A 72089-nucleotide genomic window follows, 5' to 3' on the forward strand; every position below is an offset into this window, starting at 1 on the left:
TATACAAGCAGTTTGAAGATTCTTTGAGCTTTTATTGGCCGTTGTTCTTTTATGCAAAAGTTGGATAATTAATGAGCATGACAGCCAGTCCCAATAACCCCTGTTTATACGGCTTAGTTCTGTGGTAATGGAATGATCGGCTGTAATTTAAAAGAAAAAAATGTCTTTTAGGGCTCCGATACAAAGAAATTGCATGGATCAAAATTTAGTGACTACGATTTCCAATTCTTACCCTTGCTAGCTAATTATAAAATGGAAAGGGTATTATTTTTTCCCTCGGAAAGTAAAAAAGTTCCCTCTTTGAGGCATACATCCTCTTGCAAAAGCAAGTTGTAGCAGAAGAAGCATCCAAGACTTTACCAAAGTTCCCAAATAATGTTATTTGATTTTAATAATTGCATCTTGTACAATAATATTCTCAATTGTTACAGTCAATTTAAACTTCCAATGAATGGAAGTTTAAATATTCAGATGGCATATTTTCAGTGAGTCACAATTGTTATTTAAACAAGAAAGCAAAAATGCAAAATCTAGAATTCCTTCCAACGGCTGGATGTTTAAATATTTAGATCAAATGTTTTCAATCACTCATACTGGGCATTTACACACATTTTTGTAGATACACACATTGTATTTTGGAAGAAAAATTTAAATAATTACCATCTTCGCAAATTATTTTATTTTTTAAAAAATTTCAACTCCTTCGGAATATCCTATTGCTTTGAAGCCAAGAGTCCACCACCACGCATATTTTTCTTGAAAAACAGTTATGTCAATTCAATCTTTCGCTGTTTACATTTTGTTATAAATCATTAAAAAATGACAATTGCCCGTGTGAAGCAAATGATTTATATTGTCCATAATATTTACTAAGAAAAATAACAAAATTTCCATCTTCTTTTTACCTTCAAATTGTTTTATCAATAATATTTCATTCAAAAAAAAGTTTGGCAAAAATGATTGTAAAATTACATTGATATGGAGACTGAAATAAATGTACTTATATTCTTAAAAGCTAAAGTCCGAATTTCCTATCTGCCTTAAATATCATAATAACTGATATATATAATTTTTATAGGAATCATGTGTTCAACATGAATTATAAATAATCATGGCATCTTATCGGTATCAACACCATATTTATCCATCTTCATTTCTTCAAAAATTAACTAAATTTAAACTATCATTTCAAGAAACTAATACTAAGATTATCATTTAAATTTCAAAGTTGGGCAGTCTCAAGAAGTTAGATAAACATTTAAAACAATGCATTGAATTATCTCACAATTATCGTGAATTTGAAATTAACTTTTATTTTGCAAAATTCTCACAGCATTTAATATTTACTCGCGTAAAATTTATATTTAAAAAAATCTTGATTAAAAAATTATTAATTTTGTTTTTATGTGCATGTAACCAGCATTATAAAAGGGGAAAAATCACCACATTATCTATACCTAATCTCAAAATGGAATATTAAGGCTCACATGGGTCCGAAGTAATTTAATTCTAAAACTAAAAAAAAAAATCGATGTGATGTCAAATCATAGTTCAAGGCAGAGAACAATTCAAGAAGATAACATGCATTACATCAGCTGCCACGTGATTACGACGTCATTTGAATTGATTCTATTAGATTAATGCCCTTTTTGGAAGTTAAATGAGGCAATTTAATTCCAAACTGCGTCAATTGACTAGACAAGGTTTGAATAGAGGCCAATTCTTTTCTCCCACGTCTTACTAAAGGATATTGGAATCGATTTCTTTGTAATCAAAAGATTAAGTTATACTCTTCGGATTGCAAATCTTTTATTCTATCACTAAGACAGAGGTACTCTTAGAATCATAATAACAAAGTAAAAATATAAAATTCACTACGATATTTTACGAGGGAAGGTCAAAAAGTAAAGGGACTTTTGCAATTTTTCTTACCAGGGTTTGGTAACACTGCTAGTATCTAGTGCTGAATTAGTGTAGTCGGCAACACTTCTATGCAATGTGTCACTCTTATTGCCGCTTAGTCGTTGGTGTGTGGTAAACCGTTAAATATTGCAATTCCATTGTCGATCTGCACCAAGGGGAAAATGAGGGAAGTGATTCGCTTTTTGTTTGCGGCAGGTATTAAATTGTTATTACTCATCGAATGCAAGCGCAGTACTGTGACAACAATTTATCGCGAAGCAAGATCTACGAATTAATTAAGCGCTTCAAACAGGGAAGAACTTCTTTATGCAGCGACGAAAGATCGGGTATGGCATCACCATCAACCACTGAGAACAATATAAAAGTTGTTGAGGGTATGGTAATGGAAAACAGACAAATCAAAGTAGATGAAATCGCCAATATTTTACATGTCAATCATGATGCAACGTATCCCATCTTACAAATGCGCATACACGCTCTATCGCATTCTGCCCAACCGACCTTTGAAACAATAAAGGAGTTGGTATTCGAAATACTGGAACACCCGCCATACAGTTCAGACCTGCCTCAAAGCGATTTTCATATGTTTGGACCTTTGAAGAAAGCGCTAAGGGGAGGAAGATTTGGAACCGATGAAGAAGACATTGATGCGGTACAAAATTGGTTACAAATGCAACCGAAAACTTTTTTTCCCAAGCAGAATCAAAAAAAAAAAAAAAAAAAACAACCTTGTAAAACATTGAGGAAAATGCATTGAAGTCCAGAGTAGCTATGTAGAAAAAGAATGCATGTTTCAGTTTTCTATCATTAGAATAAATGCACCTTTTCTTAAATGTTCCTTTACGTTTTGACTCGCCCTCTTATCTGTTAAAAGCCAATGTAGTAATGTGAGAAATACAAACAGAATTAAGATGAAGAAGTAATCAGAAAGTGCATTTCCACTTACAACCATGTGAAGAAAACGTTCTTTTCTTATCTAAAAGTAACATAAAAAAGCCCTTTTCTCATCAAGGGCATGAATAATGTTAGATTTTGAAACTTTTAACAACTCGTAATTTATTAGAACGAAAGTGTAATACTAAAAATAGAATTCTAAGTCAAAACAAAAGATCTTTTGACTTTGCCTATAAAACTTTTTACTGCATCCAATAATTTATACCTTTTAAAAAAATATTCATTGCAATATGATGAAAGTCGAAATGCTTTTACTGCCAGATGTTAACAAGCCATATATTATTTTTCTGAGATATAAGGGGGGTAACGTGGAGATTCAACTATTCAAGTATAGGGATGAGATCTAGGAGTTCTCCAATCTTCTTTTCAGAAATGTAATTACCCTTAGTTTCATTTTATACATGGCAAAGAATGAACATATAAGGTTCATATTATGGATAAACTTCTCGAAAATTAATTTTTCTGCATGGATCGGCAAGTTAGATGATCAGCCTTAATCCTATTAAGTGAGTCTGTGATGCCCCGAAGAGACTATTTCCATCTCATGTGACGTCCTAATCAAAGGCTTAAAACTGTGACTGCAACTGAATTATTGGGTAGAATAAAGAAGTGTATACATGTGTGCGCATCGAATACGATGTATAATTAATCGAATTATAAGTGTTAGTGTGAGTGATGTGTAATGTATACAAGTATCGTCATTTCCAATTAAACTGTATATTCGAAATATGTGGTTATTCATTTAGAATCTGACAGACACAGTAATTCCTCCCTTCTTCCCAGAACTATCCAGTATCTAAAAATAATGTTACGATTTCTTGCCTCAAGATGGCGCTGGTACCGTGTTGAAACTTCATATGATGTGATTTTTCTTTTCTCATACAAACAATAGACAGAGGAGAGATGGTAGTTGAATGTAGCTGGCGTGTTGCACCAACTATCAGCTTCTTTGTTGATAAATTAATTATGTTCGAACAACTGATATCGCATCTCATTTCAACCCCACACTGCCTAAACAATCAAAGTTGCTGCATGAAAGGAAACGATTACTATAAAGACTCATAAAATGCCAAGTTTCCAACAACAATTCACTTTGTATCTGAAGTAAGCTATATAGGAAACAAACCATACTTATTTTAAATCCTTTTACCATATTTTAGAGGGATTTTTTTTTATAACTAGAGGAAAGAAATTCGATATTTAATTTTAACACTAAATGCCATCGCCACACACACACACATCGCCATCAAATTTTGGAAGAAATAAGTCTAAAAGATGTCAGTTTTTTTCGCATGTATCTAAGCTTCATAACTCAAAAGTACAAAAAGCTGGATAAATGAAATTTTTTTGCATAATATTATCATCAAAAATGTAGATGTGTTTTAAATTTTGGACAAAATGCGAAAAAATCCTAATTATCTATCGATTTAAATAATCTCGTGCATATAAACATGATAACTCAAAAACACACCGTATTAGTTAAATCAAATTTTATATGTGAATGTTATAAAACTGTGACCATAACTGAAGATATGTATTGAAATTTAGAGCCAATCGATATAAAAGAAGGTGTTTAAAATGCATATTCGATTTATTTCACGATAAAACAGGATATTTTATTATTATATTTTTATTAATTAATTTTTATTAATTAAAATTAAATTAAAACTTTAAAAGAATTATTTAAATTTATCAATTATTAGAATTAATTTAAAAAAATAATTTTTTTAATTATTATTTTTACTTTCCAGCATACGTAGCATAGAGAAGTTATAGTAATCGTCAAAAAATGCGAACTCGATATTTTGACGAATCTCCACGTGTTAGATCAACCAGAATTCGAAAAACGCATTTTTTGGGAAATGTCCGACTGTCTATCTTTGGCTAAGATAACCCAAAAATGCTTTGATTTACACGTATAAAATTTGGTATACGATCTTGATACCAAATTCATAGATTTCTGTCAAATTTTGAGCAAAATATAATCAGAGGAAGTCTATCTGCCAGGCTGTTTGAATGTAATTTAACACAATAACTACAAAAAGAAGAGATCTAAATAAAGAAAATTCAATGCACAGAATTAATATCTATTTTCTAGACACCTTACAAATTTTGAGCCAAATTCAACTAGGAACTGAATGTATGTACTTTCAGAAACGTGATAACTGAAAGACGCTATGATTTAAATATATCAAATTTGGTAAGAAATTTTGTGACTACAAATATAGTTTTGTGTTAAATTTTTGTTTCAATTTCAATCGGCTGGAAAAACCCATTTAAAGCGCAAATTCGATTTTCGGATACTATTAACAGCATGCCAGAAATTAATCGCCAAAAAAGCGCGCCAAAGGTCACTCGATATATTCAGTAAAAATGCTATATTCACGTCAAAGGTAAATATTTCATAACTATCGTACACCAAAGCCATGTAAGGAGTTCTCTGAGATAACACCTTTATTAGAGTATACGAGAAAATTTTGTGGAGAGCACTAACGCTGGTGCTTTTTTTTATCCAATGATAAAAGCATTGTCCACATTTTCTTTTTCTATTTTCAGTGTAAAACCAATAATGATTCGCATATTTTTCTGTGTTTTTGGAATTTGTGTTAACATAGTTTTCCTTTTATATATATTTTCTAAAGAATATGATAAGAAAAACTATAAATTTTTTATCATAATTATGTAATAGCATTAAGAAGACTTATCTACAAACCATTCCAAGCAAAAAGAATTATGTAAAGGAGTTAGTTAGATAGAAGAGATAAAGGGTCGTTACATCATTTTATCTGTTAAAACAGCTTTGTTTCATGCAAGGAAAATACGCAATACGGACAGGACGTTTAAGAAGTCCTTCAAACATCAGCCGTCATCAACTGGGATTAATGTCCGATAGCAAATGGAGAACATTGGAGCAGAAAGAAGAAAGAAAAGCAAAAAGGATTCAGGGTGCTTAGACTGTTTCAAAATGTTGCCTCTGAAATAGGAAAATTCAAGTACTACGCCAGTGTACAATCAACAGACACTGTATAGTGTATACACATTATTTATTTATTTGATATAGAGATGGTATTTTAAAACAACAAAAATACATTGACATATTTTTTTTCTTTCGGTTTGATCATTTTCAACATTGACTGCCACATTGAATTTCTTATAATATAATTTATATGTACCCGCTGGGCATCGGTGACACACCATGATAATCAAGGTGTTAATAATACCCCGACTACGTAGGGTGCGTTATCTTTACCCGGCCTACATTTTCACAACCATCAGTTGCAGTTCCATTTACAAAAAACCTCTCAAATGATTTAAGGATTCATTTCAAAATATTTGTAAGACTAAATAAATCAGTTTTTAAAAATTACGAAATCTAACTTTTTATATTATTTCCAATATGTGTAGTTACATTTTGTAAAGGTATACACGTATTCGAACGATAATAACACAAAAAAAAAATGTGCCTTTTATTGACCAAAAATTCTCAGAGATTTCTTTTATCGCCAAATGTTAGCTGGCTCAGTTCAAGTGTGGCTGCCATAGCATTCGAATCTTTATAACCCTGATTAATTGTTTATATTCCGCTACCATTTACCAGGTTCTTCCAGAACATTTTGTGCTTTCATAGTGTCGGTTTTATTTCGTCTATTCATTCTACAAGAGTTAAGCTAACAATTCTAATTAATAGAAATTATCATAAATTGAGTAAAAAAAATTTTTAGGAAAATATCTGTCAATTTTTGTTTTACAGAAATCAAACCTTTTAGGTATTATTCGTTCGAATACGAGTAAACTTTCGCTAAATATTACTAATGAGAGTAGGGTGCCAGGAAAAGTTAGATTTTGCTCTTTTTGCAAAATTGATTTTTTTTTACCTTTATTTTTAAAAAATAATATGGCAGAAATACTTTTTTCATTGGGATTTTTTTTTTTTTTTTTTTTTTTTTTTTTTTGTAATTGGAAGTCTATGACTGATGTACACATCTTCGAATATAAAGGCCAAGTAAAAACAGCAAGTCGCACTTAAATGAATATCTATACATGGAATATTTTCTTTAAATTCTGTTAAAACATATTTTAAGCGTGTCTATTTTTCTGCGAAATAAATGGAAAGAAAATGGAAGGTTTATTTAAGAGAAGCCCTTCCTTTTTGTCAAATTTCGACAAGAATATTTTATGCAACTATAGTTTAAATATAAAAATCACATACCAATATTAATCTATCAAGCTATTTTTAATATGCAGAGATGTAATTCCAAACGTGAGTTTTTCAGTTCTCGAAAATATCTCTCTATCAGTTTTTTAAATGAAAATGCTTTTGATATGTGTGTTTTGTTTAGTAGAAAGTAAAAATATCTAATAATTTCTTAAATGTTTAGGCACAGATAGGAACTCGAAGTAATAATTGCTATATCTATAAATTACTCCGTCTTTACTTGAAAGCTTATTTCAAAACGTAATTGTGTAATACGAAATAGCATATTAAGATAGAAAACGCAATAATTACCAACTTTTCACATTTTTATCTCCTCTAAACGGAATAAATACCAAAGTTTTCACCTCGGAAAATGATATGAATATTCAACATTTTCTATGTAGTTGTAACAGGAGTTGGTAGAAATCTCCAATAACTTAACTTCCATGACAATGAGACCCAGAGACAAAATTGGCAATTTAACATTTACTGAATTTTTCATTTCCAGTTTCCTAACTCTAAATACGTATGGCGGAAGTGCTTATTAAAATGAACCAGCGGGAGTAATCCTTTCTCTCTCCCCCACGACCTTCGAAAATCGTGTCTCCCTTCTCCAAAAAACGTTCTCACATACTCTTCCATGGCGGCTTTAATCCTGTTCCTTCATGTAAAATTGTAGTTTAGTTTAGTTATATTAACGTCCACTTTCAAAGCAACGCTAGGACTATTTTGGGACGGACCTCGTAATTTTGAATCGCGGTCAAATGACGAGAACGACACCTAAACTGGCACCCCCCTTCTCCATACCACACCAGCGGAAGAACGTTTCGTCCGGACGGATTTAACGTGCACCAAACCCGCTTATACGACTGTTCTTTGGTGGAATCGGGTCTCAAACCTGAAGTTCTCCGGTTCCGAAGCCGAGACCTTACCACCAGGACACCGCGGTCACGTATAAAATTGTAAATCTTGGTAGGACCGCAAATGCCTTGCATCTTATGTGTAGATACCTATTAAATTTAACGTTTTATTTTTATAAGCACTTAAAAATGATAACTTAAAAAGATGAAGATTTAATTATAGGAAATTTGATAAGTAATTTTAAGATTACAGTTGTAGTTCCTTTATTTGCAATGGAGAACTGCAAATAAAGAACTTCAGCATTTTTATTGAATCCATCGTGTAAACATTCTGAATTATTCCCTGGTCTTGGCAAATAACACCTGAAAATCGAATTTGTGTTTTAAATGAGTTCATTCCAAACCGACCAAAAACAAGATTTGAAACAGAGCTACAATTGCAATCGCAAAATCACTTGCTAAATATCATATATTTAAGAGTTAGCATTTTTAACTTAAAATGTTTAAATGCTCATAAAGGTGGGAGATAAAATTTGATAGATATATACATTTAAGATATTAAATCTCTGTACTAAATTTAACCCTTTTTTTTTGTAGTTATTGTGGTAACTTACATTCGAACTTCAGACAGACTTCGTCTGATTGGATCTCATTCACAATTTGATAACAATCTACAATATTTTCTGTTAAAATTGTTTACCACATTTCATTCATCTAGCTCAAAGTATTTTTGAGTTCACAAGCAGACAGGCATAATGCCAAAATACTGTTTTTCTGGTACAAGGTGGTCTGAAGAGCAAAGGTTCATCGAAATCTCGAATTAGAATTTTTCTACGGTTATAATGCTTCCTCCATACTTCGTATACGAAAAAGCATTAATTGTTAACTTTTTCCCACATTTTTTAGCATTAAAAGGCAACAAGTTCTGCCAATGTTTTTAATAACAGTAATATAAATTAATGCACTATGACCATGAATGATTTAAAATTAAAAGCAGAAACAAATGGAAAGTGATCCGACAAAATGCATAGTTTGCAGAAACTTATCAACCTAAAATGGCTTATCAATTCATCCACTTCTTTCTGTCGAATGTAAAAGTTAAAATTACACAGATACTAAATTATCACTATTGTAATCTGTATTTTTTCCCGAAGGAAATTTCGAAATTATATGGATATTCATTTCTCTTTAAAACTAAATAATGAGTTTTGCTTATCTCTTTCCACTTCGGTGATCATTTTTAATTTTGTACCATTTTGCGGGAAAATTTGTGTCATACCTAATTTAATAATGAATTAATTTTTTCCCCGAAATTTTGGAGCAAAATTAACTTATATGTGGGAATTCATACCAATATTTTTTTCTGAACAGCAATACATTTCAATAATAAACTTATTCGAAGCAATATTATCCCATTTATTGACAACATAAGCTGAAATACAAGGGTTTTTCAAATGAAAAGGTACGAAACGACACTGTGGGTATAAATGAAGACTTTATTCAAAGTATACACCATAGGCCTGAGCACAAAGATCTCATTGATTAACGAGCCGAAAGATTCCTTCTTCCCAGAATTCCTGTGGCCGCGACTAGACCCAGTCCTTCCCTGCATCCTTGAGTTTGACGTCCAAGCTCCGCTACTTGTTGAATACCTCGAGCACAGAAGAACCATTAACTCCGAATGTGTACTGTGAGACACTTCGAAGACTACGCAGATCCATCAAGAACAAAAGAGCGAGGCTACTCACGGAATGTGTGGTTCTGTTCCATGAAAACGCGCATCCACACGTCTCCAGGATCATACAAGCGAAACCGGCCAAGTTCAAGTGGGAGCAACTCAAACACCACACCCTGCGATTTTAATATGTTTGGTACCCTGAAAAAACATCTGAAAGGGAAGCGCTCCAACTCGGACGGCGAACTCAAGGACGCTATGAAAGACTGGGTCTCGTTACGGCCACAGGAATTCTGGAAACAAGGAATTCTTCGGCTCGTTTATCAATGGGATCGTTGTGCTCAGGCGTATTAAAGTCTTCATTTATACCTAGAGTGTCGTTTCGTACCTTTTCATTTGAACACCCCTTGAATTTTCAAAATGTAACAAAGTGTGTGACACGTGTGTGTGTGTGTGTGTGTGTGTGTGTGTGTGTGTGTGTGTGTGTGTGTGTGTGTGTGTTTGTGTGTGTGTTTCAAACGAAACGCAATAAAATGGTGTTTTATAAATCCTTTTGTCAACTAACTCATTAACAACTGTTGTGTTGATAAATCTAATTCTAATTACATCACTGGTAATAAGATAATCGTTTGTTAGCATTTTAAGATACGTACTGTTAACAAAAATACTATAACGGACTTTCCCTTCTCCTTCGTTTTGAACAAGGAAACGGGTCTTCATGGGCCTTCTATGCTTCCTTACATAAAATTGCTTTCTTTTTTCAAAAAAATTTGCTCAGGAATATCAAAAACGGCCTCTGCTTCTCAATGAATACACTCATTTACGAAATAGAATTAAGGCAAGTTTCTAGAATATCTCTGGAGTGCAAGGACGAAGTTCCAGATAGGCAGCTACCTAATTTAGAGGGCCGTAGGTAGATCAATTTAAAAATATATATACAATAGCTAAATTGGCCAACTAATTTTATTAAAGAATACAAATTCTGTGAATTATAAAAGGATGCGTCGACTTTACGAACACTTAAACAGATGGTCAGGTTCTTATCTATTTCATTACAATCACTTAGTTACCACAATATTTAAAATACAAAACCTCCACCTAAACAATATTATGTACAAACGTCGATGTCATTCAGTCATGAATAATAATAAAATAAATAAAACAATTTATATTTTATTAAGTGACTGAAATAAAGAAAATGACCTAAAACAAATAATAAACATATTAATTAGGTCAAAAAAGTATGTAGAAATATGAAATTAAATTGACCACAAAAAAAGGGCGTAACTTAATATCCCTACTGTGTAGGACTGTAAAATGTTTAAATCCATTACTGCTAAGCAATAATACTTATGCTTACATTGAATATACTTTCATACCTCTAACATCCTTTTACACAAACTGGGATCACATCTTCAGCAAAAAGTAAATATTGTTATCATTTTTAATGTCAAAAGCGCAATGCATATAACCCTCATGAAATTATTTTACGCCTCAAATTTCCAAGGCCCACAAACCCTTCTTTTGCAGTACAAAGCTACCCCATATCAGAAAAAAATTCATCATATCTTACGAACAAATGTCATAGACTTTCAAAGCAGCGGAATGAAATTTATGTTTATTATCTTTCAAACTATACATTCTTACTTTCAGAATTGTTGAACATTCTACACTGGGGACAGATTTGTCAGGATTAAGAAAGTTACGCAAAATTTGCAGGTAATTAACGGTGAAAGAGCCAAACCTCGCCAAATGTAGCACCAAAACCAAACTGACATTGCAACCCTATGAATGCGCTTCTATCTTACGAAAAGAAAACAAGCATCTGTGTACTCTATTTATATTAAAAGATATCAAAATTATAGATGTTAATGCTGCAAAAAAAAATGTCAAAATTATCGCCAATCCGTCATTGTTAATTAATAAAAACTAAGTTGTATTTATATTTCAGTATAAATATTACTGAGATGCATAGTTCTATAACTTGATCAGTTCAAATGTTATTTTAAAAGCAAATATAGTTTCGTAATTAACATAGAACTAAAATGAAATGCAGTTATTTTATTTTTATAATTATTATTCTTTATTTGGGTGCTTGCCTCTGAATCTTATTTTTCAAAAATTAAAAGTTTACACTTCCCTTTCTAACAAAAAGAAAAAGTTTTTATATTTCAAATTATTAATGAAATTTAATTCCCTATAATATTTTTTATTTGAAAACGCGTTCAATACACAATGGCAGGAGCTTAAATTTTTAAGACAAAAAAATTACTTCAAGAATTTATCAATAAAAGCCAGAAAACAGACTTTGAAGAAAAAGAAAATTAGGAATTGGAGAAAATTTTATGGCTGAGCGAAAATTATTTTTAAATTCAGTTTCTATTGATTCTAGTTTTTGGATAAATCATATTTTTAATATGACAACCTCAATTTCAATTTAATCAAATTCCACTATATTGAGGTAATAAAATGTAAAAAATTGTTCACATTTCAAGCTGTCATTCTGTGCTATAAATGATTTGCATGTACAGAATATAAAGAACAGAATTTTATTGATGCATTAGTAACAGTGTATTAAAATTGGAGGTAGAATTTAATTTTTGTAATAATTAAATGTAAAAAATGTTTCTAATTCTGAAAATTTTCAAAACTAAAAATAGATTCTGAAATGCATGATAATGAATAGATTCTGAATTCTCTTTATTGAAATTTTCACAACAATTTCTCTAAATTTCTTTAATAGAAAGATCAGAAATATTTCAATTCACCAAGATTTTTCTTGACGAATCACTCAAAGTTTATCTATTTGACAAAGAAAAAAGAAATAGAAAGGGGGAAAAAGATTTTGATGAATAAAAGAAACTTCCTCATACCATAGTCATATTACGTCTTTCCGCACATCACAGCCGTCATATCTAATTAAACGATAATGCTACTGGAACAGTTCCATATCACAAGATTTTTGTGATTAGGAAATGTGATCGAGAGATCCTTTTTACTTGAGGCGGTTACTTGTTTCTGTTTAACTGTGGCCTTTTGGGCGCTGAAATCGAGCATCCAAGATTAGAAAAATGACGACAGTATGTGAGGAAGAATTAGAAAATGCCAAAAAGGAAGCGCTAAGAATATGCCGAGATTTTTTAGGTGATATTTGGGATGAATTGCCATTATCTGAATTCAAATTTTCTCCGATCTGGTAAGAAAATTAAATTCCTTCGAATAAACTGATATTTATATTTAGCATGATTTTGAAGATAGGATCTAGATAATTACAAATAATTTTATGGATCATTTCGTGACCCATGGGGAGACAAAACCTATTTACTCTTTCTCTCCTTGAATGAGTCATTACATCTAGGCGATGTGGTTGTTGACAATTGTCACGCTGCACGTTTTCTCCATGAAGTGAAATGACAGCCGGCACTTTCATACATTTTATTCAAACTATACTTGTTTCGTTATCTGTGATACTTATGACTTTTATACCGTGACAGATAATGAGATACAGAATAACATTTGATGCTTTAATTTATTGAAAGCAAGTTTAAATCTTTATTATCTTTAATACAAACTTAAAATAGAATTGAATCTGTTATGTTTACTACTTTTAAATGCATTGTCCAATATCTTAAATATAAATTCTCTATATATTCTTTAGTATTAAATTATTTTTTTCTTATTAATAATAAAAATAATAATACAAGTTCAACATAATGATGTGAGTAGAGAATTCTCTTCATGTTCTATATTAAACTAAAAATTATAAAAAACTAAATCACAGTTGATTTAGTATTAGTTTATCGGTTGCCCCTATGATATAATTTTGTGTAAGAGTAAACAATGAAATAATGATAAATAACCATATTCTCAAGTCTTTATACATATTCTTGATTTTATTTCAAATTTACTTTTAAGCTATCAAGTATTTATCTATGATTATCTTGCTGAAAATCTTTCTTATTCACAATTTTAGTGTAAAATTTCTTTTTAAATTTACCATTTTTCCAATTTTTGCATCAAGCTTTTCTTTTTATGGTTAGTTAAACAAAATGTCAAAAAGACTGATCTAATCTTTTAATATTATTTTTATCAACAACAGTAAGTTTTGTTTTTAAAGCAACAATGCAGGTCATTTAGAATATAACTTTCAGTTTAATTAAATTTGATCAAATTGGCTTACTTGTAAATAAACAAATTTTACCTTATTTTTAAAGATACCATATAAACTCTCAGTTCTTACCTTTTAAGAAAATTATGATGAAAAAATAGCCATTTTATGGAATTCCAGTGACAATGAAGTAACAGAAAATACTTGCATATTTATCACATATTAAGGATGAATTGTCAAATATGTTATATTTATTGCAACCAAGGATTAATCGATGACGTTGTCATGTATTGCCTACAATGTTCGCCAGTGGCAGTGGTTAAGCCAAGGTTCGCCAATGGTATTTGGTAAACAAATACACAAGTGTCTAAGAGAGAAATGGCTGCATCCAATTCGAAGGAAAAGGTTATTTATAAAAGAAAAGTTTTACCTTTACAAAAGAACCTCTAAAATTAGTTTGTATTACTAATTTAAGTACTATATTTATTAGACAATATTTAGAAACAGTTTTAATTACTTTTTAGGTATAAAATATTTCATAGTTAACAGTCATATAAGTTGATAAGAAGATTTTACTCTGATTAATTAGATTATTTAAATGTTTATATTTGTTATATATAATTAGTATTATTAAATATAATTAGATTATTAAATGGTTATATATAATTAGATTATTAAATGTTTTTATTTGTTTATATAAAATATATGTCATTAATTTACACCAATTAATAAAATGATGCAAATTGTTTGTTATTTTAAATAAAGAATTGGAATTGCTTCAGCTGTTTTGATAAATAATACATGGAAATACACATAATTCTTTAATAATATTTTTTTTAAATTTCCTTAGAACTTAAAAAAAATAATAATAAATTAGATCATATTTATGAATTATATAAACTAACAAAAATAGTTATTCTATAAAAATGGACAGTTTTTTCAGATATGTGAAAGACATTTTAAAGATAATGAACTACTTTTTAAAATCACTCTACTGGAAAATATTTTTTAAATCATATCTACTTCTCTGAAAAAATCAAAACTGAAAGAAAATGCTATGCTGAGTATTTTTCAAAGTTGTCCATCTTACTTTATTTCTTCAGCATTTCCTTGACAATCTAAAAAAAAGTAGTGATTGGAATGTGCTCAAATTGAATTTACTGCAATTGAAAGTTCAAATTATAAATATATTTGCAATAGCAAAACCACATTTATTAATTTTGATAATTTTTAGAAAGTATTAGTTCACAGCTTTTATTCTTTTTGAACTACTATTGAAAAGCATGAAAGTTGATATTCCTTTTAACATTTCTGCAAGTGTTAGCAGTGATCTCATGTTAAATGCATCATTTATGATAGAAAGGATTTTAAAACATGAAAATGTCCCATTACAAATTACATTGATATTCTTGATATTATATTGTGTTGTGTATCATTGTGTTGAATTCCCAAAACTTCTAAATGACAAAATTATTATTATTGCATCAGTATACAATACTTCTATATCCGAATATCATTCAAAAAATTGGTATTATTTAAAAATTTTCTCCAAAAACAGAAAACTTTAATAATTTTTTGATTTGCCAAACATGCCTTAACTTAAAAGAGGATTTCTAATGATTGATAAAATACATGTCGGAACTTTTCTTGATTACAAAGTTGGAAGCATTTTAAGGGTGGCACACAACAACTTAATTTAGCAATTTATGTTCATGTGTTTGTGTTACAAAGTCTGTTTTTTCCCTTACAAAGTTCCCAGTGTGTTTATTGATTTATTTGATGCTTTACAACATTTTAATTTAATGATGAAAGTTATCACGAGGTTCTAAAAAATATGTTTCAAGTTAATAATGGTAATGGTAATAATTTTATTGGTGTGCCCTAATTTTATGTGATAAACTTCATATTTCTAAATGTATTAGAAATAATTGGTTCAGTAATCATAAAAATGGTTATTATTTTTATTATCCTGATTTTGCCTCATTGAAATATGTATGTATTGCTTCTTTAACAAATGTGGAAATACTTAATAATTTTGGAATGCTCAGTTTATTGAAATTTGGCTATTGATTAGTATGTAAAATTTCATGGCCAATCACTTTGAATAAATAAAATATGAAGCCAGTCAGAAAAATCTTTTAAGTACTCATGTCATGTATGCTTTGAATAAGCTGTTTGCTCATAGTAAATAATATCTTGAATACTATCAGAAAACAGTTCAATTCATAAATGTAATATGTGCAACAAGCAGCCTGTTTGATAAGTGACTGATTTTTGATAAACAGCTAGCTTCTTAAATAAGTAAATGGGAAAACCTTGTTTCAGACACTGGAAGACTTCAACAACACAAGCTTTCATTGAAAGAGTTGATTTTTGTGTCAAGATATTGAAAAAGATGAATCTAAATGTGGACAATATAGAAGCTGGAGACTAGTATCGTAATTCCTTAAGATAAATTAATGAAACTGAAAGTGATTTAAAATTATATCACAAATTGAAACTTGCCTTTGACAAAGAAGTTCCGTAATTATTAATATATTTTGTAATAGTAATGGTAAAGGGGGTGGGAACCTGTAGATTTAATTTTCTGCAATATATGTATTGAAGAATCAGACATTCATTAAATGGCAGATACCTTGTTTACAAGAATGTATTTAGCAATTTACTGTTCTTGTGTTGTTTGAAAGAAAGCAGTGTTTTCATTGTGGCCAAAAATTGATCATCATTATAAATTCCATTTCTCATGATAATTTTGAATTGATAAAAGATAAAAGTAGCTTATTATTATTCCAGAGAAATAGTTGTGTATGCTGTTACCCATACATATATAGTTGTTCAAAAGTTAATTAGTTAAAAGTGAGGATAATTTAATGAAAATTCAAGTCAATATAATTTAATCATTAATATTGTAGGACATGTTTTAGTAACACAAGATGTTTTTTTCTTCTGATTTTCTTGTGGATGGATATGATATGTTGCTATTAATTATAAGTTAATATCTAGCACTTTTTAAATAATTATTTAAAAGTGAAAAAGTATCTTAATACTATTGTTTCTAGGAATAAAAGAAAAAAATATATAAAGTTTTTCTAATAATCCTTTAGAAGATAAAGGTTAATTTAGGAAGAAAATTAGAAAGGGAAATAGTGCATGATAGAAAAATAAGTGCTATAAAAGATAAAGGTAAAGCAAAAAATATTTTTAAATTCAATATCATTGTATGATTTATTTACATTGTTAAAGATAAATAAAACAGGAGACTGTGTGATTTAAAAGTATCAAGATTTTATCTTTGTGTTTTGATTTTATGAGAAAATCATATTTGAAAAGATATTTCTTTTATGTAAATTCTTTTATGTGTTCTAAATAATTATGAGTCTAAATTTTGTAGAAATAAAAATTGTGTAATAAGCATCTTGTGTTTTCATCTGAATTATTCCTCCTTAAATTTTAACCCATTCGTATTTATTAGTTGCAAATTAAATGTGTTACTCTTTTACATAATTTTAGCTCAAAATGTATTTTTTTTTAATTACAATAAATGAGTTAACAATAAATTAAAATTAGACATTGTAACAATTCTTATAATAGCACAAACAACATAGAAAAATTGGAAAAATAATTTTATTTCATGACTAATCATTTTTTACAATTTTAATCTTTTATATGTATTTTGAAAATATTTTGCTGATTATCTTTCCTTTTTTAAAAATAAAACATTTGAAAGCTAAAGCTTTCATTTCAAAGAAAGGTTGATTTAAATATCAATTCTATTTCATGCATATACCAGTATTGAATATTTTTTTTAATTAGTATTACTATGATAATATTTACAAAATCAGAGAAGTTGTACTTGGCGAAAATTGGCATGAAAAAATGATCATCGCCAATCCTCAGCCCATGTTTACGACTTTTCGCCTGGATATGATGAGTCGTTCCAACAAATAGCGGACTTTGTCTTCCTGTGAGTTACAATCATATCTGTTTACTTAAGATATTTTAACAAATTGTTGTGTTTTGGTACTTTAAATTTGCAAATAATACTAGTATATTATCATACTTAAGATATTTTATATATAGCAATTTTAACTTTGTAGTTTTAGAGACATACGTTTATATTTAAGGCCTAATTGATTTGTACATCGAATTGAACTTTACAATAACATTCCCCTACCGATAATCTTTAGATATCTGAGTATGCTGACATTTGTTGCAAATTTTACTTTGCATTTTGTAGGATTTTTTACTTTTAAAAGCGGAAAATTTGTATTATTTTTTCATTATATTAAAATTCACTTGCATTTTTTAATATCTTCTGCATGCTCTCTATATGTTAATTTTACTTAAAAACTAATATTAAAACTTTAAAATGGGTTTGCATAAAGCGAGATTCCAGGAAGATCACGCATGCGCAGAAGGGGCGAACAATAGTTAATGCTTGTCGCGACAAGACAATTATTTACTATTATGCAGTTTCTGCGCATGCTTGATCTTACTGAAATCTAATAACTAGTTTAATGTAAACCTGCCTTTAAAATGGATGACATAAAGATTTCTCATATACCTCCTAAAATTTATTTGATAAGACTTCGATAATCCTATTATTTTTATTTTCATAAAATATATCGAATTTGAGGCATTAATTTTACTTCTGAATTGAACGTTTTTAAAACCTTTTCTCTTTTAAATTTTGCAGTCATTGACACATTTTTGTCGCTTTTTAAAACATGATCAATCCAGGATATCATACAACTGGTTTATAATAACATTTTGGTCTATAAGGCTGAAATTGGATCTGCATATTGAGTTCTTGCACCATATAATAATTAACACTAAATAAAAATATTATGATTTTTAAAACTAGATGTCGCCAGAAAGGAAAATGAAACGAGACTATTAAAAATGTGTTCCTATATGCAAAGATTTCAAATTTATAAATATATATATATATATTGAACTTTATGATATACATATATCATTCAAATGTCTAAATATTTTTTTCACTTACCACTGTTTCCTTTAAATGTTATTCAAAATTGGGACATTTGAATGCCAGCATGAAAAATTAAGTATAATAGTAAGTGATACTGTTGCGTTTGAAGTTTAGTATAATTGTATACATAAAAAAAATCCAATGTTTATGTGAAATTTTAATATATGTTACGTAATTTTAAGAATCCAATTATTATGCAATATGTGTAAATAATTATAAAAATATCCCATTTAGATTGATAAATTAATTTTGATTTTCTATTTCTTTCTTTCATCATGAAATAAATCACGATCCTATTTCATTGACGAAATAAAATACGAACGAAATTTAAGATAAATTTTGCAATTCAGAACCAAGGTTACATGATAAAAATGACATTCCTCTTAACTTACTTCCTCTCCACATCATTGTATATACTTTTGGATCTAAAATGGTACCTTTACATGCGAAAGTGACAAATATGCAGATTTCCCTCCCTCCCCTCTAAAAAAGGGGATAAATTTCTATTTCATTAATTATTAAAATCAAACACGTAATTCCAGTTGCAAAGTTTTATTAAACAAGGTAACCAAATATATAAAAATACTTCGGTTTCTATTGAGGTTTAGAATAAAAATTTCATTTTTGCATGTCCCCATCCACGAATAGATATCAATGAGTAAACTGTTTCTTATACTTATCTATAAGCACACAAAGTTTTATCTTTCTATTTGTAATATTTGCTGAGATGTTAAAACGCTTCTTTCAGATCATTTTTCCATACTTCAAACTGATGACTGAGCTAGTCTTTTTTCAAGGATATTACACAAAAAGTTATTTTTAAAAAAAAACTGAATCATGATGGGTTTCTTAACTTTCATTAAATTTTTAAAAATCTTTAAATAAAATTTGTTTACAATAATATATATATATTAAAGTAACCAAAAATATTAGCATTAGGTAATTAAAACCTATAATTGAAACAATCTAAAATTAAAAATATTTTGGAAGCGAACCTAAATTATTTCGGAATCGCAACTAAAAAATTATTTCTGATTCAAACTAAAAAAAAAAAAAAATGAACGGAAAAAGCACAATTGTATTTAGAGAGCGCAAATCTAGCTACTACTAAAACACAGATCAATCAAGACAATAGTAATAAAAACCAAGTTAATAGGGAAAAAAGTATCAAAATTAAACCAAATAAAATAAGAATCTGGTCTGAAGACTTTCTCAAGGGTCACCCTCAGGCAGAGATTTTTTTTTTAAAAAAAAGGAATTTTTTCTGTGAGGAAATACAGACTAAATGTCCAAACTATTGATTAATCGTGACCCGAAAATCCCCTGAAATTAGGCCTAAGATGCACTATTTTTACAGAATAGAAAAAAAAACAATAAATTAGAAGAATACGACCGCTAATAAGCAAAAATACAATAACATAAAATAACCAAATAATAGCATTCAAACCAATTATGAATCAAATACCAGCCAGACCATACCAGCAGCAGGCAAAAAAAACAAAAAACATATGCTCTCCCATTGTGTTTCCCGCGCCCTAAACTGCCTTAGCTAACGCCATTCAAGGTAAAAAATAATTGAAGGGTCTCAGCGCCATCTATTGAGTGATTTAATATGCAACGGAAGGTCTATTTTTATTTTAGGTAAAGGATTAATCCCAAATCATCCCTATTTTAATTAAAAAATTAATATTGCAGTAGTTTCTGGGAAATTCATTATTAGTGAAATTTTTAATGAGATTATTTGTTGCTTCAATATAGGAAATTTTGTTATTACAAACTATTTTTATCCTGTTAAATTGTAAGAAAATTAGATTTTTGAAAATTTTAGAGTTTAGATTAGAATGATAATTACGAGGTTTCGTTATTTTAAAGTTGAATTCATCCCTTTTATCGTAGATACCAACTATTGTTTTATCATTAGCTATTTCGATTTTTAAATCCAGAAAGGTAGCCTCAAGTTGTATTTTATTTGTTTCTGTTCGAATTAAATCTTCTGGATAGCAATTAGTCTCAATATTGGTATTATCTAAGTTTATCAAAAGGTAAGTCATTTTCGGTTCACGAGGAATCAATAATTTGGACTTTTAGTCTGTATTTTCTCACAGAAAAGAAATCCCTTTTTTTTTTAGTCCCTGCCTGAGGGTGACCCTTGAGAAAGTCTTCAAGCCGGATTCTTATTTTATTTTATTTAATTTTGATACTTTTTTTTCCTATTAACTTGGTTTTTATTACTATATATATATATATATATATATATAATTGCATTCTTCTAACAACATTTGCGTCTTCGCGATCCAGTTCTTCACTTCTTGCTTTTCTTGGCAAAAATTTGCTGTACATCTACAGGAGCCACATTATACCAGGGTCACTGCGATGAAAATACATCCTATACGATTTGATTGCTTTCTTTGTAAGCCAATCCACTCATCAAAGAAAGCAGCATTCAACATCGTTCTACTGCTAATGTATAGTGATGAAAAGCACTATCCAAGACTAGAGAATCCAGACAAGATGCCAATCAAAACTAATAGAATATATCGGTCGCCATTCAGCAAAATGTTGAACAAAATAAGACTAACCAAAGAGTTTCTAAAATTTTACAATTTATAGAAAATTGGGAAAGTGATCGTTTTGCCGATTGGTGCTTTCACCTCGATTAAAATGATCATCTGTCAAAGTTACTTTTTTAAGGAAAGACAGATTTAATTCCTCCTGAAGAAGAGCTCAATTTAAAACTCTAAATTAGTATAATGATCTAGCTGAAGATGGCTTTTATGGTATAAAAAACAAACTCTTATTATGATCCGATTGTAGATGTTCATGGAATTTACGAATGCTACATGGATAGCAGTAATTTCGTTAAGTATTCTCTGTATTGTCGTTTTTGGGATGGTGAGTTCTGAACTGACTGTTTGTACACTAACATGAGGTTAACTTGAAAAATGTATAAGTTATAATGTCCATTTCTGTATAACAACTCATCTTTCCTGGAGAAGTAAAAATCCTGCAATTTACAATCACTAAACCGTTTTGTAAATACATTTTCTAGAAAGATGCTGGAAACTCGAAGAATGATGTTTGTATTCTTCTGCAACTACGCCAGCCTTATAATTAAATGCAATATAAATCATCAACATTTTTAAACGTTTCTTGTTACTTACATATGTTATTCTTTTGGAAAGCTTAATATCGCACACACAATTGCATGAAACTTTTTTTGTTTTGTTATTTCATTATTTCTCTAAGATATCTTAAAAGTTTGATGTAATGAATACTTATATCGATATAAGAATATTTCCATCTGAATTTTTGATAAGCACTTCTCAATTTTAAACGAAGCATAATTCTGCATTTTTTTTAGATGGGAACATACAATTTTCTGTGCATAGATGAAAGTAAAAGAAACATTTGACTAATTGACAGTTTTATAGTATGAGAACCGTAAAATATATAAATCATTTTTTAATGTTTATACTATCAAACTCAACAGAAGGCCCATTATTTAATGAAACTTTAATTGGAAATATATGAAAAAACACAATATTTAGGAAAATAAATGCTTATTCTACTTTTTTGGGTCACCCTATAATACATAGTAGAAAATAGTATAGATCTGTGAAATCGATAACTCAAAAACACAACGAGCTATATCGGTGAAATTTATTTTAAGATTTTACCACCGGAATTATGATATATAATTTTGAAATTTTCTTATTACGAAATAGAGAATTCGTTATGCATTAATTATTAAGAGAAAGATGCGCCAGAATGTTTGTACAAATAGTTAATTCCTTAAAGTATTTATTAGGGGGGAAATTCCGTTTTTCAATATATTTTTTTTATAATTTTATAAGTGATCTTATATGATCCGGCAGTTAAAAATTGTAACTGTTCTCCACATTAAAATATATATAGTTTTTGACTAAATCGACCATGGAACTGATTCTGTGTTGGGACTGAAAAGCATAAATATTTTTACTTTTATTTCTCTTATTTTTTGCTGCTGATGAAATTTTAAAAATATATTCTTAATTACAACAACGTGGAAAACGATATTTGTTTAAAAAACACATGCATGCATGGTTTGAATGCCAAATAAAAAGTTGCCTAAATTTTGAAATATGTGAATGCGTCCCTAAATGCATCGCTTAAGGGGTAATGCAAAAAAAAAATGTAATACAGCTGAAAAACTACTCATAAGAATAAGCTGTAATTTTGCATGCCTCCATAAAATGACCTTATCCTTCAATTTATGCTCAAATTTAAGTACATTGCCTTAAAAAAACTTTTTTAAAAATCTCATTTTGAAGTTTTACCGCGTACTAAAAATTAGTTTTTAATTATAAGTGTGTAAAATATGAAGAATATACATTTTCATAACAAAAAGAGTTTTAGTCAATAATTATATTAATTTTGAGGTATGAATAAAAATTCAAAATTAATTTTAATACTAAAGGTCAAAATTTTATTAACTCATAATTTCTAAACGAACAAACCTAGACTAATAAGGTGTGGTTTCTGGGAATAACTTTTGATGTAGTTTTAAAATTTAATGAAAAAAAAATGGGTGTTGCAATTGTAAATTTTGAAGTTTGTTCTTATTTCAATATGTAGACGACCTTTTTTGAAATTGCTAATTGAAAATCCTTGAGAGTACTTAATTCCTTTGGAATGATACTGTTTTACGTTTGTATGACGAAAAACACCAGAATAATGCTAGGTAGCTTTTTTTTTCTTCGCTACTGCACTTTAAATTAAACATTCCCGATATTTTTGTTCACATTATTATATAAAATCCGCCATATTCTGAAAATGACAGATCATAAAACTTCCACTCCTTGCTATAATTTCAACTGTTAGCGTCACAAAAGTAATGTGTTCCAGAATCCCGGGACTAGCATTTTGGATGATTTAACTTCGCAATGGATTGGTATGCAGTAAAAACAGGCGAATTTTCGTAGTTCTCTGTTAAACTTGTCCTTGATTTCCATTAGATGCATTTTCTTTCATATCACTCCTATTTTATCAAAATAAACACCGACTAACGCATGCGACAAAGCGCAGGGCATTTCCGTATATGAAAATTGGCAGTATGTTTTTTAAACGGAAAAAAATCATTGATTTCTTTATCAGCTTTTAAAAAGATTTGGACGTTTGTTATGCCTAAATCACACGATAACTTGGCCTTTTATCAGTGAACAATGTAATCAGTTTCCCTAAAGGATGTCAAAGACATGGCATTGACCCATTATTTAAAGAAATACCAGTTGAATTATCTCGGCTTTCTTCATGAGAAACTTTTTGACGTTAATAATAGACAGGGCTTTCTTATTTAATAAATACTGAGGGTGATTGTACATAATGCATATAAATAATGAGGGTGAGAAAAGTACAAATAAAGATTTTAATTTCATGCTGATATTAAATACCCTCTAAAATTCATACAGTAGCCTAGAATTTGTTTTAGGCAAGTGAAATTTTTTATTATACATTTGTTTTTTTAATTGCTATATTTTGTTTGATTAAAGTTATAATCATTTCTTTCCAGTAATTTTTCTTTTCCTGTTTTCAGTGAAGGATTGTGCAATACCCTTTATCGATGTTCCCTTCCAGAAAACGTCGCTGTTAAAAAACCCAAAACTCCAAGGCACGTTCTCCTTAGGTATTACGGTTATGTGCAAGAAAACATAACTGTTGTCGTTACAGAAACAACAATTTTCTCACTTCTGGCTGAGAGGAAATTGGGGCCAAAATTGTATGGAGTATTTCACAATGGCAGATTGGAAGAATTCATTCCAGTAAGTGTTTCAAGTACTAATTTCCATGATTTGCCATCATGATTCCTGTACTAATTTCCATAATTCGCTATCATGATTCTAGTACTAATTTCCATGATTCGCCATGATGGCTCCAATACTAATTTCCATGATTCGCCATCATGATTTCAGTACTAATTTCTATAATTTGTTATCGTGATTCCGTTATTGTATCAGCAATATTGGATGATCATATTTTTAAATAATTTTTCATATCCATTTCACTTTAATATAAATACTGAAGTACCAAAATCATGGGATGCCTTCTAATATCATGTGGAATCTCCTTTTCATTCGCTGAGCATAATCATTTACTCGATGAAAATCAACAATTCGAGATGACTTTGACACAATTTGTCATGAAAACTCCCTTAAAGAAATTACAGTTGACAATCCGTAATTTAGAAAGTCTTGCCATTACATGATAATATGCATAAACTGACCTCTCAGTTATATCCCATATATGCTCAATGCGATTCTGCTCTGCGATCTAAGTGGTTAAATTATTCATTGGAATTATTTTCCAGAATGTTTCTCAGGCGAATCGCGAAATGATTTGGGCTCGTTTATAAGGTGTTGCCTGTCATAGAAAATCCCATCGTTATTTGAGTACTTAAAGTCTATAAATGATTTCCAAGTAGCTGAGCATAATCATTTTTAATCAATGATTGATTAAGTTCACCAGAGGATCCAATATATGCCATATAAAAACAGCCCACAGCATTATGAAACTGCCATAACTTTCACAGTGGCTTGCTGTCAACTTGGGTCCATGGCCACGTGGGATCTGCACCAAACTCAAATCCTCCCATTAGCTCTTAACCACTGGAATTAACCACTCTCGCCAACAACGGATTTTTGAGGCATCTAACTTATATATTCACGAACCCAACAGAGGCACAGTTGCCAATAGTGCGTTATTTATGAAGACACTCGAGACTTCTGCTACCATATCCCATTGGCGCCAAATTTCAGTTCACCTATCTTCATTCTGGTTAGTCGTACGTATGGCATTGATTGTTATTGTTTATGACACAGTTTGCTTGCCTTCTGACATTGATTATCAGAGACAAATCATTGATCACAATTTTGTAATCACTAAATAGATAAAATTCTCGGTGCACTTTCAACATTACAGATCGAAAGATGTTGAATGTCTCATACCGAAATGAAATGTCTCATACTTCTAGCTCCAATTAATTCACTGCATTCTTAACGTCTGTGAATTCCCGTCGTATGGTCGTTACCAAATCAGGAAATTTTTCACACGAATTGTTTGAATAGATATAATAATTTGATAATATACACTCATGTATACATTTTTTATGCGATGCACTACTTTTACATTTTTGTTTATTGCTATCGTATGAATTTCGACATCTCTCTCTCTCTCTCTCTCTCTCTCTCTCTCTCTCTCAACAATTACTCAGTTTTTAACAACTCTCATTTTCTATTCTCCAAGAGATAGTACATAAACCCTTCAGCCCCCCTCCCAAAAAATTGCAATTATTGAACGATGCCAAGCATCAAACTTTTCATAGTATATTCTCAGAAAATATCTACCCCAACAGTAAAAAACGGTAAAGCAAACAAAATTTATCTCTTCTATGAAATCTGTATGCATAATTTGAATCTGGCGCCATAATATTCGTTCTGCCAAGAAAAACCGTTTTGCAATGCATAAGCAATAAATTTGCATCTTAAAATTTTATTCGGGATGATAAATATCGGTAAATCTTTGCGAAATGAGCGCTCTGGTTTCAATGACTTTGTTTCCTCAATCTTTTAACATAAAATGTTGTTCCTATTGATTTCATTCCTAATACTTGCTATTTTTTTTTATCCCAATAGTCTCGAACCGTATTGTGTAAGGATTACAGACGGGTATATCCAGCAGTAGCTAGAGAAATGGCTAAAATTCATGCTCTAGATGTGCCGATGAGGAAGATTCCAGACTTCTTTCCTGTCAACTTTAAGAAGTATATTTTCAAAACTATCATGAGTATAATTAGTATGTTATTTTAAGCACAGTTGTTATTAGTTAAATTTGTTGAATTTGTTGTTTCTGCCCTGTTATTTTCACCAGAATTTGAAAATCTACGTCCGTATAATTATAAATGAGAACCTTCCTCTATACCAACGAAAGCATAAGGAAAAGTACATTTATATTTCCTTTCAGTATTCTAAACTGAATTCTTTTTAATTCTCTCGTTTTTGAAATAAAAAAAGGAAAATGTACTGTAAATCTAATAGAATCGAACTCGAGATTTTGATTAATTTCTCTTGTATTAGACCATATCAAGCCAAAAAAAGAAAAAAAAAAACAGTGAAATTACATTTTTGTCTGTCAGCTTGTCTGCCCATAAACAAAAACTAGATTGGTGAAATTTGTTTTGTAGTCTCCGTATCCAAATTCAGAGTTCTCCCAAATTTTTAATGAAATCTGTTCTGACCATTAACCCTTTCGCCATCTTCTCCTGTCCTCGAAAATTTCCATTTTTCTTTTCTGTCCTTTGTTTTTCGCCGCATTAGAACAAACAAAAATAAAAAACCAAATAAGTAAATATTTATAAAGAATTTTCAACGTTTAAAAGTTTTAAAATGTAGAAGAACGCTTGAAGCGCGTTACGGCCGCCGAGTTTTACGAGTTTCACTTGAACGCGCTAGACGCGTTGCGGACGACGAAAAAGTTAATGTGTTTCTCACTCAATATGATAACTAAAAAAAAATCGCTATCTAGATTAAATAAAATTTAGCTTTAATGTTAGAAACATGAATTTCAATCAGATTTCGATTCAAAGACATTAAGGGGTTTGGTTCTTTTTATATTTACGAGTGTGAACTAATAACGCCAATAGCACCAACGAAATTTGGTTCGCGAATTTCTCACGAACACTGTTCGTCAAGGATGAACAATGTCGTGAACCACATCCTGTCGGTTTTTTTTCAAAAAAAAATTAGTTCAAGTATGGGCGTATTCGCTCATCTATCCCACTGATCGTACAACGAATTAGCTAGGTCAAATCTGTAAGTTAAATGGTAAAATTAACAGGGCTTGACATGACGATAAGTTTCAAAACATTATGAATTTCTGACGAATGCAATTCTATGAATGTCGACTTATCAATGAAATTATCGTGTTGCCATATCGTCACATTTCATTTGGACAACATTTTTGATTTAGACAGAATTGGCAAAACATGAAGGTATCCTCTTACAAACCTCAAAACAGTAGAAAACTTGAAACACGATTTGTTCAACCTTGAACGTCTCATTCTGTTTCATGCAACTTCGTGCAGCGTATTTTAGAGCTGCAGTGCCAATTACGAAAATATCCATTCGATTCTTATTCGGATTCAACATCCAGTAAACCTACTTAAATGATGGAATATCGATGGAAGCAGCTCTCGAACTCTGATCTCTGAAACAGAGATTCTGAAATTTGATCACCGTAGACTTATATCCGTAACTTAGTAGATATCATCCCGAATATTAAAAGTATATCATGAAGTAATTATAAACATGAAAAATTCTTCGTGACACCATATAATTCTTTTTAGAACCTAACAGGTCGCGATGACTTGATTGAAAAGTTTCACCTTAGTGATAACAGGAACTTTTGATCGACACCTAATTCTATAAAGTAATTGTATAAATTAGTCTTTTGCATATTTGTGTTTCAAATGTCAGCTTGCTGTTCTTCTCATTTGGAAAGCTGGAGCCCTTCGTATGGTCTTAACTTTAGCTGGCCCAAACCGTTTTAAAGTATCTACAAGCTTCGACATTTATATACTTAGGTTTATTTTAGAAATTCCCTACAGTATTTTTCTTTTAAAGTGAATACATATCTATTACAGGCGCAATCTTAGTTATAAATAAAGTCTATGAGGCGTATTTGCCAAAAGTAATGCTTTATATTGAATATTTTATTAGAAAAATAATTTATAAATTATATATTCACGCTCTAATGTGTGATTTTCTTTTAACAGATTTCTGAATGAAGTCCAAACCAATTCAAAAGAAAGGAAAAACTCAGATTTTGAGTATTTAGATTTCTATACAGAAGAAGCAGAATGGCTGATGTAAGTTTAATTGTAATATTTCCTTGTGCAATCTATAGATAATAATGGACAACACTAACATGAAAGTTATAGATTGTTTTATTATTCTGTATTATCCGTCTTCGGAGATAAGTTAGTTCACCATGGTTGTATTGAATTTCAATTAAATCTCTTGAGCATAACTTTTATTTTACTCATGATTTCCTCAATAAAGTAATTTTAAGCATCAAATTGTGAGAGATAATAGAACCTTGTTATTTTAATTCCTTCAAGAAGCACGTGTTTAATGTTGGTCACTTCAAATTATGACAGGCATTAAAATTGTGTTAGTTTATTAGCTTTACACTTGTTCTCTTTATTGTAAAGATGAGCCATAATAATGGAGTTAAATCCCTATATAATAGTACTATTAAAAATGAAAGTATATGATTCATCTATTCTCCGACAGTCGTGCTATAGTCTCTCCACTTTTTTATCCAATGGATATTAAACTGAATCTTTCTTCCTTAGTTTTCAACAATGGGGAAAAAAATGACATGGTAAATATTTGATGGGACAATAAAAAGTTTTAAACTTCATTTCAACACTAAAATCGAAAAATGTTGATCGAAATATGAACGAAATCGAAAATATGAACATGTTTAGAATATATAAATTTCCAAATATTTAAATTTCATAAATATACTTTGCTATTAAACCTTCTGAAAATATGACACAGTATACTGTTCCTTACTTAATGTTTTAAAGTTTTTTTTTTTCTTGTTAAAAATAAAATTTTACAAAAACAATTTTTTTTTTTTTTTTTTTTTTTAGGAAAGAAATGAAAAAATCCAAATCACCTGTGGTATACTGCCATAACGATCTTGTAGGAGGTCAGTAAATAATTGTTTTTTTTCTTTGAAAAACATAATTGCTATACTAATTCTTTTAACCAAGATACGGAAACTTTATTTTTCCAATAATAACACTTAGTAATTTTTTTTCCAAAACTTTTACCATTGTTGAAGCATTCGTTACGTCGAAATATAATATTCTGTGACCTTGAATTACGGAATTCTATTGCTTATTACGAAAACTATGTTTCAGTTTCATTCGATAAGTAGGAGACTTAGACATGGTATTCTTCATGTAATTTTCCATTTCAAGACACCGATATGGTTTTAGTTATTACTTGACATATTGAAATTGTCCATTTCATTGGTGATATTGCTACGATTGCTTTCCCTTCCACTTGAGAACTGTCAAGCAATTATCACATAGAAAAACATTAGACAGCTTCCTGCATTTTTTGTTGAAATGCATCAGTAAACAGAATTGGCCTAGCTCTTCTGTATTCGTCCGGAACATCGGTGCTAACTGTATAGAATTTGACATCATTTTGCTATATTCAGTCCATCCATTATGTTCTCATTGCATGGACTCACTATTGTATTCCATAGTGTTGTGGTAGAAGCTTATAAGCCAGTTAACAGCTACGCTACACGAGCAATTATTTTTGTATTGTGGTCATGTTACTCGGCTGCGAATCACAAAGTCCCAGGTTCTACCTTCGCGCAATTCAATCCGCCACATTTGGTGGAGGAGCTGGGATCTTGTGGTTCGGAATTGCTCATGTAGCGTAGCTGTTAACTGGTTTATAAGCTTCCACCACAGTGTTTCTGGAAACAATCATACGCGCAACTAACATCCGAAGTGAGCATTCATCTACTAGATTCACATCAATTAGAATATCGAAAAAGAATTCCACATTGCGAACATTTATGACAGAAGGATTATTTGCATATCCTTTATGATATCCTATAATTCTGTCAAGCAAATTTGATGCTTAGTTACCAAAATTTGATTTGTAACAAGAAATAATGAGCAGCAGATGAAACAAAATTCACTTTATTTCTATTTAAAGGGAGAATCTAGGTCTGGAGAACGCCCATGAAAGTCTTCCTCGCAATCTCTTTCCATCTACGAATCAAGGAAGTAACTGCTTTCTGGTAAAGATTGAAATATTTTGATGTAATCTTGGTCGATTTACAATTTTTCGTTGGCATCTCAGAGCCAATTATTATTGAATTATTCTGGAGCTTCATGTTTATATTTGTCAGAAGAGCAATTGCTTCATCAAAATAACATTGCTTCTGTCCACGTTGTTAGACACGTTCGAATATAATTTATAAAACATGATAATGAAATAGGATATCCAATCTGGAACTTTTTTTTCTGTGATTTGAACAGTGTTGAACATTTGCGGATTTATTTGGTAAGATCTTCATTATCATTATTAATATATTCGTTATCGAATTCTGTTGTTAGCTACACTCGTAGAAATACGAACCGCCTTTTTGGATGAATGACTTCTCTTTTCTTTTATTATGTTATATTATTACATGTATTCGCCTTACATTCATATAATCTATTGGCAATCTAAAACTGGATGAATCTTTTACTGATAAAAATTTGCTCTCGTTTCTTAACTGTTCCTCTTACTTTATATCCTATTTGTAATTGAAGTAAAAATAAATCTTTAAAAGTAAACAATCAGTGCTTATTACAATTACGCATTTGACATTTGCATTTCGCAGGTAATATATTACTACGTGACGATTCCCCATCGGATGAAGATCCAAGAATAATGCTCATTGATTTCGAATGGGGAGCGTATAACTACAGGTTTGTAATCAAATCAAGACATGTTTTATTTTCTTTAGTCAAATAATCTGCATAATGAAAGCAATCAGAAAATAAATGGAACTGAAATGTAGTTCCATTCAGACGCAGTTTCAAAATGTGGAAAAAAGAAAAAAAACACCAAAATAGAAATTTTAAAACAAAACAAAAATTACAGAGAAAAATACTAATGCTGCATTTATACAAACTATATTAATTATGGCTTTATAAATAATTAGCTGTGTAGCTAGCTTAGTTATACAAATATTTTATGCAAGCTTAAAAAAAGGAATTTCGCAGACTTAAAGGCAGTTTTAAATGGTAGGATCGAAACGCATCGACTTGTAGTTGTTTCCCGATTGAATAACTGTTTTTAGCTGTTTTTTTCTTGTCAAACAATCAAAAAGAATATTATATATATATATAATATACGAGCCGCTTTTAGTGACCTACCGATTCGCCGGTATTAATGGGCATTAAACTTTTCAATCAATATTATATGTAACTTGATTTTAACAATTTTTTCAGCGAAATGTTTTTCTTCAGTTTTTGATAGATATTTAATTAGTACTATTTTAGAAGACTTACTCAGTTCTGTTTGTCCACTTTTCTATACATTTTATGCTATCTTTTTATATAAATATGCCTAAAATATTTTTTTGTCATTATCAAATATGGTAAAAATTTTATTTCAAAAAATTGTTATAATTGAAAAGATTTTTCGAAAGATAACGTATAAGTTATTCTTGTACTGTATTTTTTCGGATGTTATCGAGGAAAAACTTCTTAATTTTGCTTAATTTTTTATTAAAATTATAATTAATGCGTCGAAAGGCATATTACTAACCTCCAAACTATACCAAATTATATACGCACCAAGTCTGGTAGCTCTACACGTCAAACAGTCTATGTATAATACCAAAATACACATAAAATCTTCATTAATATATATATGGCTTAGGTAGCTCATATTGTCTGTTTGTATTATTACCATTTTCGAACCGATTTTAATGATATCAAGTGGGAACGGAACTTAGGTGTTTCTAAAGTTCTTTTGTAACGTAATTTAGCCCCATAAACAATAACCAAATCAAATTTTCAATGCTGCTACTACTTAGATGCTCTGGGTGCATCACCTAACAGATACTGCTCAACTTCTAATTTGTTATGATTCTTCTTCGCATGGATTTGACTAATTGGGCTAGACTAACCAGATGTAATCAGCAATAACAAATAATTTAAGTGAAAAGCCCAAACAGAATTTTTTATTGTCTAATGAAACTTTTTTTAAAATTCTTTAAAGACTTTTTTACCTGTTTACATTTACTAATTTAAGTTACTAATAAGAAATAAATTCAAATACACCACAATTTGAAATTTTCCTTAGATAATGAGTCATTTTCTCTCCCCTTATGCAGAGGATTCGATTTGGCTAATCATTTAGGTGAATGGTGTTTCGATTACAGTACCAGTGAATATCCCTGTTACGAATATTATAGTGACAGATTCCCTTCTGAAGAAGAGCAAGTAAGTAAACATCTGCTCAAAACTTACAAAAAAAGTATTTTTTTAGAAGATGGCGGACAAAAATGTTCAAGAAAATTCGGAGTTCGTTACTACACATAAGTATTCAACGAAGACACTGAAACGAGCGAAATTATTGAAAAAACGTAAAGCCTAATTATTGTTACTGTTATTTGCTATCTATTAGAAATTTTGAGCTTTAAAAGTTAGGTTTAGTTTAGTTTAGTTATATTAACGTCCCGTTGTAAAGCAACACTAGGGCTATTTTGGGATGGACCTCGTAATTTTGAACCGCGGTCAGATGACGAGGACGATACTGTCTGTCCACGACAAGAACACTGCTAGACAATCGTCTATGTTTACGGCGGGCGTTATAGAAACAGGTTTCGGTAGGGACGATCCATTTTGAATGGGTGGAATCGGACAGAAGTCTGGGGGGTATTCTTTTTCTTGGCGTCAATGTGAAGCGATAAAAGAAAACCTGTTGCTTATTCGTCTTCTCGCTTTATTCGCAGTTGCACATATCTTTATATTCGCTTAGCTTACTTCTTTTATATTTTATTAATCTTTTCTTTGGTTAATATTAACTGCATTTCATTACTTAATTTTTTTTTTTTTTTTGTCTCTTAAATTTTGACATCCTTTAAAAAAAAATATTATTCAACTATATAATGGTATGAAGAAAATATTATATTATAAATAGCGCATTACTTTTTTTTCAATAAAATAAAGAAAAATAGTCATTTATTCAGGCTTGTTTTCCCGCCTCCCAGTTGTTTCAATTGCTCTCATTCTTAACTATGATTCCAAGAATCTAAAAATTTATGCACGTTAATGTGAGTTAGAGGGATTAAAGTATTTAACAAGATTCCTTTCTACTTAGGTGCACTGATTGTGATAATAAAACGGTAGCAGATAAGTATTCTCAAACGGCATTGATGGGCTTTGAATAGAAATGTGAAGAACATTGGGAGTGAAGAATTTTCAACCCCGAAATGATAAAATGCATGCAGGAATTTGGATCCTTTATTGCTTCGAGCTCATGATTACTGATATACATTGAAAAGAAAAGCTCATTTATCACTCTATTATTTGAATTGACAGTTCGTGAGAAAATTTTTTTCTTTGAAATAATTGTATTTCTTTTTCAAGTCGGGGGAAATGAATAAATAGTAATCTGGAATACAAAAACAAACTTTTACCGCGTTTTTCGTAAAATAATGTAAAGCGATGCTGGGTTTATTTAGTTGGGTTCCTTTAAGTCCGGGACATCTGGCACGTGCATGAATGAACACTTGAATTATCTTCAAATTCAGAATACTTTTACATATAAACTTTGCGACATTAATTATGCTGTAAAAAGCTTGTGCATGTTGAAAATAAATTACAAATCAAAGTTTGATTTTTAAAAATCTGAAAATTGATAGTATAGTAATCGTTAATTTTGTGTTTCGGGAAATAGTATATACATCAAAAAAATAAATAAATGTAAATTTGGAAAGGTTTCAAGCATATTTAGCAATGAACATTTTACTTTATAACAGAATAAAAGCAACATTTTATAAAAATTATGAAATAATTATGATTAATTATGTTATAGTTTTTATATTAAATTAGACAGATTACCACGCGTTTTCTGCGGAGAATTTGATATTAATAACTTAGATAAATTTAAAAGAAATGAAATGAAATTTTGTCATGCATGATTTTACTTCTTGTGCAATCGTTAGACGTACAAATAATTATTTGGTTTTTCTATTTCATTTGTTTTGTTCTTAGTATACATATGACTAGAATATCAGATATTTTCAATATTCCGAGTATGCAAATGATTTTCAGTTTAATGAATTATTTTTTAAATTTGTTTTCAATAATTAAATGCAATAATACAAAATATCGCCAATTTGGCGCTAAATGTGCCAACGTAAGAAACTTGAATGAATTTCTACCTCTGCGAAATGAACTCTTCCTACAGTAACCTGTTTCTATAACGCCCGCCGTAAACATAGACGATTGTCTAGCAGTGTTCTTGTCGTGGACAGACAGTACCTGAGCTGGCACCCCCCCCCCTCCCATCCACACCAGCGGGAGGACGTTTGGTCATGACGGATTTAACGTGCAACAGACCCCCTTACACGACGGTTTTTCGGTGGAATCGGGTCTCGAACCTGAAATCCTACGCCTCAAGAGCCGAGACCTTACCACCAGGCCACCGCGACCCCTTTAAAGGTTAGGATTAGAAGCTGCGCGAATTTTACTGTTACATTTTTAACATATTGGTCGCCATTTCGAGTCATCAGTGTCCATCTGGTTATTTCAATAACGCCGTGCAGTTCATAAGATTTACTTAATTTTTACATTTTAAAAAATAACACATAATTAATTTCAGTGTAAGCATTACATCTGCAATTATTTCCAACGTAACATAACGCTATCACGTGACCTTGGTGCCTATAACATTGAGTTATCTAACCAGTTGGAGGAGCACAAAATGGAAGGGGGAAAGGGGGAGAAAAGAAAGAGACTACAAATTATTCAGGGATCTCCAGAGAGAATCCATCGGTGTCAAATACTACACGACTGTATTTAATGTTTGGGCGAAGTAATAACTAAATGGTGGGAACAAGAATACCTAAAAATAAATGGTGACAATAGATTAAACTTACAGATAATTACTAATTGAAAAGGGAAAAGGGGGGAGGATTGATAAATTACATTATAAAACGTCTATATAACATGTATAAACATATAAACAAACATTGCAGAATCAGAAATCTGGGTCTGTGGTTCTGCCAGAATCGTCTGAGTCCTATGATTTTGATTTCCTTCGTGAGAACGTGGTTCGTTGGTTCTGTAGGGTATTGCATTTTTGAGGGAATAACTTCGGCCGATTTTGACTAATGACATTTTGGTCTTAATTATAATGTGGTCTTGAAGAGGTCTTGGTATTTATGAAAATGATTTATTATTTAGCGGATCTTGACGCGTGAAAGGGTTTCGATGCAACTCTCCTGTACCATTCTTAATCGAGACTTGTTCCTGGCTTTCTCATGTGCCATGAGACAATTAATTTCAACATAAACATTTCAACATTAAAAAAAAGAAAATCTTTATAAAGAAAAATTTACATCTAGAAAGCTCACTTTTTATTTATAAGGATTTTTTTTTTTTTCCATTTATTGCACTATAGTGAAGTTAAGGATATTTCTAAAATTATTGACTTCACAACACTAAAAACATGATTTCCGGGAACGTGTCAATTCAATACTCGTGTTGTCTTTGGATAAGGGCACCGAAGGGATCATTTTCAATTGACACGTGGAACTGATGGCGCATCATTTTTACAAAATGGAATGGGATCAGGAAACAAGAGAACACTTTAGAATGACCCTGACATGGGCCGAATTAGGCAAAAATTTAGGAAATTAATTTGAATTAAATTAGATATTAAAATATCATTATATATATATATATATATATATATATATATATATATATATATATTCGTGGCCGAATAGAAGAAACATTGAAATTTTTAATTTCGATTTATTCCATCCCGGGAGGTTAGCTTATGTACAAGAATAAGTGATAAGAAAGGGAAATTTAGGTATCTTTAAAATAATATTGCAAACATTAAGAATTTTAATCCTCCTTCACTCAGAGCGTGAAACCCCGTTGAGACAGCAGCTTTATAGAGCGCGTGTAGCTTTAATTAAATTTTAAAAAGTGGGAATTGGATCAGGAAATATGAGAGCATTTTAGGATGAAGTTAAAATGTGCTAAATTAAGATAAGAATTAATATTTAATTTAGATTAAGACATATAATTTTTAATTTTGACTTGAAATTTACTAAAATAAATCCAAATTATATGTTTATTTTAAATATATGATAATGGAAAATTCAAGGTACTAGAAAAGATACAAATTAAAACCACTTGTATTAGCCAAGTTATACGGTATTTAAAAATAAGTCAATCTAAAAAGGAAATAGATAACAATTTTTCTACATTTACTATATAATTCCCTCTTTTTACTATAGCAAATGCAATAAAAAAATGACTTAAGAAATATTTTAATGCAGAGATCTGAGATGTGATCTCCCCCCCTCAATATATCTAAAATGATCGATAAAAAGCGATAAATAATTGGGATTGGATTTCTTCTAGGAAGTGACATACAAACTATAAGGTTTTTACATAAATAAATAAATAATTTTACAACGTTTATGCTATTCGCAGATCTCCTTCATCAGAGCTTATCTTGATCAGCTTGTTGAAGAAGGAGTCTTCGCATCAGAATTTGTAGAGGATGAGATCAAGGTCATTCTACAAGAAATCAAATTATTCAGAATGGCAGCTCATCTTCTCTGGTCTCTGTGGAGTTACAAAATGACTTTCCAACCTAACAGGAACTTTGGATATGAAGTGAGTTTAGGCACAACCCCCGATAGACAAGGCCTCTGCGGGTTTCCGTGACGTCACGACGAGACGGCACACTCCATTCCCTTAACGTCAAGTCTCTGCGCGCTAGAGAGTGAAGAGAAATTACTTTTCACTTGTTAATATCATTCCATATACTTCCATATCATGCAATTCAACACACATATATTGTAGAATTCATTAATAATTAAAATGCAGCCGCTTTCCACATCACCCTGGAGGTACGGTGCTTGGTATGCATTACCTTTTTTGTATTAAGTGCAGGGCAGGTTTCCCAGTAGGCGTATCTCCCTTAGATTTAAAACTATTTTCTTCATTCACTACATCATTAAAAATTATATCTGTTGCAAAATATTTTTGATTAGAAAATTTCAAAATTTCTTCTTCATATATGGTACATAAATTTTTAAATTATAATATAAAAAATACATTTGCAATGCTTTTGTTGATTAATTTCAAAACAATTCCATACAATAATGGTTTTATGAATATTTGCCGTGGCGTCAACTCCAAGAAAGCAATAAAAACAATATTTCACGAAACAGTATTCTATTCAAAAAAATATCCAATAAATCTTTGAAACATTAGAAGAGTTTTCTTATTTAACTATATATTTTATCATTACTTTGTTAGAAATATCTTTACTAAATTTATCAAATTTTCTTTCCTTTCCGGTTTTAGAAGAGCTTTTCAAACTATCATGTAATTATTCAATAATGCATTGACTGCAGACCAGATTGCCAATCTATAAACATTTTCCGGTTTATGTCCTGAAATGCCTTTGCCATAATGATGTACTTCTTCTTCATTCACTACATCATTAAAAATTATATCTGTTGCGAAATATTTTTGATTAGAAAATTTCAAAATTTCTTATTCACATAAGGTACAGAAGTTCTGAATTATAATCAGAGCCGGCCTTAAATATAAAAGAGATTGGGTGGAAGAAACCATTTGGAGCCGCAATTTTTTTTTTAGTAAAAAAAAAAAAATTATAAACATTATATATAATGCTATTGCGTGTATATTTGTTAAATGAATTTGTTTTTGCTTTTAATTACTTCAGAAAAATCACCATTTTTTTTCGATGATTTGTATAGCAAATGCTTGTAAGCTTCTTCACGCCTTGAACAACTACACTTTTTCCTTACTTTTAATTTGCTGAATTTAATTTGAAATTTTTTATATCGGTGATTAAATTGACACATTTTTAAATCTACCTTCTCTCTGTACAATAACAGTATCAATTGCTGTGATATTTTTAATACCCAAATTCTTTAACTTCATCTTCTTTTATTTTGGAATATGATCTTTTTCTTTTTCAAATTCGTGTTTTAAGAAAATTTTCTGAATTATTCAAATTGCATTCTATCACTTTTGATTCATCTAAAAATGTGTTGAATTTTATACTTAAATTTTGAACTTCAGTTTTAATTTTACTGATCAATTTAAAAGCCGAATAAAAAACAACTGTTTTTAGTTGAAATAGTTCATTGGTAGTGTTAATTTTGGGCAATATTGAAAACTATACTATTAAGTATAAAATAAATGGCATTTATTTTATTGAATCCAATATTTTTACTTCGCATACCGCTGTACTATCTCTATTTACCTCAATAAATTCTTCTAGGACATTACAAATTTTTTCAAACTGTGTATACATTGCTTTAACTGAATCCATTCTGGCTTCCCAAAGGGTATAAAAAAGCATATAGAAGTTTTAATATCCAAAAAAAAAAAAAAAAAAAATTACAATATATACTGCTGGAAATGGTATCACAAATTAATACATTTAAAAAGTATGATGTGCAAGACATATAAATTGCATGTGGATTTAGAGCAACTATTCTAAATTGCAAAACTTTGTACTTCCGTTTCGTGTTGCTATCTTAGCCTTACGCCTATCCTCTACAATTCATAATATTTAAATCCAGCTCACTTAATCTTTTCAACAGAGGTTTTGCTAATCCTTCTCCAGTCACAATGATTACTTTAATAACCCCTATAAACGACTCATTTATATTTAATCTTTTCTCTTCAATATTTTCATACCTAATAATGACTGAAGTGCGTTTGTTCTTAATGGGGAAAAATCAAGATTATATTTCATTTGGTTACTGCTGTACTTGGATGATTTTGAATAGACTTTAATTTTGCTAAGGATTTCATTTCATAATGCAGGAATATTTTGTTCATTTGATCGCAGTGCTAAATGATGCCCAATTCTAATTTTCGAATTTTTAATTCTGTTTATATGATTTATTTATTAGCACAGTTTGTATTTACTGAATTATTCGATTAAAACATACAAAAATTTCTATTATTAGGAGTTTCTATTATTTTCATGGTTTCCACGAAATGAAAGGTTATTACATGATAAATATATGGAATTGCTCCAATCACTAGTCTCGGATATTTAAGAGGGGCACTTAATAATTTTACTGACTTCGAATAAAATAGACTAGTTTCTCTTTCAATATCATTTTTTTAAATGTAATTCACAGACCTACAGTAAAGAAAATTATTCGTAAATATTGACTTCCTTTAATGTTTAATTTAAATACAGTAACAAATATACAACATAAAACAATATATAATTGTTATTGTTTACTCTCATGCTTTTATCGTTATGTTATATAATAAAATTTAACTATATAAACGTAATTATAGATATAATAGTAAACAGAGCATGTAAATATAATTTTATTTCTGGATTTTCCCTATGAAATGTTGATGACATGTAAGCGGCACAATTTGGCATCTGAGATGGAATTGCTCCAATCACTAGTCTTGGATATTTAAGAGGGGCACTTAATAATTTTCCTGACTTCGAATCAAATAGACTAGTTTCTCTTTCAATATCATTTTTTTTAAATGTAATTCACAGACCTACAGTAAAGGAAATTATTCGTAAATATTGACTTCCTTTAATGTTTAACTTAAATACAGTAACAAATATACAACATAAAACAATATATAATTATTATTGTTTACTCTCATGCTTTTATCGTTATGTTATATAATAATATTTACCTATATAAACGTAATTATAGATATAATAGTAAATAAAGCATGTAAACATAATTACGGCAAATATTATAATTATTATTGACAATAATTACAGACATTATTACCTGTATTACAGCATTTTATAAAATAATTCTTTTCATAATGCACTTGATTAAAATCACGAATAATGGATATTACTGAGCTGTTAAATTTCTAATGTGAGAATAAATGATTTTTCATTTAGAAACATTAAGCATTAGTTTAAAATAATTAAATAAGCTTACCCTACTATGCTGCGTCGGATAAAATCCTTCGCGATGTATGGCACTTAACCATTTCTTTTTAAGCTCTTCATTTTTAGGAATGGCAAAAACACTTACTCTTGGGCCATTCCTGTAATTTCCATTACAGTTTGGAACACAACAGATCAAAGGCATTTCTATTCCTTATTTTTAGTAATCCAAATGATTTTTCTTGCAAATAAGAAATGGCGCTTACTGTCTACCGAAACACAGGAGGGCCACTGGCTAAAACATGGCGTGTGAGGAAAAGAGTTCGTTTCTTATCAGTAAACTTGAAGAGGGTGAAATTCCTCCCTCGGTCCCCCAATTCGCACCCACTCTTGTAACCTCTCGGAGCGACGTCATTACTTTCTGTGACGTAAGTTTTCCGGCCTTGTCTAACGGGGGTCGTGGTTTAGGCAGATCACAAAACATATCTCAGTTAACACTGTATTTCTAATACCTATATTATTCTCATTGTGATGAAATTCCAATAAAGAATTTACGGCATAAATATTTGTTATGGAATTATTCGCTCTTGGCAACTAAATGCTTCATCGGAAATGTCGTTTGTGTTTAATTTCAATTAAAATCCTGTGCATAACTGTTCATGATTTCTTAAACACAATATTTTTAAGCATCATATTGTGATAAATATTAAATCTGTGATATTTTTTGTATACATCTGTATACAAATGTGATATTTTTTATATACATCTGTATACAAATGTGATATTTTTTATATACATCTGTATACAAATGTGATATTTTTTGTAAACACATATCTGTGATATATATACATTGGGTATATGAACCATCCGAATGAAATCAAGTCCCATGATTTCCTTGTGCATTAAAAACATAACACGTGTGTGTGTGTGTGTGTGTGTGTGTGTGTGTGTGTGTGTGTGTGTGTGTGTGTGTGTGTGTGTGTGTGTGTGTGTGTGTGTGTGTGTGTGTGTGTGTGTGTGTGTGTGTGTGTGTTCACCTTATAAAAACAATAAAAGAATTGGTAAAAATTATGTAAAAAAGAAATATTTTTAATTATTGGCTCGGGTTGTCCGGCTTATCTTTTGCATATTTTTTTTCCGAATATTCACTGTACTAAAACAAGCGAGGAGGATTACCTCCTGCAAGTCCAGATTCCAGTGACATTCTTCGGAAGACTTCCGAATTTTCAGGGGAAAAAATGAGAAGTTTCGCGGTGCTGTGTAATCTGTAACCAAAAACCTCGCCAAGAAATTCAATTTACAGCACTCGAAATATTGCTTTGTCCTCATGGTCTGAACATGGCGCGCAGGGCAAAAATTATAATAGAATAATAAAGTAAATATTACAAAAAATAGTAAAAATTGGCTAAGAAAACATTTACAACAAAAACAAACTGACATACCATGCATGATTTTAAAAAGGAATGAACCATGGTGTCAGTTAATCATTCCATAGGAAATATTATCAGAATGAAAGATAACCATAACAACTTCAACATTTAATCTATGTTTGGACTTTTGTATAACTTGTCCGTCTAATATTTTTGTTTTATTCTAGGAGCATTTCAAGACAAGATTCAATATCTACAAGACTCTTAAGGAAAAATTCCTGAATCGTACGAAGTCCGTTGGTGATTCAGAATCCAATCACTAATTCAAGAAAGAATGCAAAGATCTACACTGAAAAGATATTCGTTTAAAAATTAAACTCCTTAAGAGAACCTGTAAAATGATGAAGGGGGAAAAAATATATATTTTAGTACTAAATTCAATTGAAAAGTGTAATTTAAATCAAAGATGTGGGCATAGAAAAATGTGAAACTGTACCTGATTTTAGATTTTTAACTGTAAAATGAATAATATATTTATTGTTGTAGTATTAGTTTAAGTTTGTGATTGTATTCTGGACTGAGTTTTTGAAAAATGTGTTAAAATAGTTATGTTTTTGAATTTTTGGATCAAATAGATTGTAAAAAGTCAGTGAAATAAAAATATTTTAGTTGAAATCAAAAAATGTTTTGATAACCGGAAGAAATATGTTTCTTTTGGGGGCGGAGGGGGGGGGCTAGAGGGCTAAAAATAAATATAAAACAAAAAAAATCTATTCTGGAATCTTATCATATGATTTATTCAAAATCTTATTGATAACTTGAGTAATATATTATCATTTTCTAAACTGAGAAATAAGCCATATTTCTATAAAATGTTTGAATAGTGGTTTCGACTAATAAAAAACATAAAATTTTCATTTTTTTCATATCAAGGAATAACAAAACAAATACAAAATATTTTAAAACAAGCAAATTTCTTATTTTATAGTTTTCTTTGTATTTTTTTCTTCTTTCTTTATAAAATTTATTTAAACTTTCTTATTTTATAATTAAAAACTGAAGAATACATTGAGAAATTTTAAAACTAAATTTGAATAAAAACCGCGTGTTTGGTTTTAATTTATAAAGGGGTTTTTTGTAATTTTTTTTTTAATTTAGAATTATTTTTAGAGATGTAAATAGCATTTAAACATATATTATCAAATATAGAAAATAATGCATTTTGCCAAAGAATGAAAACAGAAACGAAATTCCATATGTGTGTTATAAAGAAAATTGTTCAGAGATTAAGAATATTGAATTATGTCTATTATTTTTGACGGAAATCGATTTTCAACTTAATCATCTACCTACCTTAAGTAAGTAGACATTATTCAAGGTATTGCTGCTTGTAGATAGAATCACTTTTTATCAAAATTAAAGAACTTTTTTTTAAACAATATTTTATAATTTTGCACCAATATATGTTTGACATTCACTATTTTCTTTTATTTCAAATATTTTATTACACTTTTAGGGGGTTTTTTTCAAATGAAATTACTGCGTTGCATTACAAAAAAATAATTTTGGTATTTCGAGAGATAAAAGTAATCATTCTATAAAAAAAAAAAAATCTCCAATTCATTATTCTGACATAGCTGAATTTTTCCATCTCTATAAGCAATTTTATCTTACACTGTCACGATTTGAAATAAACTTACAAATATTCAGCAGGAGTGATAGTCTAGAAAAATTCTAACGAGAGTGGTATTCTCCCTTTCCCCGCATAAAAGTTTGGACTTTGGGTAAGATCATGAAAGAAAATAAGTTCTTTGCAGACGTTACTGGTAGAGAAACGACAGGAATTGATAGACGGCAATACAAATTTTACAAAAATATGTGTAAAAACTTTGGCATATCCATGGAAATGAGACATACAAACTGAGAAGGCACATTTTTAACACCCAAAGTAGAGAGGAGTTGAGACGGAAACTGTTCCTTTCGTAAAAGAGATTAATTATAAAAATTTGTGTGACATTTCAGATACTACAGAATTTGTCAGAGGAATTTGCCTAACTCCGGCTGTGTTACTAAATTCATATAACACTGAATGTAATCTAGATTACGCATCTGCCGAAATTGACGAACACGACTTCAGGCTCAAAAATGAGTTAAAGTACAAACTTTTTTAGTTTCCACAGGCAACAAAAATAAATTAATTAATGTGGACTCATACGGATTATTACAATTTATTATGAAATTCAAGCTGGAAGTTACTGTGCCCAATATTATAAGAATTCTTCACAACTGTACTACGAAATGCCAATTGTAAAAGAAACTTTTCAAAATTAAAATTGATCAAAAACTATTTAAGATTAATAATAAGTACTATAACTAATCTATTGCTATTGTACCAGATATAACATCTATTGAAAAAGAAGTATATAATGCTAAAGACATTGATAGAATAATAAAAAACTTTCCTCTAAGAAAAAGGCAGAACAATACGATTTTAATTAAATAAAGAAGTTTTATTTTTAATTTTATTAATTTTTCAGTAAAAATATATATCGGAACTATCATTCTAGTTGTAAATGAAAGTTGATGAATGATCGTGCCCAAGGTCCAAACTTTTATGCGGGGAAAAGGAGAATAGCACTTTTGTTAAGAAATGTTCCAGAAGACCACTCCTGCTGATTATTTGTAAGCTTATTTCAAGCCGTAACAGTGTAACATGAAATTGTTTATTGAGATGGAAAATGCAGCACGTGCCAAATATTTCTTATTTTGCCTCATTGAAACGAGCTTTGTTTTCAATCTTAGAAATAATGTGTGTGTCCAATATTATTTTAAGTTGTTGTTTCTTATGGCACTTGCCATGGACAAGCCGCTGTTCGAAGACAGCCGATTTAAGCTTGAGGGGGGAGCGCCTCTTGTTTCTAAAGTAGGGCCAAGAGAACGACTTAGCTACACACACGTCACAACCCTTTTTACGAGGCGGACTTCATTCACGCAACCACAGATCGTAATTTAGACCTGAATCAGAGAACGATCACCCCTGATCCAGTACCCCCAGTGGTATTACTCTCGACATGGAGGACTTTGTGACGACGACAGATTTAACGCGCGTCAGCCACCAAGCACGCGGGGAATCTTCGGCCGGCGGGGTTCGAACTCGCAACCTAAGGGACGCGAATCCGACGCTCTACCAATCAGGCTATCCCGGGCAAATTTTAAGTAATTGAACAAAGCATTGGTTTATGTCTTCCGGTAAGCACAGCGGCAAGTGATCTGGGGATAAAATTAATTGCTTTTTTCTATTTTCAGTCTTCGAATGTTAACAGCGTAACTTAAATTGCTTATTGAGATTTAAAAAATGCAGCAAATATTTTTTTTTTCACTTTATAACATACAAAGAGAAGTTTTAGTTATATTAAAGTCCCACTTGAGGGTTACTTTAGGATGAAACTTATTATTTTTAATTGCGGTCAGACGACGAGATCCACATCAGTTTTTAAAAAATTAATTATTGTAATCGTCAAAAAATTCAAACTTGAAATGATGAGGATTTGTTTCTTTCAGACTTCTCCGAGTTCAAAAAACATATTTTTGGCATTACTGTCTGTGAACAGTATAAATCAGTCAAGGCGGATGAAATTTAGTATATAATCTATGCACCAAATTCATAGATTTCTATCAAATTTTGAATGAAATCCATTCTCAGGAAGTCTGCCTCCCGACTGCTCTTATATAAAATAGTGCGATAACTTCAAAACAATGAGAGTAAGGTCGATAGAATGTGGTACACAGATTTAACATCTAAAGTGCAGATATGTATCAAATTTGGAAAATTCGTTACTATTTTAACCCTCTGTTGGGGTCTGTACTCTGCAATAAACCCAATTACTTAGAAACGGCATGATTTAAATATATAAGACATGATATGTGATTTTGTGAATACAATTGTAGACTTTGTGTGTATGTGTGTGGGGGGAGGGTGAAATTTATGTTCTAATCGGTCGGAAAAAAAAGGCATATTGCTTGTGTGTTAACCGTATCCCAACGATTAATCGCCAAAAGCGAATCAAAAATCACATGTTAATAGGCTTCTTCAGAAATATTTACCCGTACATCAGTGGTGTGCGGTTAATGACAAGCAAGTACTTTCACTGGAGAGTATACGATAGAGTTTTTAAAGACCACTCTCGCTGGTTTTCTTTATTTTTTTCAGCGTCAAAATCTACAAAATACCAATATTTTCAGTAGCAGCAACACTAATGAATATATTATGAACATGAATGGTTTAAAATCAAAATAAGAAGCACATGAAAAAGATATCGCACAAAATTTTTCGGTTTGTAGGAATTTATCTGCACCTCTGAACAGACAATTGATACATTGTATAATTTGATACAGACTTATCTGTATCAAATTCTTTTGCTGATTGTAAAGATCAAAATTGCACAAAAGCTAAATTATCATTACTGTAATTCGTACTTTGCTCAATTTTCATGACCTCCAAATGAGTTTAGAGATTAATTGCATGCATTTTTCTAAATGGTGGTTTTGCTATTATTTTTTTCCTCCTTTTTTCGTGATTATCTTTAATTACAGAATCGTTTCATAGAAACATTTCTAGTTTGAATCATATTATAATTTATAAAAAGAAATCTGAAATTTTGAAGAAAAGTTAATTTTTAGATGGGAATTCTTATAGTACTGGTTATTTTTACAGCACTTTCCAATAACAAATTCAAAGTGAACAAAATTAGATACATTTATTGACAATACGGGTTGAAATCCAGCAAATTCGTTTTTCTCATTAATCCCAAAATCAACAAGGTAAAATTATACCACGTTATTCCAAAATAAAAAATAAATATTATATCTAACAAAAAAGTATAATAGACTTTCAAAGCAATAGAATGAAATCTGCGCCAACTACTTTTCAAATTTAAATACACTTACTTTCAGAATTATTAAACTTTTATCACCAGAGAAAGATTTTTTCAATATCAAAATGTTCTATAACGACATTCAGTGGTCTGTATTTGCATTTTTTTGCATAATTTTAACTTGTAAATTATTATTAGAATTGCACTTTATTCATAATTCAAGAAAAAAAGATAAATTTTAAATAATACCTGCCTCAAATATTTATGAACAATATTTTTTTATGTTGCTAGAATATATTAAAAGCGCATTCAAATTTTCTTTGTGGCTTTATTGAAATCATTATGGCTCTGAAACGCTTATTAATATCATTAATTATGTTTAATATCATATTATTTATTAATCGCCAATTCATAGGATTAATGAGTATTAAAATTTTCAATTAAATATTTTCTGTATCTATATCTTAATCATTTCCTCTGTAAAACTATTTTGAATTTCAAATTTTTGGTAGGCATAATGTTTTAACATTATTTTGCTCATTGCTCTATGCGTTTCTTAATATATCACAATGCATCCAGCTACTTCACAAAAAAAAGAACAATGATATTTTAAAATGGCGCACATTAAAAAAATTAATCACCATTTTTTGATTCTTAAGCTAAACTTTAATTGTAAACATAACAAAATTACAAAGGCCAGGATAGCCTGTTTGGTAGGAGCGTTGGACTCGCATCCCTTTGGTTACGAGTTCAAACCCTCCGTGTGTGGGGTAGCTGGCGCATGTATAAATAGGTCGTAGTTACAAAGTCCTCCATGTCGAGAGTAATACCACTGGGGGTACTGGATCAGGGGTGATCTTTTTTTTTTATTATTCAGGTCTAAATTACGATCTGTGGATGAGTGAATGAAATGCATGAATGAAGTCCGCACCGTAAAAATGGTTGTGACGTGTGTGTAGCTAAGTCGTACTCCTGGCCCTAGATGGCGTTACTGTAAAAAACAAGAGACGCACCCTTGGCTTTAAATCACGACTTCTGAAATCAGTGGGCTTGTTTATGACAAATGCCATTAAAAACAATAAAATTACAAAAATTTCATTAAAACTTTCTTTATGCTGAAATCTAATCAAAACTTGAAAAATTAAACGAAATCTTCATTTTCTTATTCATCAATAATGAGAAAAACGAAGATGAAATAATAGTAGCAACAATGAAAACGATTTGAGTTTCATATAACGAAATACATTGATATAAAATACACTTGAAATATTTTTTTTTTAAGATTAATCAATAGAAAAATTTATATGGAAAATTTGATACCCCTCGATACAAAACTCGTTTTTGTGCAATAATGTTTGCACGATACCACAGAAAAGTTCCAAAATTTTATTTAACTTTTAATTTATTAAAATTCTAAATGAAATATCCAAAAATATCCCTCTGAAATGTGCATTCCCATCCTCCCAATTATATTTGTACCAAGCTTAATAGATTTAGATGAAACAGTCAAACCTGCAGAGCGCCGAAACGAACTCATACACAGATAATTTTGATAAAGTTTTAATTAATTAAAATTTCAAAAAAAATGGCTCAGAAATGCACGCTATGTATATATGTATATATACCATATTTAGTAGTTTTAGGTCAAACGGTCTGATCTGTTGAATGTAAAATGCACACACATGCTTCCATCTTTATTATAAATAGAGATAATTACTCTATGTTATTTATTATAACTGCTAAATTATAATTGTCGAAAATGTTAATGATATATAGATAATTCTTCATGACAAAAATTTTAATGACATCAAGAATTTTATTTTCATCCTGGTATGTTCATTTTTCCAATTCAATTTCCTCTAAATTCAAATTATTGGATGAATCGATTTTTTAAAATGATAGCCTCAACTTGTACTTAATCAAGTTCTATTATATTATACTAAAAGTCAGCTAATTTACATTTTAAACTACCGTTCCATGTTTTAATACGTTAATCGTCTCAGTATAAAATATTGTTTGGACCTGATGGATAACTCATTATACATGCAAGCACGTGAAGCATGTGATTCGTATGGCCCGAAAAGTAATGACCTGTGAGACTCACTTACTTCATGGGACAACTAATGTGTTTACGAATGTTTGATAATATACTAGCACTTAGCGGAAATGGTCTCCCCTAAAGTTTCTCGCATACTCTCTAATAAACGTGTCACGCAGCAGAACGCCTTGCATGCCACTGGCATACGATAATTACAAAATATTAACTTTTGGCTTAGAATTTGGCTTTTAGAGTTTGTACTGAATCTATCGTGCCAACCATGGCCAGTTATTTAGCGATTAATCTCTGGCATGCATTAATAGTATCTAAAAAGTCAAATTTGTGTATTAGACATGTTTTTCTCACCCAATTGAAATAAAAAATTGACATAAAATTGCAATCGTAGTCACAAAATTTCATATCAAATTTGATATATTTAAGTCACTGCTGTTTTGAATTATCGCGTTTACTTGTTTCTAAAAATATAGACCGACAAACAGTCAATTCGTTGTTAGATTTGACTCAAAATTTGGCAGATATCTGTACTATAGATGTTAAATCTGTGCACCAAATTTTATTTATATAGCTCTCTCTTTTGTAATTATCGTGTTAAATTATATTCTAACAAGACAGAAAAACTTCCTCTGAACAGATTTTACTCAAAATTTGAAAAAAATCTGCAAATTTGGAGATTGAGTCCCAAATTTCAATCATCTAACTCGAAGCAGTTTTGAATTATCTTTGTCAGGGGCAGACGGACATTTTCCAAAAATGTGTTTTTCGAACGCAGAGAAGTTAAAACGTGAAGATTCATCAAAATCTCGAATTCGAATTTTTTGACAATTACTATACTTTCTCTATACTATGTATACTAGAAAATAATAATATATTAAAAGCTGAAACAACATTGCTTATTCTCTGTAATTATTGAATTTAAAAAAAAACGTTTCTAAATTGTTTAAACCGAAAAATCCCCACCCATTTGCAGGAAATTGCCTCTATAAATTCCTTTAATGGAAAGCTCAGAATTATTTTTAACACACCAAAACTTTTTTCGGCGGCTAACTGATAAATCTTTTCATTGAATCAATAAAAAGGAGCTTCCTGTTATCACAGCGCTATTACGCGTTTAAGTGCTACATCCCAGCCGTCATATCTACTTGAACGATAATGTCGTTGTCACAATTCTCAAACTCACGATTTCCCGAGATTAGAAAATGTGACCGAGAGATTCCTTTTCACTTGAGGAACTGCGGTCTTCCGGACGCTTGGCATCTAGCGATCAAGGGTTGAAAAAATGACGACACTAACTGCTGAAGAATTAGAAAGTACCAAAAACGAAGCGCTAACAATATGCCAAGATTTTTTAGGAGATATTTGGAGTGAACTGTCGATATCTGATTTTGAATTTTCTATTGTAAGGTAAGAATGATACTTTTTTCAATGAGCAAAAATTTTATAAAAATTATATTAATATTATTTTGCAAATAAAATCTGCGCGCCTTTTTACAAGTAATTTTGTAGAGCATAAACATGTGCTTTAGTGCTTAAAATACCTCAATACACTGGCGTGCACTGCTGATTTAGTTCTGCATGACATTATTGTACTTTAATTGTCCCAGTAAAATACGGATATGAATAGTGTAGTGATAGTGACTTAGATATGCTGATATTTATATTAATATAGTTTTGAAAATAATATCTAAGTGCATTCTTGATTAAAGGACATCAGTGCACTGGTTTATATAGCTGATTTAGCTGTACAGGATTTATATTTTTAAATGTGCTAGTAAAATATGGATATATATAATGTATTAATGCTGACTTACATATGCTAATATTTATATTAATATAATTTTGAAAATAATCACCGAGTACGTTTTTGATTAAAGTACCTATATGCACTTGTATGCAGACCTGATTTAACTCTATAGGATATTATCATACTTTAAATGATTCAGTAAAATATGATATACATAGTGTAGTGATACTGATATATATGCTGATATTTATATTAATATAGTTTATAGTTTTTAATATAGTTTTATATATTAATATAGTTATTTATATTAATATCCGAGTGCTTTCTTGCTTAAAGTACCTCAATACACTGGTATATCGAGCTTTGTAAATAATATCAGGATTATTATTGTACTTTTAGTATTGGAGTTAAATAAGAGTATTTGTAATACAGTGATATTGATTTATATATTTTGATTTTTATAATTTATACAGTTTCGTAAATATCATGCCCATGTGTTATATATATATATATATATATATATATATATATATATATATATATATATATATATATATATATATATATATATAGCGATTTCAAATTTGTAGTTATACAGACAAACGTCTATATTTTAGTTCTGTCAGTAAGTTGATCTGTAGAGCAGTTTTGTTGATAACATTCATGTGCTTTTAATCTTCGGGTATCTCAATAAACTGATATGCGCCGCTAATTTTAGTCTGTAAACTTTGTACTTTAGAGGCTTGTTGCTTTCGCAAATGAAACTTTTTTTTTGTATTAAAGTTCTGTTGCAATTGTTTTGCATTTTTTTCTATTCTCTGAACCTTGTTTAAAAAAAGAAAACTCTCTGTCTTTAGTATGGATTACAAAAACATTTCCTATAAATTATTTGAAGTCTATTTCATATACTTCTTAATCCTGTTTTTTTTTTTTTAATTTCTAAAAATGTATTTAATTTTAATTTTCTGTCCGAGACTTTTAAAAATATTTTTAATTTTTATGTTTAAAATAGCATAATTTAAATTATTACAATTTATTAAAATGAACTTGCTCTCTACATCTAACAATTTACTTGGAGCTTTTACATTATTTGATGGTATTGATATTTGTTTGGAGCAGCATATTCAGCTTTTACGCCATAAGGTCGTAATACTTCAAATAAAAATATAAAGTTGCAATTAAATAGGCTAAACTTAATTGAAACCAATGATAAATTAGATTATTTATTTAAATTAGCAAATCAAGCTTATGTGCCAAAAGCTTAATAAAAAAATAGTAAAAAATTCCTTAGAAATAATAGAGAGTAAAAGTTTATTGAAAAATATTGGTTACGATTTTTTTAAGTAGTGAGATAAAATTAAATATAACTAGTAATGAAAATGATTTAACTGCACACTGAAAAGAACTAATCAAAAATATTGATATGTCCTCAGTGGTCTCAGTTTTATCCTGTCACATTACTAGTTGATGCACATATGTTATTGATTATCCTTCAAAATATATACATAAATTTTAATTATTATTTTTTCATTACTTTCGCTTTATTTAAGTGATAAATTAACTCTAGTTGAGCATATGAAAATCATGATGCTTCTTCTTCGATTAAACCTAAATACAGAATGCAGTAATATTTGGTATCCCTAAGTATGGATAGACATTTTAAAAATCAGTTTAAATAGTAATGAATATTTAAAAACAATGTATAAAAAATGCTCCTTTTATTTGCGTGTAAAATATACATATATATATATAGAGAGAGAGAGAGAGAGAAAATATTGTAATCGTCAAAAAGTTCGAATACTAGATTTTGACATTCATGAATCCGTTACGCACATTTTTAGAATTATGTCTATCTATTGTGAACATGACACCTCAAAAATGCTTTGAACTAGCAAGATGAAATTTGGTATGTGGTCTTTACACCACATTTGTGAGTCTTTATCAACAATTGAATGAAATTCATTCATTAGAAGTGTAGTTGTTGGAGTACAAGTGAATACGAAAATTATAAAAAGTAAAAGGCTACACAGATAAAATTTGGTGCAATTTTTAGAATCTATAATACAGATCAGTCTCATATTTTCAATCAAACCCGTCAAGAGAGTTGAGCGCAGGTTAGTCTATAATTTTGCGATGCATATAAAGGCAGCAATTCTAGAAAGTAGCTACTTATGTAAATAAAATGTAGTATGCTATTTTGTGACTAATATTGGGCTTTAGTCAAATTTTGCTTCAATCGATCAATCGGTAAAACAGGGCTTTCAAAATACATATTCGATTTCTGATATTTATGTATTAAATGCAAATCAGCGATTAATCGTCAGGATCCTGTTTGATTCATGCCAAAGACTGGCCTTTCGTACCAATTGTTCGCTAATGCCATGCAGTTAATACAAGTGCAATGCAGATGCCGGTGATATGCTTATCAGACCATATAAAAATAAATGAAGCAAAAAAAAATGTTAAAAAGGAACAAAATTTGGGAAATCCTTAGTAATAACATAATCAATCAATGCTAAAAAATTATGAATTATAGAAAATATATCATTACAATCAATACCAATCATCACTATAAATAATCAAAAGTCAATTTAATTAATGCATATAAGGAAAACGCTGTAGTTTAAGACTAAAAAAATAATAGCCATCTGTCACCTCTACTTTTTTTTTACTCTCTTATATATGAAGCACGGTGAGAGAAAATACGTAAGTATTCATAAAAATTCGATTTTTAGACTTCCATTAATCTTCACATTTTAGATCCAGATATTCGTGGTATTCGTGATATTCGTGATATCCAATTAATTTCGTGATAGATAAAAAAATATTGAGAATGTTACAGTAAAACAAAAGATATCAATTTATTTGACAAGATTGATTGCATCACCTTCAAAGTAATGTCAGCGATATTTCTTTCATTGCATCTATAAACTGTGACGATGAAAAGGCAGTTATAAATTGGAAATAAGAAAGTCACAAGCCACAATATTTGGTAAATATGCAAGTTCTAGAACCATATTTTAATTTTAATGTTAAATAATTAAATTCGTGAATAATTATAGCACTGTGAAAAGTTGCTTCATTATAGCTCAGATCCATGAGTTATATCGCCACTGTTCCGGTTATTATCAAAAATGGAACTTGTTTAATAGCTTCGCTAATTGTTAAACAACAATCACTAAGCGCTAATTGTTGTTGCTAGATGTTGATGTTTATATAAAGTGGATGGTCTACCAGAGTATGTTTTATCTAAGATTGGTTCTCTACAGTCTTTAAACATTTATCCGCAAATACTTTTAATTTTTTTATTTCTTGGATAAACAATTATTCATAAAAAAATTTTGCAATATTTCAAATAATTTTATTACAGAAATTACATTGAGGAAATTTTTAAATATTGATTTTACTTAATTATGTTCTCCATTCTGGAAAATCGACAAAATTAAAATTCTTACATTATAAAAAAAGAAATTCATTTTCAGACGATAATATGGAAATAAATACTAAATGTTGCTATGTTTTTATACTTTACTGAAAATATTTCATAACATTTTGCTAATATTTTCTAGTATATATAAATTATAAATTAAACAATATCCATAGTTTCTAATCATAACTCTCTACAAACTATGCCGTACAGTGAAATTGTCAGACAGAAAAACATCTGATTGTATCAAAGAACTATTACTGTTATTGTTAGCGTATCAAAATGCATGCTATTCAAGACGTAAAATAATCAATCATTTCTATATGTTAAGATAAAAATATGTTGAAGAAAAAGATGATGAAAATATTTCTGTATGTTGAAAAAAAATTTGAACATTGGTTAAGGCTAAGTCATTTGAAAAATACTATTTCATCACTTGACATTCTATCGGTAAACAATGCAATCAGTTTCGCAAAAAAAAAGGTCAAAGACATAATATTGATTTTTATTTATTTATTTATTGGAATACAAATCCAGTTCACTAAGTTCTTTTTTGATAAGAATGACCTTTCATCGTGAATGATAGGAGGAGTTTTTAATATAATAAATAGTGGAAGCGAATCTAATCTAATAGAAGAAAAAAGTTGATAACACGTCTAAATTCATTTCAAGTTCATTGATCTAGAAGAGATTTTATATTTAAACAAATTGCAGCAGCATCTTTGCTAAAAATTAATTACTTTTAATCTGAATTTCTTCCTACACTTTTTCAAAAAAAAAATACAATTTACAAGGTTAAAGGTAACAACATCAGCCCTAAATTTCTTCTTACTTCTTCTGTGTGAGGCTGACTTTATGGTAGGTCTGTGTGTGCTTCGGTACCGGTACTTCGGAGGTTTCCTTATTTGAACCGATTTTATCGAAGAATGCACCTAAACTAGGTACCTACAATTTAAATATGCATAGAACCAAGTTAAACCATCGGAGCTCGATTGCCTCCTGTTGGCGTGGTACAGAAATTTACTGAATAAGGTACCGTTTCAGGTGTCATCCTCGACTGCAGCAAAAATTACAAATTCCATCTCAAAATAGCTCTAATATTACTGTTAAATGGGACGATAATATAGCTAAACTAAACTTAAAGCCATGAAAAGCTGCGATTGCTATCGTCAACCCACCACAATTTAGGAAATTAAATAAAAATTTAAGTTTGGGAAATTAAAGCGAAAATATTTCTATTTTACAATGTCATATAAAGTAGTTGTATGGAGAGAGCGACACATGCCATGTAAAGGAATCGCGTTATACGAGGCATGCATTTTTCAGACGAACTTGTAGAACTTCAAGTATGTTTTTATCGCTTCCTTTATTACTACTCAAAAGGTTATTTTTTAACCCTGTAATGGCAATTCTGATGGTTTGGGGTGATCAAATGTTTATCAATCAATGGGGGGGGGGACGGTATATTTTCTAAAGTTAAAATGTTAACTTCTTAGTCCATATATAAACGATATATATAAACTGCTTTTCTTTAAAAAAAAAAAAAAATGTTGACAAAGTTAAATTTACGTCACATATAAAACCGAGCTATTTATCGCACTATATGAGATAACAATAAGCAAATGTTTCTAGCAGTGTTATGCGAATTTATATGGGAACACTTTAAAAAGAGCATTATGTTCTTATTTTTATATTGATTAAGTTATACGGTAATTTCTCAAAGCCTGATCCAATTCATTGAGCAGAAAATCTTTCAAATATTTTTTTCGCAGCTTTTAAGTACTTTTAAGTGAATTTCTTTCATATTTGTAAAGAATGAATTTTAAAATCACTCACTTCCGGAGTGGTTAAAATTCTGTAAGAAAAGTTCTGGACTTTGAAAATTTAATTATCAATTAGTGAATTACTCTTAAATAAATTTTGATTATCCTTGTGATATTCCCTGATAGAGAATATGAGGGAACATTGCTTAAAATATTCGATAAAAACTAAAATAATGAATTATGTATTTAATTAAAAAGCACAAAACAGTAAAAAAAAATTTTAATTATATAAGAAACGCTTTTACTTATGCCCATTGGCGAATTTAGGTATTTTACAGCTCTAAGAAAGGCAATTTTGAACACCTCTTTTAATAAGACGATCTATTTAGTTTCACATTTCTGTACATTTTTAAAATGGAGATGATTTATTAAAGTTTAATCTTTCCTTAATTTATTAACTTCGAAAATGTATATAAATTTTTATCCATTATGATTTCGAGCTCCCGGACATTCATGTTGTATACATTGAAGCGGAAGTTCAGTATTTATAAATATTTTAATATCTATCCATTGGAATGGATAGAAATCTGACCAATTATTCTTGATTAAGTGATAAAATAATCGTAATATTTTATCATTCACAATATTTGTATTTTTTGCAAACTTATTGATTTAGCAACTTGGAAAATAAAGTTTTTCAATGGACTTGTTTGTGGCTTTAGATAGCTGCCTAGTTAAAAATCTCCCTAAAAGAAGATAATATTTTATTACCGAAAAGAAAAATGAAAACAGGAAAACAAAAATATTCAAGAACACAAGCGTGTAAACAAACAATCAGGAAATTAAAGATGGATAACATAGTAATATAACATTAAAAAAATCAATCATAATGATAATTATGGCATTCATCAAAAGTTGAACTATGTAATTAATGTTGTTAAAATTTTAAATAATTGTTCTCTATCTCTTACACTTTCGTTGTAACTCCCTCTCTGCTGTTTCTTTTTTCACCTTACTTTACTTGTTTATTTATAAAAAATTAAAGGAAATTTGAATTTGTAGTTTAGATGAATCAGCTCAGTTTTAAACATGATGATCTTATTATTTGATTCCTCAATTATTTTATTTTTAAAATTAATTCTTAATCACATATCAGAGATAACATATGGTTAATATCGTCGCAAAGAGCGGGAGTATAAATCCAGTGAGTAATCCAAATGAAAAGTATTATTGTTAAATATACCAAAAAATATTTTTAAAAATTTATTAAAATTTTAAAAAAAAACTTACAGAAACTATATTAATACTGTAACTCTAATTATAAAGCTCATTTTATTAATGGTATTGCTGTAAAGATAATTTTTTGAAAAATGTTATTAATTTTTAATTATAAATTTAATTAAAATTTTGATAAACTCTTTCTAAGTTAAAAACCTACTACTCAAGAAGTAACCAAGTATCAAATTCGATTAACTCCAAGACAGCCTATGATCTCTACATAGCAATTTGAACCGATTCTTCCATCATCTTTGTAGCATCACGCATTTTTACTTTCTCGTGTACATAGTGTAGAGAAAGTAATATAGTGTAATGCCTTGATCTAGACTGATCAAATAACGAAGCAGAATTTCCAGCTTCCAATTTACAGCCCTATATATATAAAAGAACAACTTGTTCTAATCTTGGTTAAATAAATAGTTATTTACACCTGTAGTAGGAGACCCAACAGTCGAAGTCGAAGGTTTATCTTGAAACTCAGTTCTCCATCAATACGGAGAAACAACACCACAGAGAACTAACAGGTTGTTAGTCAACACGACCACTCCAGGGGTAGTTCTCGGACTCCGAACTCGTAGGCGTACTCCAACAGACTGCCTCCAATTCGTTTCTTCTCCTCTCCCTAAAAAAAATCTCAGCACTTTACTTCGGCGACAATCCTCGCCTCTTAATTTACATTGGTCATTTGAGCTCTCTTTCGGCCAATCGGGGTTCAGCAATATACTCCCTCAGCAGCGCCAGTTGGTCGTGGGAAGGTCCTTTTAGTGATGCACCTTTCATAACTGACTATTATGGAATACGGAGTTATCATAGTCCTTTCACAATGAGAAGCATTTAGCATCCAGATGTTTGGACACCCCTTTCTCTTTGAGGGTACTATCAATATCTCTTGAACGAGGAATTTCCACATGTGGTCTTTCACTGTAGTCGCTAATGAACAGATGCGACCACCCAGGTGGAAAGATCCACCATCGGGCTATCTCAAGGAGTTTAGTAATTAACAGCGACGACACAGTAGGCTGTAAATGTCTTATCAGTACTGGAAAACGGGGAATGTTTCAATAGTAATCGTCAAAAAATTCGAATACGAGACCTTAACGAATCTAAACATTTTAGACCCTCCTGAGTTCGAAAATACATTTTTAGATAATGTCCATCTATCTGTCGGTCTATTTTCCTGTCTGTGGCAAAGATAATTCAAAAGCGTTTTGAGCTTATAGGTTAAAATTTCGTACACGGTCTTTACATCAAATTAGCAGATTTCTATCAAATTTTGAGTAAAATCTATTTAGAGTAAATTTGGCTGTTTGAGTATAAATTAACACGATAATTACAAAATGAATAGAGTTATATAGATAAAATTCCATACATAGATTTAATAACTATAGCGTAGACACTTTTAATATCTTGAGCCACATCCAACGACGGTTTGACTGTCGGTCAGTCTAAACGTTCAGAAACGTGTAAACGCGATCATTCAAAAAAGCAATGATATAAATATATCAAATTCGGTATTGAATTTTGTGACTACAAGTGCAAATTTTTGTTTCAATCGATTGAGAAAAATGCGTCCAAAGCACAAATTCGATTTTTGTATACTATTAACGCATGCCAGGGATTCTATATCGTCAAAAGATGACATAATAAATAAAAATACTAATGACTAATATTTCGCAACTGTTATACGCCAGTGCCATGTAAGGCGTTCCCTGACATGACACGTTTATTAGAGAGTATGAGAGAAAGTATTGGAGAGGTCACTCTCGCTGGTTCAAATTCTATATCAACCTATAACTATTATCATTATAAAATATTTTACTACTTTTAAGTTCATTATTAAAAATTATTTTATTTTTGCCGATTTAATTGTAATTATATAAAGCACTGTTAATACTAGACGCTTTGCGTTATGACTGAATACTGAAAAATCGTGCCCAAAATAAAACAAAAAAAAAACTCTTATTTTCTTTTTCGTTAAAGAAAAACGCGTGTTGAAACAACTTGCTATCAACTTTTTTTGAAATTTGCGTAAAATGAGGAACATTCGATGAAAGAAAGTTTTCTCGATGATTTCCAAAAGATAAGATTAACCTTAAAAGTCAGTGACTTCATGAAATGTCAAAACACCATGGCAACAGTTTCGTATTACGAAATTTTTAGATAGTATAGCGATTTTCGTCAGTTTCGCCTTCACCATTTAATGGTCCAAAAATTTTGATAAAACTTCGACTGCACAAATATTTACTATTTACCACTCTTAACGCTGATAACCTGGTTTAATTTGTGACCATCTGGTTACTGGTTATGTATGATTTCAATTCAATTTACTGTTAGTCGTCTCTGAAGCTGGTAACCTGGTCTGAGTTACGACCATCTGATTACTGGTTATGTATGATTTCAATTCAATTTACTATTAACCACCCTTGACGCCGGTAATCTGATTTCTTACCATCTCGTTATGTATGATTTCAATTCATTTTACTATTAGACACGCATAACTCTGGTAACTTGGTCCAAGTTGTGGCCATTTGGTTACTGGTTGTATTTGATTTTAAATAAATCTTTTACGTATAATTCGGCAATGACGAATCCAAACATCATATTAAGATGGGAATTTAAGTGGCCTTTTTTAAAATTAGTTTTATGCTAGCTTTAGGTTTTGAATGCGGAAACATATTGGTGTAATTATATATTCAAATATCATAAAATCACAATTGTCTTATTAACTAATATCTAATTGCAATATATCTAAAGTGGTTTTGAAACTTTATTTTCTTATTTCTCATGTGTTGTTGATTTCAATAATAATTTAAAGCAACAAAATTGATGAACCAGAGACCTACAACAGCATATTAGCATGATTGAAACATTATGAAATAAAATCATTTGGCTTCATAAGGTTAATTTATTGGTATATTTAATATCTTAGTAACCTCTATTTATATATTCCTCTAAAAAATTGAATGGAAGAAAATTTATCAATCATATTAAAAATTATATAAACATTGCGTTTTATTTGCTTTTTGATTGGTAAATAGCGAGTCATTTCACCCATGATATTTGAAGTTTGTTTTCCCAGTATTGTTTGAAATATTTAATGGAAATTATTATTGGGGAAACAGTAACAAAAAGAAAGAAAAATTAAAGCTTTAATTAACACCAAATTAACAGCAGATGAGTATAAAACAATATTACGAGGGTTGGAACTTTAATAGTGGCAACACTGCTGTAAAAACGCCACGCAACAAAACCAAAGAATGTCACGTGTACCAAACGTTAGCTACATATCTACCTAACCTCTCAGCAAAAAGACTCGTTCTTCCTACGTCACATGCATGCGGAATGACGCGAAGAACTGATCCTTGTATTAGCTGGCGGTCTAAAGTAAGTGTTGTCAGGATGTTTTCAAAACAAGAACAAAGAAGTTGGATAAAAATTGAATGTGCCAGAGGTCTTACAGCACGACGATGTCATCTAGGGCTTCAAGAGGCTTGCGGGAAATCTGCTTTGCTTTACAGAACTGTTGCAAGATGGGTAAAAGCCTTCAATGAAGGACGCCAAAATGTGGCAGACATGCATCGGCCAGGTCTTCCTAGAGTCAGCGAAGCAGAAGTGCATGCTGTTGCCGCACTAATGGCAGTGTTCGATGCCAAACCATTCGTGAGCTGGCCCGACAGACAGGATTTGCGCACACGACTGAGCTGCACATTCTGAAAGAACGACTGGGCATGCGAAAAATTGCTTCACGATGGGTTCCACATCATTCGATGGAAATGCAGAAATGGCTACGATACGATGCTGCTCGAACCCACCTGGAGCGCTATGAGCGTGAAGGAGAGGCTTTTTTTTACGCCGTATCATTATGCTGGATGAGTCTTGGTCCAGATCGTACCAGCCAAAACTGAAACGCCAATCAAACGAATGGCCATTAAACACAGATACCAGGCCTTGTATCCTTTATTTTTGAGCAATTTCATCAAAAAAAATTTTCTTGTAAAACAATTACAGAAAAAAATATAAAAAATAGAAACTAATTATCAAAACTTTTGTGTCAAAAGTATTCATACACTTAAGAAATGTCCCTAAAATTATATAATTTATCACATTTTAAAACTTAGAAGGATACCCCTTCGCCTTAATTATTGCTTTCATTCTACTTGGCATTGAATCTACTAATTTCTTTGTGATATCTGGTGTAATTGATGCCCATTCTTCCAATATGGCGGTTTTCAGCTGATTTTTATTTTTTACTTGTCGATTTTTGATTTTGTCGTCTAAAATACTCCACAAATGTTCAATAGGATTCATGTCTGGTGATTGTGGAGGTGTGTTGAGTCTTTCGGGAGTGTTATATAATATCCAGAGCTTAGCATTATGAGCTGTATGCTTAGGGTCGTTGTCTTGTTGAAATATGTAGTTAGTTTGAAGACCCATTAGTGAAGAGCTAGAATTCAAATTACTTTTTAGAAATGTCAATGTACTTTTTGTAATCTATAATTCCATCAATGATGTGCAATTTACCCCCTCCATGTGCGCTCATACACCCCCAAACTAGAATGTTACCACCGACATGCTTTACTGTTGCACTCAAATTTTTTGGTTGTAGCTCTGCATTCTTTTTACACCACACTATTTGTCTGCCATCAGATTCAAACACGTTAAACTTGTTCTCATCCGAGAATATAACCCTGTTACAGAAATCAGGATTTTTATTAACATGTTGTTTGGCGAAAAACATACGTTTCTTTCTATTAACTTCCGACACAAAAAACTTTTTCCGAGATACTCGACCATGGAATCCTGATTCGTTAAAAGTGCGGCGTATAGTACTTACCGAGATCGAAATTCCCTGTTTGAGGAGTTCTGCTTTAACTGCCGGGGCATTCAATTTTGGATTTTTCTTAATCAATCTTACGAGTAAACGTCTGTGCTTACTGCTGAATATTTTTAGGCATCCACTTCGTGGAATATTTTCAACAGTATTGCGTTGGCAATGTCGATCTATAACACTCTGCACTGTAAATCGTGGTCTTCCAATAGAAAGTGATATCTTTCTTAAAGAGTTATAGTTATTATGTAGTTTCATTATCAGTTTTCTTTCAGCAAGAAAAGTTTCTTTTCTCTTCCGAGCCATCTCAACTTAAAGCTATATGATTAACAACAAAAAATGCGAGTTTTAAAGCTAGTAAACATAAAAATGAAACAGATAAAGCAGTAAAAGTAAGAATAACATAACATCTCGCCAAATATATCCCCACAAACGATATTTGGCGCACAAATTGTCTTAATTTTATTATTTTACAACTTGAAATGTGGATGTACGAATACTTTTGAAGCACGAGGTTTAGTGGTGAGATTCAAATTCTCACTCTATCGAGAAGCTCTTTATGACCAAATTTAAAAATTTCCTCTTAAAAATTCAAATCATTCATGCAACGACTTGAAAGACATTAAGATTTTTGAAAATTTCTATTAATTTTTGAGCAATTTCAAATTTTATTCACTTTTGAAGTTAGTAATTTAAGTGTACGAATACTTTTGACTGCCACTGTAAATTTCATCCCTTGAGTTTTGGCAACGATTTGAAAATAAGAGGTTCAATGAAACAATGAAAACGATTTGATTTTATGGTTACAACAAAAGAAATATTGCTTCAAATTACGCATTAATTTTTTTTTCTTCAAAATTAGGGAGATCGCAGTACAGCAAAAAATATAGATTGTTTTATTTCAATAATGAAATTTATTGTTATAAAATAGGTTTGAAAGTAAATTAAAATTGGAAAATACTATTGGTATCATTGAAAAGATAATTTTTTTTTCATTGTAAGATGATATCAAAATTATTTTAGTGCTGCAGCACTTTCGAAAAAATATCATGGGAAAATGCCAAAGTTTCCTTTAATTTTTAGGTAAGTAAAATTCATTATTAAAACTCCAAAAATTCTACTAGAAGCTCATTTTCATCCTCCTTTAAGTATACCTGCACCAATTCCGATACTTCTGGTCGAACTCACTACCTTGTGTCTCTAAGAGACGAACATAAGAAAGACATGAATTCTTCCTCATTATTACTAAAGATTAAAAATATGAGAATATTATGTTGACATTTCCGAAATAAATACATTTTTCTAGCTTAAATGAAAAATATTAAATTAGTATTCATAGCTTTTTGGCATTTTCTTCCGATCTGTAAAAACAGTCGAAGTGGGTCCTTTTGAAAGTTTCTGGTATTCTCTCTAATACGTAGAAATGTTATTCCTACTCTCATTATAAAAATTGTAGATCTCTGGCCAAAGATTCAAACATCAAGCAAGCTCAGAATTTTATTACAATGGAATCGGAGAGAGGATGATAACACCAGCGGAGTATCCGCCTTTTTTTTATCTACTTTCGCTTGGTGTGACAGTTCCTCATATGAACGTTTTGTTCTTCAGAGTATTGTGAAATAAACTGGCTACACCCTTTGGTCGCTTACTTTTAGACCGACAGCAAGCAAAATTTTACTTAGAATTAACTGTAATTTTAGTAATCACATTTCAAATGTTTATCTAGGTACTTAGATTTTTGAATTTTTTGCTTTCTTGTATATGTAGCTTTAAAAATGTATTGTGAATATCAAAAAATTAACGCGAGATTTGAATGAATCTTGAGGTTTCAGGCCCCCCCCACACACACACAGAGTTCGAAAAACACTTTTTTGGAAAATGCCTGTCTGTCTTTCTATGGCCAAGGTGATTCAAAAACGCTTTGAGCTAGACGAATGAAATATGACACGAGGTCTCTATATAAAATATGTAGATTTCTATTAAATTTTGAGCAAACTTTTTGTTAGTCTATTTGTCGACTATTGAAATAATCACAAAATGAAGAGAACCAAACAGATAAAATTCGGTATACATATATAATATCTATAGCGTTGGCAAATACCAAATTTCAGCCAAACCCAACAAGGGGTTAAACGTCTGATGGTCTGTACATTTATAAACTTGTAACTCAGAAACAGAATGACTTAAATGTATTAAATTTGGTATGAAATTTTGTACATGTGTAGTTTTATGTCGAATTTCTGTAACGTTGATTGGGAAAATTGTGTTTAAAATACAAATTTGATTTTCGAATATTAACCACCTACCAGAGATTAATTATCAAAAAAACTCGTCAAGGATGACACGATAGATTCAGTAAAATTGTTAAATTCTGGCCAAAAGTTAGCGTTTCGTAACTATTGTACGCCAATGCTATGCAAGGCGTCCTCTGAGATAACATCTTTATTAGAGAGTATGTTACTTATATTAATTAGAAGATCGATATTTGATAAATTTGATTCAAAATATAGTATATTTAGATGCTAAAATAATGCATCAATTTTTAATAGTTAGTGTTTTAACATATACTTGGACAGGCAGACAGGCAAATTTCTACCAAATTTCGCAGATATATATGAATTTGGAGTAAAGACAGCATCCCATAATTTAGCAGTCTAGTTCAAAGTGTTTTTGAGTTATCATTTCTCAGATACACAAAAATAATTTCAAACCTTTTTGGACACTGAGAAATTGAAACGTTTAGATTGATATATCACATTAATATCATCAACGTATATATCAAAAGCAATTTTTATGAAAAAGAAACTGATTTAAAAATTTACGTTTCTTCTTATTATTGGGCTTTAGATGGAACTTCATCTTTAATGCTTATACTTTTGGCACCAATAACAATTCTGATAAAAAAAAATGGCCGCAATTCTGATGAAAAACTAAGACAGGGCTCTCTCTCACTGACGTATAGGTGACGCAGGCAGAGCTTAGCAGGGCAATTTCTATGTCTTGCATTGTATCTCACAATTCTCGACTTGAATGACCGGAAATATCAGAAATTATGAGCAGAGAAGAGCAATTTCTCTGTGACATGCGGTCTGATCTGCTTATCAATCGACTTTATTCCCTTCAATAATAACGAGAAAGGGGGTGGGTAAGGAATCCGCGCTTGATGACACTTATGACACGTGCGAAATATGATATATTCGACACTTGTATTGAAGACTGATGTGTCACACAGAAATTGTGTGACACATCTCACTTATGCTTTTGGATTGCGAGAAGTTTTTAATGTAACTGAAGGAAAATTGAAAGAATTGATGTACAACTACATACTGATTTACGGCGCCAATTATTTTAAAGGCTAATTTTGAAAACTAATTTCGAATAAGAAATTTAAAAATACTGTAGGGAAAATTGGTTTATTCAAATATTTTTAATTTGAATTTATCGATAGTCGGAATTTTTTTAGGGTATTGAATTTCTTGTTAGCCTAATTTTGAAATATCATATGTATTTCGAATTAGACATAACTATTAAATCAATACTAAATATTGTAAAAAGTGTTTTGTATTCCAGATTTTGTGTGTGTGTGTGTGTGTGCGCGCGTGTGTATGTGCGTGTATGTGTACTAAAGGCTTCTACATATTGTGTCCACACTGATAACTAGTGAATATACTTCCAAAGCCCTTAATTTGAAGGCTTGTGCAATGAATCCGAGATATAAAAATGGCAGTGCAAAAGCGGCAATAAAAAAATTTTCATTGTTAAGAAATATACTTAAAATACTTTAGATGTCAGTTATGTTACATTATTTTGAAATTTTATAAACTAATGGTTGTATTCAAAATGTTTGAATGTTTAATTTGAATGTTTTGAATTTCAGAGCAACAATAGGATCATTATAGAAACTAAGCACAAGAAATTTTTTTTAAAAAAATAGCCAACATTCTTAAAATATTTGCATGGTTATTAAATTAATGTCAATAGTAATACAATCTTTTTAAAATTTCGATAAAACGTGTAATATTTTCGAAATTTAACAAGGAAAAACGTCAAAATTTAATTTATTATTAAATTTATTTTAATCAAAACAGAAGACGCTCCGAGATGCGCATTTCTAATTCTCAAGGTATATATGTGCCAATTTCAATTTCATAGCTGTAAATCAAGTGGTCTTACCTGTAGAGCGCCAATACACACACACGCATTCATCCTTATTGTTATTAAAAATTAAAGGAACTTTATTAAAATGACTTGATGTTTATATTAATTATAAGTAATTAATATCATTCAATAATATTCTAGTTTGATTTCTTTTATCTTGAATCATGAATTTTTTATATATAATATTAACCCTTTGCATTCAGAAAAGTAATTATATACATGACTTGCAGATAATCCGGTGTTGCTCGGGACCCAATTTTTTTCATTTCCTACCCCATTTTTTTATCTGCAAATGTTGTAAATGTTTTCAATAAGTATTAATAAATGTAACTGTTTTTTTTCTATTTAAATCTTCCAAATTTTGTCTGTAAATAAAATTTTCAAAGGAAGTTATGAAAACAAAGACGATTGTTTTTCCAGTTATCGCTGTACAAGGCTTTTACTCTCTAGGCAAATTTTTCCATGGGTTCGTTTATATAATTAAATAGAAGTACAAAAAAAGAAATTAAGTTAAATGCAAAATTAAATCCCTGCCAAATTTCACATTGGCAGCTAGAATTTATTTTTATCAATAAAACTTTTGGGTACTTGCTTATTTTTGCAATAATCGTAATAAACTGTCAAAACCTACAAAGCATTACCAGCCACTTTAACGCATTATAGACATCTTATATATATATATAATGGAGTTTGGCGATCTTGGCATAATTCAAAAACTGACAGTAAACGCAGTAATAGAGCCATCTTGCCGGTAATCTTTTAATCTCATGTATAATGGAGCTAGGCGTAATTTCAAAATTTGCAAGTAAACGCGGGATATAAACCTTTTGGTGAAATCTTGACATCTTATGTTTAATGACGATCTTGATTTAATCTGAAAATCGCCATATAAATCCGGAAGATAACAACCTTACCGAAATCATGGAATTTTAAGTATAATGGATCGTGACGCAATCTGAAAACTGGCAAATAAACCCGGAATACAATCATTTTGGTGAAATGGGGACATCTTATGTATAATGGAGCTTGGAGATCTTGACTTAATTTGAAAATCACCAAATAAACCTAGGAATGTAATCAGATTCTTTTGGAATCTTAATATAGTGGAGTTTGACGTAGTCTGAAAATTGACAAGTGACAACTATTTCGGTGAAATATTTGCATCTTATGGATATTGGAGCTTTGTGATATTGGTGTAATCTGAAACATGCCGAATAAACCCGGTTGCCATAAAAATAAACAAATACCAAATATTTCATCCTGTATTTCTGAAATTGTTACATTTTGATCTAGTGAAATTGTATGCATTTCAACTCTTTCTTTTATTTTTCTACTTCCAGTGGAGGATTGTCCAACAACCTTTATCGCTGCGCCCTTTCAGACAACATCATTGTGAAAAACCCGAAAATCCCCAGACAGGTCCTCCTCAGGATTTACGGGCCACTGCAAGAAGATGTAAATGTTGTTGTCACGGAAGCAGCAACTTTCATGCTTCTGGCTGAGAGGAAATTGGGGCCGAAATTGTATGGGGTATTTCCCAATGGGAGATTGGAAGAATTTATTCCAGTAAGTACAGCTGATTGGTCTTCATAGTTCAATCATCAATTATATTATAACAGTAACGTTTGGTGTTCTGAATTTTTGAAATAGTATTTCTTCCGAATTTGATGTTCTTGTTTAACATATACATGAAGGCATGCATCTTATTGCTTTATGGTAAATTGCGCAATAGCTTAGGTTCGCTCATTCTCTTTTCTCAGAAAGAATATTTAATCATTGGAAGTAATGCTCCTTTATCTTTCTATGAACCGTTAATTGAAATTCATGCGCACTAAAATCAGCCTTAATATTTAATAGTAGTTATGTTGAATAATGATATATATTATTTTAATGGCAACTGAAGAAAAATAAATCATTGAACAAATTTAATCTTTGAACGATGTCAAACATGAAACTCATCGGGGAATGCTCAATAAGTGCTTATCCCGGATCAAATTAAGTCCTCCAGAGATCCTTAGGCGAAGCAAATCGCCTTTTCCCATCTCTAACTTTCTATACCAAATATTTTTATTGATCTTCATTATTTATAAAAGCAGTTTTATGAACCAAATTCTGATATCTTGACTAAACTTTTAAATACAAGATCTTTTCAATACATTGATTTCAGTATTTCTCCTTTAAAAAATTCAAAATTCAAATAAAATAGTTTGAAAAAAGAACCTTATGAACACAATCTAAATGTTATTTAATTACATAATCATACATTTATTAAAATATAAAGTAATTTTTTTTTTGTTTTTAAATATGATATTATAAAACCTGTAAACAATAATTAATTAGAAATATTAGAATAATATTTTAGTATTTAATCGATAATTTGAATTTGAACCAGTTAGTATACATGGGGCTTATAAAATAACTGCAAAAAAAAATTAACATATGCATAAAAAATCATAAAAGAATAAGCCGAATTTGGGGGGGAGGGAATCCCCTTTGATTATCTGCCTCTGATGTACCCAAGTAGTAAAATGTAATTAAACGAAACAAAATTTTTAAAAAATCCATAAAACAGGCAGTGATAATGCATTCTTCATTTATATATTTCTTATGAGATGCTGCTACCATCTGTTTATTTTAATATTATTATCTCATGAATTCTGATACTTCAGTGACATATTTCATATTTAATTTAAAAATCGTACGATAGCTTGAATTCGCGGACCTTTATGATAGATTATATATATATATATATATATATCATTGAACGATATCAAACATCGAATCCATCTCAGAATACTCAGAAAATATCTACCCAAACAGTGAAATGTAGTAAAAACGGAACGAAACATACTTTTTCATATCCATGTATGCGAAATTTAAATTTAAGATCAGTATATTTGCTACACCAAGAGGTATCTCATTGTCTCGCAGCCAGTTTGAATACTTTTCCAAAAAAAATTTTATACCTTATTGACGAGTCTTGGTGAGTCATTGCAAAATGAACGTCCAGATTTCTAGACCTCAACTGATACATCTATCTTCTTAATTTTGTACTCTAAACAGTTGTTATTGATGATTTCATTACTAATATCTTCTTTTTGTCCCAATAGTCTCGAACCCTTTTATGCAAAGATTACAGATTGATGTATGCAACAATAGCACGAAAACTGGCTAAAATCCATGCTCTGGACGTGCCAATAAAGAAGACTCCGGACTTCTTTCCAGTCAATATGAAGAAGTATATTCTCCAAACAGATATACTTTTAACCATACTGTTATTTTAAATACAATTATTATTGCTTAAATTTCGTCAATCAACAAGCAACGCCACTCATTTCAGTTTCCCAAGTTTTACAAGAGGAAGGGAAAAAATTGAACTTTTCGTAACCAATAATAGATATTTCTGAATTTCTTTTTTACTTCTGGTATGAGTATGTGATCTTATGCTCATATCATATTCGAAAAAAATTTCAGAAATATTCGTTACTGTTTGCGAAAACTTCAATTTTTTCTTCTCTCTTGTAAAACGCGAAAAATTGAAATAAACGATGGTTCTCGTTGATTCACGATTTGTTGCTTTGCCTCTATTATTTTCAACATATTTTTTTCGGAATCTGAAAACTTATGTTCGTATAATTTTAAATGAAAATACTTTCTCTTCATAACACAAATTTAAAGAAAAAGTGCTTTTTCGTGCATATTTTCAATAACTATCAACTTTTTATTCATCTTTAAGCTATAGTCATTTACATAGATTTCTATAAATTAACATTGACAAGATTTAATGAGTTTGATGACTTAACTATCTGGTACATGACATATAAAAAAAATCGTAATCATCAAAAATTTTTAATTAATTTACATGTTTTAGACCTTCCTAAATCAAAAAATACATATTTTTAACTTATTTATTTCAATCTATTCCATAATTCAGTACAACAAAGTGCCAGATAGATCAAATAGTTCTAGCTACTTATCCGTGCGTACCCAAAACGAATAATTCAAATACAAAAGAAATTATGAATATGAAATTTTATGTAAGGTCTAAACATATAGAAAACATATATTAAAATGTAGGCCCACTCGATTTATAAAAAGATGTCCAAATTGCATATTTGATTTTTTTCCCCTCGTTTTTAATTCTTTGGTGCTCTTTATTGTATAAGTATGCAAGAAATTAGAATTAAAAATTTTTTTAGCTGATTACAAACTATGTTTACATTTTTACTCACATAATTGAGAAATTACCGTAAAATTTTAGACAGAGTAATTGCATTAGGCGTCCGTAAATGCCGCTTACAAACTTTGAGGGCGGGTTGGACATACAAAAAAAGTCATTTTTATAAGGGTAAAAAATGTAAAGAATCGCCATCACTAATAGTTATTTTCAGTGTATTAAAGAAGATATAGGGATTTGTCTAATAATTTTTGTCACACAGGTTTAATAGAATATAGATTTACAATAATACAACGACACCATTGCAATATGAGAAGTGTATACAGCCACAGTTGGCAAAAATTTTAAACACTTATTCTAAATATTTTTCTAGGTTTGCTTTTACACAACGTCCTACTTGCCATTTGTCACAATACTGTATTATTTACGGTAATATTTATACAACTATGCTATCTTGCTACGGTAAATTTAAATTCATTAAAATTTGGAAATTCTTTTTTTTTTATTTTATTGAATTTACTGACAAGCAAGTAACTTATAGGGCCAACCTTTAAGTTAGTTATTTTATGTTCTACTGTAAAAATGAACTGTTTCTGAGTACATTGTCTATGTTTAAAATTTGTAAACGACTTTTACTATGCTATCTTGCTATGGTAAATTTAAATTCATTAAAATTTGGTAATTTTTTTTCATTTTATTGAATTTACTGACAAGCAAGTAACTTATAGGGCCATTCTTTAAGTTAGTTATTTTATGCTCTATTGTAAAAAATGAACTGTTTCTGAGTACATTGTCTATGTTTAAAATTTGTGAACGACTTTTACTATGCTATCTTGCTATGGTAAATTTAAATTCATTAATTTTTTTTTCATTTTATTGAATTTACTGACAAGCAAGTATCTTATAGAGTCATTCTTTAAGTTAGTTATTTTATGTTCTACTGTAAAAATGAACTGTTTCTGAGTACATTGTCTATGTTTAAAATTTGTAAACGACTTTTACTATGCTATCTTGCTATGGTAAATTTAAATTCATTATTTTTTTTTTTTCATTTTATTGAATTTACTGACAAGCAAGTAACTTATAGGGCCATTCTTTAAGTTAGTTATTTTATGCTCTATTGTAAAAAATGAACTGTTTCTGAGTACATTGTCTATGTTTAAAATTTGTGAACGACTTTTACTATGCTATCTTGCTATGGTAAATTTAAATTCATTAAAATTTGGTTTTTTCATTTTATTGAATTTACTGACAAGAAAGTAACTTATAGGGCCATTCTTTAAGTTAGTTATTTTATGTTCTACTGTAAAAATGAACTGTTTCTGAGTACATTGTCTATGTTTAAAATTTGTGAACGACTTTTACTATGCTATCTTGCTATGATAAATTTAAATTCATTAAAATTTGGTTTTTTCATTTTATTGAATTTACTGACAAACAAGTAACTTATAGGGCCATTCTTTAAGTTAATTATTTTATGTTCTACTGTAAAAATGAACTGTTTCTGAGTACATTGTCTATGTTTAAAATTTGTGAACGATTTTTACTATGCTATCTTGCTATGGTAAGTTTAAATTCATTAATATTTGGTAATTTTTTTTTCTTTTATTGAATTTACTGACAAGCAAGTAATAGGGCCATTCTTTAAGTTAGTTATTTTATGTTCTACTGTAAAAATGAACTGTTTCTGAGTCCATTGTCTATGTTTAAAATTTATGAACGACTTTTACTATGCTATCTTGCTATGGTAAATTTAAATTCATTAAAATTTGGTAATTTTTTTTTCTTTTATTGAATTTACTGACAAGCAAGTAATAGGGCCATTCTTTAAGTTAGTTATTTTATGTTCTACTGTAAAAATGAACTGTTTCTGAGTCCATTGTCTATGTTTAAAATTTGTGAACGACTTTTACTATGCTATCTTGCTATGGTAAATTTAAATTCATTAAAATTTGGTAATTTT

The 72089-nt window shown here is 30.1% G+C and overlaps 2 protein-coding genes across 3 annotated transcripts in view; both read left to right on the top strand.

Annotated features, from left to right (window-relative positions):
- The first annotated feature begins 12582 nt into the window (after positions 1-12582).
- LOC129980803 (choline/ethanolamine kinase-like) lies at positions 12583-42513 on the top strand. 2 transcript variants are annotated; one of them, XM_056091187.1, is made up of 9 exons: positions 12589-12803; positions 24281-24506; positions 26376-26503; positions 28514-28606; positions 29399-29457; positions 31162-31249; positions 32665-32773; positions 37010-37195; positions 42049-42512. In XM_056091187.1, exons 1-9 carry the CDS (start codon positions 12679-12681, stop codon positions 42142-42144), a joined length of 1110 nt encoding a protein of 369 aa, XP_055947162.1. In that variant the 5' UTR covers positions 12589-12678; the 3' UTR covers positions 42145-42512. The 2 variants fall into 2 exon arrangements, with proteins under 2 accessions (XP_055947163.1, XP_055947162.1); XM_056091188.1 differs by lacking the exon at positions 37010-37195 and having other exon boundaries at positions 12583-12803; positions 42049-42513.
- Positions 42514-49885: 7372 nt separating this feature from the next.
- The window catches only part of LOC129980804 (choline/ethanolamine kinase-like), a 33495-nt gene continuing 11291 nt past the window's right edge, over positions 49886-72089 (top strand). Inside the window, exons 1-3 of the mRNA XM_056091189.1 lie at positions 49886-50155; positions 67290-67515; positions 69060-69187. Coding sequence (XP_055947164.1) covers positions 50031-50155; positions 67290-67515; positions 69060-69187 — 479 coding nt within the window. The 5' untranslated portion in view covers positions 49886-50030. The remainder of the gene's footprint in view (positions 50156-67289; positions 67516-69059; positions 69188-72089) is intronic.

The sequence above is a fragment of the Argiope bruennichi genome, chromosome 8 (assembly GCF_947563725.1).
Source record: "Argiope bruennichi chromosome 8, qqArgBrue1.1, whole genome shotgun sequence".
Taxonomy (NCBI): Eukaryota; Metazoa; Arthropoda; class Arachnida; order Araneae; family Araneidae; genus Argiope; species Argiope bruennichi.

Coding starts and splice junctions, on each gene's coding strand:
- LOC129980803 (XM_056091187.1), top strand. CDS start 12,679: ATGACGACAGTATGTGAGGAAGAATTAGAAAATGCCAAAAAGGAAGCG. Junction 24,507..26,375: donor GATTGGAAGAATTCATTCCA/GTAAGTGTTTCA, acceptor TTATCCCAATAG/TCTCGAACCGTATTGTGTAA. Junction 32,774..37,009: donor TCCCTTCTGAAGAAGAGCAA/GTAAGTAAACAT, acceptor TGCTATTCGCAG/ATCTCCTTCATCAGAGCTTA.